We start from the raw sequence: 60,948 nt of genomic DNA, 5'->3' as shown, positions 1-60,948 counted from the left end.
CATCAAATCATACTAGTATTAATAACTACAAATCCTTTAGAACTTCCTTAGATAAAGAATTGCAGGGCTAGTTTGCTATATACGTTAAGTCCTACAAACACAAAACAAAAATGATTGAATAGTGTCTCATTCTTCTTTATTTTTTTATTTATTAGAGTAGAGAATTAGGCAGTTTTCCTCGCATCAACTAACTATTTTATACAGGTTTAGAAATTTTAGGTACCCATCATAAGTGGGCTAGCAACCAAAGAAATGGAATCTTGATGGGTTATTATAGAAAATACTAAAACCTAGGAGAATATTTATGAACCCAAAGGGAAGTGCATCATTCTATTTCTTTGGCTTCGAGCGTGGGTAGCAGGAAAGTTCCTGCAACCCAAGTAGTAGCAAAAAATTTTCTGATACCGAAGAGCCCAATTCTGAAAAGCTACTTTAGAATTATATGTGTATTTCGGTAAATTTTATGTATATGATTTTTCTATAAATTTGTAGCGAGAGTTCTTTCTTTGTAATCAATATGAGAGAAGTGTGAGAATGAGCGATTGTAACTCTATTCTCCACTGATAGTGAAGCATATTTCTTCTCACCATGGACATAGGCAGTCTTGTCGAACCACGTAAATCTTTGTGTGCAACTGTGTGATTGTTCTTTGTGATTTCTATAAGTTTTCTGTGTAATTTACACAAGCATGACATTTTTAATCCTAGTTTTGTGGCCACGCCAGCATTGCTCTGTTTGTTTTTCTCTCCTTTTTTTAAAGGTTAATCTTGGTATAAACACGTATTGTTAGATTGAGCATTCAACACCTATGTGGCATAGAAAAGACAAAATATCATTGTGATATTGACATGAAGATGATGTAAATCTGAAATCTCGGTTATTCAAAATATCCTTATTTTTACATTAAATGATTTCTTCAAAAGACAAAATCATCAACCTAATTAATCGATGATAGCTCCATATAACTAGTGCTTGGTTAGAAAATAGCAAAACCCTTTTCTTTGTTTTGTTGATCGATAAGAAAATACATTCATAGAGCTAAAAATAATACGAACATAAAAGAGGGGCCAAAAGAAAAGTACAACATGCAATCTAAGGCAATTTGGATCCTCTACTGCCGAGTTACGCGGCAAGACCGTGCTGCCAAGACACAACGAGGCGGGAGTATTTCTATTTCTATTATCTTTTTTTATTTTTTGGAAACAGTATTTCTATTATCAGTACTTGGGCTTTCAGCTCTTCCTTTATAAGTTGTAAGTTGAGTTAGAAAGAGGGTCTTCACCTCAGTTCTAAGCACAAGGTGAAAGATGACAAGTTCTATCAACAATGGTTCCTCTCCATGTAACTCACCAGCCCAAACCCAATCCATCGGTATCTATCTCTCTCTCTCTCTCTCTCTCTCTTATTTCGTTTATGATTGGTGAATGGTGATGGAAGATTGGAACTAAGCACATGAGATGTTGCAGGTGGAGAGGTTAATGATAGTCCAATAGAGCAAGTGAGGCTCACAGTTCCGATTACCGACGATCAAACGTTGCCATGTCTAACATTCCGAACATGGGTATTGGGGATCTCTTCATGCGTTCTGCTTTCCTTCATAAACCAGTTTTTCCGGTACCGACAGAACCCGTTGAATATCAGATCCATTTCAGTCCAATTAATTATTCTTCCGGTGGGAAAGTTAATGGCTGCGACGTTGCCGGAGAAAATAATAACGGTGCCGATGACTGGGTGGTCATTCTCATTGAACCCAGGACCATTCAACATGAAAGAGCACGTTCTCATTACCATCTTTGCTAACGTTGGAAGTGGTGGCGTTTATGCACTCCACATTGTCACCATTCTCAAAGTTTTCTACAAGAAGGACATCCAACCCATTCTTGCCGTCTTGCTTGCTCTATCCACCCAGGTATATATATCTCTATTCTTGCCGTCTTGCTCCCCTCGTTTTTTATTTAGTTTTTGGAGAAAGTTTTCCACTAGAGTCTAGAGGACGCTTCACCCACCATCCTAAGGTTCACAAACGCCTAGCTAATAGGATTTTAGTATGTTCTCTACCATCCCGATGCCTGTTTTGTCTTCTCATGCCCCGTGGTGAATGGGATCACTGTGGATGGAGAAAAACTCGATCCTTTAATTTTTATATATTGGGGTCATTTAAATATTCCATATATGTAATTAAGATTTGTCTAGTAGCATGGTCCCTGCACCAGCACAAGAATCAATGGGAGCACACGCAGAAACATGAACAGGGGCAGAATTTTACACCTTTCATGGGGCCAAGAGAGGTCATTCCGCTCTCCCCTATGTTTGTGTATAGGCACACGCTCCCAAATAGAGTTCCTTCTGCCACATATAAAATATGGGCAAGAGATCTCTACTTGGTTGCATGATCTCTACACAAGTGTCTGGGTCAATGAGTGAGCACGCCTAAGTATCTATCCAGAGGGCCTGAGTAGAGGCGTCATCTCACGATGCCAAGTGAGAGGGCGTAGGAAACACCACCAAGTAGAGATCTTTTTCCCATAAAATATATATATAATTTGATCTAATATATGTTTGGCGAATAGTTTTCCATGTCATAGGACTCAAGAGGAGAAAAACCATGATTTTTTTACAAATAAATGGACGGAGATTGGACACACCGCGAGTTTTCCTGGAACTAGCAGCTCAACCAATGGGAGGGCACGCTAGTCGCTAGCGACGTGCCCAACCTACACCAGAGTAAAAGTTGGGCATGCTAGTTCTGTGCCCAGCAGTGTTTCTGCTTCTCTCCTCATCCCATGGAAAAGCCCCCTCTCCTATGGGGCTGAGATGTGAGGGGCAGGGGACTCTTCCATAGGGGTGAGGAGAGAGGCAGACAAGCACAGTGCTAATGTGCCCAGCTTTTACCCTAAATAATATTTCACTTGATTTGTAAGTATGGGTACATATTGTTCAACAATTTTACTAAATGTGTTCCTCCTTTTCCTTTCCGGTGACAAACAGATGCTTGGATATGGTTGGGCTGGTCTCTTCAGGAAGTACTTAGTCGATTCACCCTACATGTGGTGGCCAGTCTCCCTCGTTCAAGTGTCCCTATTCAGGTCTCTCTCTCTCTCAAACACACACTCGCATGCATACATACACTTAGGGTGCTAAAGTTTAGCCTGAACCGGTTGGATCGATCAAAAGCGATTGATTCTCCCCGAACTGAATTGTATCAAACCCCTATCGATTTGGTTTCAGGTTGGAATTTTTGAAATTGGTAGAAATCGAAACCAATCCAAACCAACATAATGCACGACTGAAACTGAAAACTGAACAGATCCGATAAAAAATCGAGACTAGATCGAATCCATTGGATTTTCCCTTTTCTTCACCGAACCTGGCCAATAGTAGCATGATATAAACCAACAACAAAACACCCATAAGAAGATGAAACTGACCAAAACTGAAAATGGTTTAATTTCTGTTTGGCCCAGTAAACTACTAAAAACGATTCAATCGTTTACCAACAAAAAAAAAAAGAAATGATTCAAGACTGAAACTGGACTGAACCGACCGATTGATACGCTTACATTCACTCACTAACACATTATATAGTTCATTATTTGAGAGAGAGAGAGAGAGAGAGTAATTGTAATTAGTGAACCTTCTTGGGATGAAATTTTACTGCTACAAGGTAGCCAAGGAAATGGGATCTTAAAGGGTATTTTAGAAAATACTAAAACATAGGAAGGTATTTATGAACCCAAAGGGGAAGTGTTCCACCTTGGGCTTGGATCTTGCAGGGATGTGTGTGTGTGTGTTCCTGATTGAATCTCCTGTCTTCACCTTATGCCGTAAGACATCACCCCCTCCCCGGATCAGGATCATTTCCAGGGAGCAGGGAACACCCAGGGCACTGCCAGCCGTTAGGCTGTGCCGCACACATCCCTAGGCATGAGCCGAGATGTTGATGTGTGCGGCACCGCTCAACCGCTGGATGCCCCCTGGCAGCACCCTGGGTGCACGCCTCCTCGGAGACGAGCTAAATTTGCCCCCTCTCCTCTTGTAACTGTAGTTGTGTGTGTGTGAGAGAGATAACCTTCTTGGGCTTTGATCTTGCAGGGCTTTACATGAGAAGGAACGTAGGCCAAAGGGTAGATTGACAAGACTTCAATTCTTCCTCATAGCCCTTGGTTCCTGCTTTGCTTACTCTGTTATCCCAACCTATTTATTCCCATCAATAACTGCACTCTCTTTCATTTGTTGGATATGGCCCAACTCAATCACAGCCCACCAAATCGGTGGAGGTGTACAAGGTCTGGGCCTTCTATCATTTGGGCTTGACTGGAATGTGGTCTCATCCTTTTTAGATAGTCCATTGGCCTTCCCTGCCTACTCCATAATTTGTTCCCTTGTGGGTGCCTTCCTTGCACTTTATGTTGCAGTCCCAATCGTTTATTGGACTAATGCCTTTGAAGCCAAGCGATTTCCCATCTTCTCAAGCCACACATTTGATGAATCTGGAAACCACTACGATGTCACACGGATCTTGAACCAGGAGACTTTAACTTTTGATCAACAAGCTTATGATAGTTACAGTAAGGTCTATCTCAGTATCATTTTTGCATTTACTTATGGTACAAGCTTTGCAGCATTAGCTGCTACTGTCTCTCATGTGGCCCTTTTTAATGGAAGGTAAGTAAGTAACCAAGAGATTATTACTCTGTTCTATGGTACCTCTCAGACAAATTATAGATTGAAACTAATATGATCTTGGTTGTATCACTTCACAGATCAATTTGGAGACAAATGAGGTCAAGCATACAAGATAAGTATGGAGATGTTCATAACAGGTTAATGAAGAATTATGTCTCAGTTCCACAATGGTGGTTTTACACAATCTTTGTGGTAGTGCTTCCATTTGCTATTTTTACTTGTGAAGGTTTTGGTGGAAAACTACAACTTCCTTACTGGGGAGTCCTATTAGCCATCACTTTGGGTCTAGTTTTTACATTGCCCATTGGTGTAGTAAAAGCAACTACAAACCAAGTAAAATCTCTCTCTCTCTCTCTCTCTCTCTCTCACACACACACACACACACAAAAACACATACACACTATTATTGGTGAAGCCTGATCTCAGCTTAATCCAGAAAGTACTGTTGATTTTTCCCCAAGAGTGGTCCCATTCGTGGGCCTTGGAGGTTGCAAGGGGACAGGCAGCCCCTGCCCAAGGATGTAGAGGGAGGAGCCCTCTGAGCCTTTATTTATTTATTTATTTTTATTTTTTTTTTGTGGGGGGGGGGGGAGTCATTTATACTAGAGGGTAATTTTGTACTTTCAGGGATTAGGGTTTTTCTATATTATAACGTGGCAAAGACGCTATATATAGGGTGTTATCTCATAAGGAGGTGTATGATTAAGGTTTTGTAGTTTTTTGTTTTTTTTTTTTTTTTTGTCATCAAAATAGTGGAAGCTCTGGTTTTTCCATATTGGCTGAACCACGTAAATCTTTGTGTTCTATGTATGTTTGATTCTCTTTAGTTTTACTTTTGCAAATTGTTGTCCTACTACGTTATTAATTCTTCACAACTCACAAACATGGAGAGGATATATCATATTACTAACTAGTTTGTTATGTTAATTGTTTGTGTACAGCAACCTGGACTAAATGTGATCACAGAGCTAATTTTCGGTTATCTTTACCCGGGGAGACCCATAGCCAATGTAGCTTTCAAGACATATGGTTACATAAGTATGGATCAAGCAGTCTTTTTCCTTTCAGATTTAAAGCTAGGACACTACATGAAGATCCCTCCAAGGTCTATGTTCTTAGTTCAGGTAATTGCTTATTTTCCCTATTAGAAGCTTTTACAAGTTTTAAGGTTTTTTTAAAGAGCTGATACAGTGATTTGGTTGAGGTAGATGGTAGGGACATTGATCAACAACCTTACCACATTTGGGACCGCTTGGTGGCTTCTTAATAGTGTGGAGAACATTTGTGATATTAGTGAATTGCCCAAAGGAAGTCCATGGACATGTCCAGGTGACAATGTCTTCTACAGTGCTTCTATCATATGGGGTGTGGTTGGTCCACTTAGAATGTTTGGGAAGCTTGGTGTCTATACAAAATTGAATTGGTTTTTCCTTGTTGGTTTGATTTCACCATTGCCAGTTTGGCTGTTAAGTCACAAGTTTCCACAACACAAATGGATAAAACTCATTCACATGCCTCTCATCTTCTTAAATGCTTCTTCCATGCCAGAGGCAAAGGCTGTTAACTATTGGACTTGGGGAGTAGTTGGTATCTTCTTCAATGTTTATGTGTATAGAAGGTACAGAGGATGGTGGGCTAGGCATAATTATGTTCTCTCAGCAGCCTTAGATGCAGGGGTTGCTTTCTTGGTTCTCCTTGCCTATTTCACTCTCCAAATGAATGGTATATCTGGTCCTGATTGGTGGGGTGCAGATGAAGGGGATCATTGCCTTTTAGCAACTTGCCCTAGAGATCCAAAGATTATGGTTGATGGCTGCCCAGCCTAGTCATGAGATTATTACTTCTCTTTTTTTTTTTCTTTTTTTTTTTTAATTTGTGAGTTATTTAAGAAATATCATATATTTAGTTAGTTTCAGGCAGAATGTTCTTTAGGATAGTTGAAATGAAGTTAATAGACTGGGAATTTATTAGGTCCTACTCCTATATAATTGTACTTGTATACAACAATGTAACTCTTACATAATTATTATATTATTTATCATAAAGGATTTTTTTTTGGGGGGGGGGGAATAGAAAGGATCAATAAGTAAGAATAAATTTACATCCTAATGTAACTATGTTTCCCTTGCATCTTTACAAATAAGGAAGGGAACACAGAGGGGGGGGGGGGGGGAGAGAGACTTGTCTGTACAAAAAACAATTTCCTCAATACATTCTTTTCCTCCAATGTGATAGTTTTCCAATATGGGACCCAGATTCTTTTCATCCATGGTGAAAAGAATCCTTATCCTTACTTTGGCACAAGTGGGGATACAAACTCCAGCACCGGTCCTTAGTGTGATCATCATGATTACAATGCTTGCAATGATAAGTTGGTCGAGAGCCAGAACTACGACCTTTCCCCTTGGCCCTAGAGGAAGAAGATCGATTACTATTATCAGTTTGATGGTTCACGCTGGTATTGACATTTACAGTATGAGCATAATTTTCATTTGGTTCTCCCATGTTTTGGAATCAGAGTTCTTCACTCATTTTCGAGTTTCTTCTCTCTGCATAGTTGCCCAAGCATTAGCAAAGGTAGGGAGTGGAGAACCCATAAGGATTTGGTGCTTGAGATCTTCATACTGAGCCCGAATACTAACCAACAATTGAAAAATACGATCATGTTCTTCATGCTAAGCATAATCATCCACAGTTTGAGTAGGTGGACGATATTGACACAACTTGTCCCATTTCTTTTTCAAGTTACTGAGATGTTCAGTAAAGGATTGATTAGGTGATTGCTCAGTATGAACCATTTCTTGTTGCAATTCAAAAATTCGGGAAGAGTTGTCAACCTGTTCGTACATATCTTTTAATGAATCCCAAAGGGCTTTGGCAGTCTCAGAATATGCAAATATGTCATAAATTTGTGGTTCCATTGAATTAAAAAGCCATGACATAATCAGATTGTCGTTAGCTTGCCAATCAGCAAATTTTGCATCAGTGGGCTCAGGAGCCTTAATTGGATCATTAACATATCCAAACTTGGATCGACCTCCAAGAGCAACAGAAACAACCCTAGACTAGGGCAAATAATTTCTACCATTCAGCGAAACAGATGTAAGACAGTTATTCACATCATGTGAAACCGATTTATTTGCATCCATAGATGTACTAGAGTTAACCATGAATGAAAAAAGGAAAGAAGACTTAGCTGTTGTTGCGATGAGCAAGACCCATCGTTGCTGTTGCGAAGAACAAAAAACTCAAGTCGTGAGAACTGGAACATCAAGCGAAAGAGAACCTTATGACAACGACAATCGAAAGATAACCTTGCTACTGCCTGAAACAGATCACTAATAGCACCAAACGAATTTCCCCAGATCTAAATCCGCTCTGATACCATGTTCAGACTCACACACAACGTGGTTCGTTCTTCCTTAGAAGCCTACTCCACGGAGAGAAAGAGAACCCCAATTCAACATGTTCTTGGGGTGAGGTTTATTATTCTTAAATAGAGGAAGATTACAAGGAGTTGCTATACAACGATAGCTCTTTATTAAGAAGAGATATACTCAATATACGATACGCCAGGTCACCTACTATATCGGGGTGATTGGCAATCCTTGTCCAGCTAACACATGGATATGGCGAAATTGTGATATGATGCTATAGGATCCAATACCAATATCGATCGATATCAATCCAACTAGCAAACCACCAACCAACCGACCAAACAGTTGTTTGCAATATAATATAAATAACATGAGAATGATGAAAGAGTTCATATTCACATACAATAAGTACGATTACATAGGATTAGGATTCTAATCAATTCCCAGCCTATTAACTTCAATTATCCCTAAGAACATTCTAAATAGATAATATTTTATACACAAACACAATTAAAAGAAAGAAAGTAATAATCTTATGACACAACTGGGCAGCCATCAACCAAAATACTTGGATCAGTAGGGCAATTTGCTAAAATGCAATGATCTCCTTCATCTGCACCCCACCAATCTGGACCAAAGATATCATTCATTTGGAGAGAGAAATAGACAAGGAGAGCCAAGAAAGCAACCCCTGCATCTAAAGCTGCTGAGAGAACATAATTGTGCCTAGCCCACCATCCTTTGTACCTTCTATACACATAAACATTGAAGAAGATGCCAACTACACCCCAAGTCCAATAGTTAACAGCCTTAACCTCTGGAAAGGCAGAAGCATTGTAGAAGATGAGGGGCATGTGGATGAGTTTAATCCATTTGTGTTGTGGAAACTTACGACTTAACCACCAGATTGGCACTGGTGAAATCAAACCAACCAGGAAAAACCAATTCAACTTTGCATAGACACCAAGCTTTCCAAACATGCGAAGTGGACCAACCACACCCCATATAATTGAAGCACTGTAGAAGACATTATCACCTGGGCATGTCCATGGACTTCCTTTTGGCAATTGGGTAACATCACAAATGTTCTCCACAGTAGTAAGAAGCCACCAAGCTGTCCCAAATGTGACCATGTTGTTGATCAATGTCCCTACCATCTACATAAACCAAGCATAGATTTCAGTATCAGTTCATCAATAAAAAAACATAAACTTGGAAAACAAACAATTACCTGAACTAAGAACATGGACTTAGGAGGGATCTTCATGTAGTGTCCCAGCTTTAAATCTGAAAGGAAAAAAATTGATTGCACCATACTTATGTAACCATATGTCTTGAAAGCAACATTGGCAATGGGTCTCCCCGGATAAAGATAACCAATAATTAGCTCTGTGATCACATTCAACCCAGGTTGCTGCACACAAAGAGTTAACATAACATAACAAACTAGTTAGCCATAAGTTGTCCTCTAAGTGTTTGTGTTTATGTCTGTGAGAAAAAGAGAGAAGAGAGATTTTACTTGGTTTGTTGTTGCTGTTATTATACCAATGGGTAATGTAAAAACTACACCCAAAGAGATGGCTAATAGAACACCCCAGAAAGGAAGTTGTAGTTTTCCACCAAAACCTTCACAAGCAAAAATAGCAAGTGCAAGCACTACCACAAAGATTGTATAAAACCACCATTGTGGGACTGAATCATAATTCTTCATTATCCTGTTGTAGACATCTCCAGACTTATTTTGTATGCTTGACTTCATTTGTTGCCAAATTGATCTGTGAAATGAAATTAACTTCAAAATTACTAATCAATCTATAATTTGTGTGAAAGTTAGAACAGAGTAAGAGTAATCTCTTGCTTACTAACTTACCTTCCATTAAAAAGGGCCACATGGGAGAGACTTGCAGCTAATGTCGCAAAGCTCAGACCATAAGTAAGTGAAAAAATGGCACCTAGATAGACCTTACTGTAGCTATCATAGGCTTGTTGATCGAAAGTGAAAGTCTTCTGGTCCAAGATCCGAGTGACATTGTAGCGATTTCCAGAATGATCAAATGTGCGGCTTGAGAAGATTGGAAACCGCTTGGACTCAAAGGCATTGGACCAGTAAGTGATGGGGACTAAAACATAAAGTGAGAGGAAGGCACCCGCAAGAGCACAGATTATGGAGAAGGCTGGGAAGGCTAATGGGCTTGTCAAAAAGGATGAAACCACATTCCAGTCGAGTCCAAATGATAGGAGGCCCAGACCTTGTACCCCTCCACCGATTTGGTGGGCTGTGACTGACTTGGGCCATATCCAACAAATGAAAGAGAGTGCAGTTAATGATGGGAAGAAATAAGTTGGGATAACAGAGTAAGCAAAGCTTGAGCCAAGAGCTATGAGGAAGAATTGAAGCCTTGTCAAACCACCCTTTAACCTTTTTTCCGTCTCATGTAGAGCCCTGCAAGATCCAAGCCCAAGAAGGTTAATCACTTACAATCACACACACACACAAGATGTAGACCTTGCAACATCCAAGCCCAAGAAGGTTATCAATTGGAAGTTACAATTATACGCACACAATCGGTTTGGTCTGGTTTTTTCGGGCTGAATCGGTTTAGATAGGTTACTAGATGAATCCAAAACCAAATTGTTTAGAAAGTTTTGTCTTTGGTTTCGGTCGGTTTTAATTTTGGTCTGGTTTCTTATCAGCTTTTTGTTGTTGGTTCATAATTGGGCTAATATTGAGTTTGGTCCAGTCCAGTTCCAAGTTCACATATATACATTTTAAAAAAATAATAATAATAATAATGGGAAACTCTTGGGTTTTTGGTTTCTTAGCTAATACTATCGGTTCAGTCTAGGGACCTTTATATGCTCCATTTCTTGGGTAGGTCTATTTCCCCAAGTTCCTCTAATAGAGGAGGCAGAAATGACCACCCTACCCTTGCCCAAACACATTATCCAGGTGGGGTCCACCCCCTCTATTAGAGGAACTTGGGAAAATGGAGCAGATAAAAATACTTCAATCTAGGGTTTTATTGGGTTTGGTCTAGTTTTCAGTTTTGATCTGTGCATTCAGTTGGTCTGGTTTGGTTTCGGTTTCTACCAAATATTCCATAAACCCAAACGTAAAACCAAACCAATAACAGTTCAGTCCGAACTGAACCGATCGGTCCAACCAATTCGGTCTAAACTTGGCACTCCTAGGTAAGGGTGTCAAAACCAAACCAAAACGTGAAACGTTTTAATAAATGGTTCATTTTGGTTTCAAAATTGAGACTATTTAGTTAAACGGTTTAAACTGGATCGAATCGTTTAAACCGATGATAACCCATTTAACTAAACCCTTTAAACCGATTGATATACATAGTAAGTTCAGCCATTTATGATTATAATAAACAATTATGATAAGAATAAACAAATGACATAAAAAAATTAAGAGATATAATTAACCAAATCTTTTGAATAAAAAATTAAAACATATAAACAACAATAACAATATAACCTTTCAATTAATAATAATAAAAAAAATGGAAACAATTTTTTGCTTGAAAGTATGGCCTATGCCAACACTCTCATGTGTCTATCCCTCTCCTTCTTAAAAAACAAGGGCGCACCTTTTCATATGGGGAGGAGAGAGAGAGACTCATGGGAGTGTGTGTGTGTAGACCACACTCCCGGAGATAGTTCTTTTTCCCTAAAAAAACATGGAAAATAGTTTTCTATCCGTGTGGCCTACACCTCCCATATGTCTATCTCTCTCCGTCTCAAAACAAGGGGGTAAAGACGTCTTTTCATATGAAGAGGAGAGAGGTAGACTCATGGGAGTGTCAGTCACACAATCCTGGATAGAGTTCTTTTATATTTTAAGTCTTTCTTTGAATCATGTAAGTTCTTGTTTGTTCCAAGAGAGTTTAACAATTTAGTTAACTCTCTGGCAGGGAGGGCTCTGTCCGTGACATGTAGGACGGTTTGACCCGTTTCCGATCCATGTGTCCAAGATCACTGTAATCCTTTATCCATGAAACTTTCACGTCTTTTTGAATAAATTCGTTTACAACAAAAAAAAAAAAAAAAAAAAAAGAAAACCAATTCAATTCAATGTTAAGTTAAAACAAAAACCTAACGAAATCCTTTAAATTCGAAACAAGAACCAAATTGAACCGGTTAATACCTTTGCTCCTAGGTGTGTGCGTGTGTGTGAGAAAGAGAGAGAGATCACCTGAACATAGACACCTGGACGAGGGTGGCTGGCCACCACATGTAGGGTGAATCGACAAGGAACTTCCTGAAAAGACCAGCCCAACCATATCCAAGCATCTATTTGTCACCGAAAAGGAAACAAAACCAAGAAGAAGAAGAGTAAGGAACACATTTAGTAATTTCTTGAACAATTTATAAGACCGAATTACTCCGGCAAAACTTGCCGGATTAATTGGTGGCTCTACTCGAACAGTAACAGTAAGCAGTGAACAGAGATATATGCATATACCTGAGTGGTTAGGGTTAGCAAGATGGCAAGAATGGGTTGGATTTCCTTCTTATAGAAAACTTTGACAATGGTGACAATATGGAGAGCATAAACGCCACCACTTCCAACGCTAGCAAAAATGGTAATAAGAACATGCTCTTTCATGTTAAATGGTCCTGGGTTCAATGAGAATGACCATCCAGTCATCGGCACCGTTATTGTTTTCTCCGGCAGCGTTGCAGCCATTAACTTTCCTATTGGAAGGATCGCTAGTTGGACTGAAATGGTTCCGATGCTCACTGGGTTCTGACGGAACGAGAAGAATTGGTTTATGAAAGAAAGCATAACGCATGAGCAAATACCCAATACCCATGTTCGGAATGTCAGTGCCGGCATCGTCGGGTCATCGGTGATTGGAACTGTTAGCCGGACTTCCTCTATTGGACAATCGTTCACCTCTTCTACTACAAATACTACATAGAATAACCCAAAAACAAGTGAGAAGGGGAAGGGGGAGAAAACACAAATAGCCCTTGAGAAAGAGAGAGAGAGGGGTACCTTTCTCATCAGTTGAAAGTGAAACCGCCATTGTTTTTGAAATGGTTCTGCAGTTGCAGAGAGGGAGGAGGGGGGAGGACTACTGATGGAGAAGTAGTTGTAACTTATTATGGAGAGGGCAATGATCCTATATAACAAGAAAAATGAGATTCTCTTGGATTCCAGCTAGGAATTACTATAAATGGATTATAGGGAATATGTATAATTAATGTTACGTGATACACAATTCACACTCTAAAGATTCGAAGGAAGGTCATGACGGGACCGGACTCGGCTCCTGTCAATCCGGGCAGCTAGGTTACATGTGCAGCGCCAGGAGTGAGGCGGTGCGCATTTACCGCCTTATCCCTACCCGAGTGCCTTGCCCGAGCAGGGGTAAGGCGGTCAATGCGCACCACCTCACCTCTGACGCTGCCCAGATTGATAGGATCTTTTTCCATCCTGTCTAGCCGTGGCTGGAGATGGATTGTCTAGCCCCACTAAATGACAAGAAAAACAGAGGTGGGGTGGTCATTTCACATGTGGGGCCCACCTGGTCAGAGTATTCGGGAAGGGGTAGGTTTATCATTGCACCCCCTCCCCACCTCCTCCTATTAGAGGCACTGGGGGAACTGGCCAGGCAAGGAACTGGAGGGGCCAAAGATTCAGGTTATGACCTTGCAATCTCTAGGTCAAGATCAGTTTATCATGTGAAAATTTTTTATAGCAGGAATTCATCGTTCATAGAGTGTGAGTCTCATATGTCAGAAGCAAATCTCACACCTCATGAAGGACATCGATCACCTTCATCATGGATGAAGGAATCAAGGAAAACTTAATACAATCGATCCAGATAGAGATAGAGATTTTTTATGGATAATCAAATAATTATAAAAAAAAAGAAATACAATATTTGTACCTAAGGACAAACTTTATTTTAAAAAAACAAACAAAAGATTCAATTGAAGAACATTTGAAAAGATGAACCTTATGACAAAATTTCAAATTGTTTTATTTTCGAGATTATTTTCATCCATGGTGAAGAGAGAATCTCTTCAACCACTGGATATAACATTCTGATTGGATTAAAGAAGAGTATTTTGAACCATAAACAATAGGAGGTTGGAAGTTGATCACATCACCGGCCTTCATCATGGATGAAGGAATCAAGGAAAACTTAATACAATAAAGTAAGAAAATTATATTTCTCCTAGTTAATTTTTTACAAGGAAACAAATGGAAATTAACAGAGGTAAAACGGCTTGGGAGTAGGGGAGTTACACATATGCAGGAGCTTTTAAGGCAATATTTATGTTGCCTTTCATTTCTTATGTCCAGGTTCATTTGTTAATCGATAATTTTCACATTAATCACCTTCTTTAAGTATTGAGATCCTATTTAGTAACAGATAAAAGATCTTATTTACTTATAGTAATTCACACAAAGTTAGGAAATTAAAGGGAAATTAAAGGAAAGCTTAGCTAAGTTAAGGTTGTTGGGGTCAAATGGTGGGGTGGCTAAGTGGAATCTTTATCCTCTTAGATTCCCTGTTCGGTAAAGTTGTCCGGTTCCTCTCATAAGGGGGCAAAAATGACTACTTAACCCCTGCTCGAATACACTACCCAGGTGGGGTCCACCCCACAACTGTACCGGGCAGAGAACCTGAGAGGATAAAAATTCTTAAGTGGGGTTCTCTGGTATTGTATTGTTGGACCACAGTTGGAGTGACCAGGAAAGGCATGTTTCTGCTGCAATCTGTAACATTGAACAATAAGCTTTACTCTTTTTGCTCAACAAGTTAAGGTACGAAACTATTTATGAGGAATGTTTCTCTTTTTAAGGTCAAGGACTTTGATTATAACCCAAAATGAATTATATACTTGTAAGTGAAATGGGTTTCATAATTTTTGGACAATGGTAGTCAAGAATATATATATATAGCTAGGTAAGATAAAAGTGTAAAGATGACCCTTGTTAGACTTCTTGTTAAATTGGTAGTTTTAGTTAGGGGTGTCAATCAATCAGTTTGGTCCGATTTTAGTCGCTTTGAACTATGAACCCATTTCAGTCTAGTATTTGGCCAAACCAAAACCAAATTGTCAAGACAAAGTTCGATTTGACTTCAGTTGGTTTCGATTTTGGTCCGATTCAATTTGGTCTTTTATTGGGTTAACTTAACATGTTCATTATTGGGTTGTTACTGGTCTGATCCAATTGATTTTTTTACCAATTTCATCAAAACTCAAACCAATAAGAGTTCGACCCAATTTTTTGGTCAATTCAGCCGGTTTGAATTGGAAATTGATAACACCATTTTTAATATATTGAACAGAAACTTTATTTTATTTTACTAGTAAAGTTGTTTGCTTTGTTTCATTTATGAATCAGCTAAATGAAGTCGAGTAATTTACGTCATTCCTATTAAAGTCTTCAAATTTATTATAAAACAATAGACTAGCTCTCTCCAAAATCCAATTTATAAAATACATTACATATAAAAAAGAAATACAAAACACTGCAGAAAATAGTAAAAGAAAGACACTTACAAAATGTGTAACTTATTCTTCGTCGACATAGAACACTATTCTTGAATTATTAAGCATTAGTTGTTCCTGAATTATTAAACCTGCAAATAAAATGTTATTAATATTTAATCAATTAATTTGACATGAATTTTATTTTATTTTTGAATGTGTCTAAATTTTTACTTTTAAATATTAAATAAACAAACCTCATCGTCCATGAAAATAATCTTTTGTACTTTTCCTAATCCTTTTGGGTTGTCATAATATGTGATGTATTTTTTCAATACTATCAATTTCAGTTTCCAAACTTTTTGGTAAGGCTTTAGTTGATTAATGTAGAGTAAATTTGACATTTTCCCTACAAAGACTAATTAGAAATTAATTTGTTTATTGTACAACAACAATGGAATTAGAAATTATTTTTTTTATTTCTACTACACAGAGTAATCGTATTCTACATGAGATCTATGACAATCATATGATTAATGTAAAAAATAAAATAGACAGTCTATGGAAAAATATAAGGAGATGATTGCAAAAGTAAAAATACTTACCAGAAGGATCTTGGTGAAACTTCCTACTTGTCATGGAAACAAGAATATCATAAGTTGAAAAAATAAATAAATAAAATAAATATACCTATCAGATAAGGTGGGTTTCTCAAATTGTTAATAGTTTTTTAATTATGTTTTGAATTATGACCTATACAATATCCGATATCGTGCAATAAAACCCCACTTATTCTTTTTCCATTCAAAAACCACCGACAACTTTTTATTTTTCTTTAATTGATGGCTGTACAGTTCCTACACCACACCGTGCATGAAAAATTTATCCATAATATTTCACTACTACAACATGAGTTAGTCCCACAAATTTTGTGTGTATATATTTATTGTTATCTTTTTTTGAAAACACTCATTTTAGTGAGTGAGTGTTTTTTGTGGAACAGTGCATGCTCATAGCCTCATACCGAACCTGCCCTAACAAATTATCTGAGGTAGACTGGCATTGGGCCAACATAATCATATGATCCTAACCATCCGATCAATTTCATGCTTTGAAGTTTATTCCAGCCTCACACAAAATTGAGGTCTCTACACAAGTCTTTTTTTAAGTTTATTTCATCTGTTTTGAAAATGCGGCTCCACATGGTTGATACCCTTTTCAGAACATTGATTGGTCTGGTGTGCAGATTCCTCCCACGGTGCCAATGTGGTAATCCCTCTCCCTTTATTTAAATTGTATTCTTTATTTTATCTTGTTGGAGTTAGTTAACAACTGGGTTTAGTACGAAGTTGAGTTTGAGTTTTATTTTGTAATGTTTTCTTTTATTGCTACTGATGGAGTTGTTGTTTGAGATATATTTTGTCGCATTCGTACCCTGACATCACATGTCTAGGCATACCCAATGCGACGATCATATGATAAATGTGTCCAACCCAAACCCTAGTCGTGACTACCATTTTAAGTAAAACTTACAGACACATAATGCTCAAAAAGTTTATATTGCATGTGATAATATTAAACCAAAATGTATAAAGGTTCAATACAAAGTAAAACCGGATTGAACCGGATCGAATCGGGTTTGATGGACACATAAATCCAACAACTTGCCCAAGTGGGGGTAAGGCTGTCATTTCCCGCCTTATTGTGTCTGCACAACACGGCAAGACGGGGCAGCTCAACAGTAAAGGATCTGAATCCTCTCTGCCCCCGCAATTCCTATAACCCTCTCCACTGAATCCATCCACTTCCTCAGACCATGGAAGAATTGGAAATAACAATCAAGGCAGCCACATTTTTTACAATTTCAATTTTTGTCTGGTTCCAAGACTTTAAGGGGGAACAATGGGTTTACCCAAAAAAAAAAAAAAAAAAAAGAAGGGCAGGGCGAGAGTAACCACTCCTGACATGTGGAATGGGACTGGGAACAAAAGAAGCTCAATCAATCTCTCTCAATTACAATCTTAGATTTTCATTGGGTTTTGGTGGAATTTTCAAGGAAATTAGAGAAATTGTGGAGAGATGATAGATAGCAAATTATGCAAAATGAGGTCATCACTCATTGCTCATTGCAGTAGAGAGGGAATCACTAGACCTTGGGACGGGCTGACCATTGACAGGAGTAATTGAAAGGTTGAAAGAAACTTTCATGTCTCTTGCCTATGACTTCGTTATTGTTTAATTTTTTTCATATCCCAATAATCTCTTTCATCCTCTTCCGCAAGACTCAATTGACGAAGACCCAAGTCAAGAGAAAAAATGGAAGAATAGGTTGAAATGTATCCTAAATATATATGAGTATGACCCTGTACATCTCCAACTCCAAGACCAAGAATTATTTCTCTTTTCCTTCCTTGAAGGCCATAAAATGCGGAGGAAGCAGGCGGACAACAAAAGCAACATGGGTGTTCAGGAACATGGGTATCCCCTTTTAGGATACCGATTCCTAAAGCAGGGAGACACAGAGAGAGTAATCTTTAGTAGGAAGAGTCGTTTCTTTTTTTTTTTTTGGAAGAATGGAAAAGTCATTTTTTTTTTATAGTCATATCTCTATTACTATATATTCATTCTCAACTTCTTAAATAATTTAAATCCACTTACCTAAAAAAAGAAAAATTTCAATGTAAACTTATTTCAAGTTGTGCAAATTTCACTGTAAAGGTATTTAATTATAATAATAAAAGTAATAATTAATAATTAAATTTTTTTTTTGATAGTCGTATCACTATTACAACTCATTCTTAACTTCTTAAATAGTTTAAATCCACTTACTTAAAAAAAGGAAAATGTCAATGTAAACTTATTTCAAGTTGTGCAAATTTCAATGCAAACTTATTTAATTTTAATAATAAAAGTAATAATTAATAATTAAATATTTTTTTTTGATAGTCGTATCACTATTACTACTCATTCTTAACTTCTTAAATAATTTAAATCCACTTACCTTAAAAAAAGGAAAATTTCAATGTAAACTTATTTCAAGTTGTGCAAATTTCAATGTAAACTTATTTAATTATAATAATAAAATTAATATTTAATGAAGGGTATTTTTTCTGACTTATTGATATTGTTGAAGGGTATTTTTTGTATGAAAAGATTTGCCATGACTTTTGAATTTCTACACTTATAATATAGTATATGATATATGATATGATAGTATGATAGACAAGAGATCTCTACGTGGTGGTATTTCCTATGTCCTCTCACACGGTACCATAAAAATGATGCCTTTGCCCCCAATGTAGATACCCAGACGTGCTCACCCATTGGTGTGCGTAGGAAACACCACCAAGTAAAAGATCAGAAACTTTACTAGGGTGTCCATTAATTTTCACTTGGCTTGTTGGGAAAGTATGGAAACTATAGACTCTCTACATTTATGGAGGTTAAAGTTTGCTTGATATATGAGATCAATTTTACAATTTTAAAATGATTTCCCAAAGGGCCAACTGTCATATAGCATGGAGTGAGAGAAGGAGATAAGTTGCCTTATCGATGGGTCAGTAGAGGATCATATCTGAATAAAGAGCATCCTAAAAGTGGAAAATTGCCTTATCCATGGGTCAGTGTACCTACCCTACTGGTAGTTGATGGTTCACAGAAAAGTTAATGAGACCTTCACGGCCTATGTGGGGAGAATCCGGCTCCTCTCCAGGGAGTACCCAGGGGGCATCCAAGGGTTGGACTATGTCACACACATCTCGATGCATGTCTAGGGATATGTATGGCACAGCCCAACGGCTGGATGCATTCTCTCTTACACATTTTTTTTTTTTTTGGTAAACTTTCTTACACATTGAACAACCTAACATCTCTCTTTCCCCAAAAAAAAAAAAAAACAACCTAACATCTCTAATTCTCTATATTTATTAGGGAAAGGGATTTCCTCCGACACCCATGTGCACTTTCACTAAAAGGAGGGAAGTATTTAGGGAATTCCTTCAAATAGGGGGGATTTAGAATAATTTTTACTGGTGTTACATTGTAGTTTCAATTTTGAGCGGGTGTCGTAGGAAACATTAAGCCATTTCCATAATCCTTATAACACTTTATGAATATTCTTGAAAATAATAAGAAAAAAGATTTGGACATGCCCGTCCAAAAATGAAATTACACACCCCATCACATGTCACATGTGAGTGGTCGATATATCATAAATGTCTCTCCCCCTATTGTTATATTCCAAAGGAGGCTCCGTCATTTGCTCGAAACTGTACTCAGGCAGTGTAGGGAATCCTCTCCCAAATAATAAAGGGAAAATTTCTTAGATCCACTAGATAAGAAAATTAATTACAAGATAAATAGGTTAGAAATTTGTTTTACACCTATTAATTCCAATTTTTAAAAGATTTACTTAAGGAGAATTATCCTCTCGAATTCCCTAGAAGTGTGCAATGCGGCAATTCGGGGTGGAGATGTGCTAGCAATTCGGACATCCAACATTGCTCGATAAGAAAGAAAAAATAAAACGAAAGTCAATGAACTAGATCGGATCATTGGATATCCGAAACTGCCAGGTGTTGACATCTCCACCCCGAACTGCCACACTACACACTTTAGGGAATTGGAGAGGATCCATTTACGTAATCCCTAAAGGTTATTATTGTTCATGCCTTCATGGGCCTAAGAAGAAAACAAAACCGGAGTTCCTAAAACAACCTTCATTTCTCTGTTCATGTTTTTTTTTTTTTCTTCCCCTTTTTACATTTTTTTTATTCAATTCTTTCATTAATTACATTATGTGGGACCTACCACCACCACCTCCTCATTAGGGGTTTCAATTCCAGGCCCGGCCCAATTACTAAACATGTCAGGCTTAAGCCCGGCAAGTTTAACAATCAGGTAGTCCCGGTGTGGGGTCCTAGCTCGTCAGGTGTTCGATCGAACCTACCGATTCTGGGTCTGACCTAACCCGACCCTTTAACTTGGAGTTAGGTTGCCATGTAGTTTGTATTTTGTACTGTTTATTGTGCTCAGACATAGGAGTACTTGATTAATACGTAATGAAATTTGGGTTCTATGTTGAGTTGAGGCGTTGAGCCCTCCCAAGGGGCTGGAGTCTCTTGCGCAGTTGGGCCCAAGTACAGGCTTGGTATATCAGGATAAATTAGGATTAGGGCTAAGCAATTTCAATTCAAAATATAAGGTTTACAATATCTGTCAATACGACTATTACGAACTTTCCTATCTAATACTATAAAAATCATAAACTATTTTAGTCAAAATATACTGAAAAACTATTTGAAAGTGGGTTCCATGAGACCCATAAATAGAATCTTTTTTAAATCAATGTCAAATAAAGTCATTTTTTAACCATTTTTGAATGCAAGGATTTTAATTTTGAAAAAAAAAGCACTTTTAGTAACAAACTAATTGAAGGTTGTTTGACTTTCCTTTGACACTGTCAACCTTTTCAAACATGTTTTTTTGATAATTTTTCAAAATCTTGACCATTTTAAGATGGTTCAAATCATTAGCTCAGACCTTGGAGTGATACAAGACATTCAAAACCATAAACTCGATCCCAATCATTATCGTCATCATATTATCATTGTCGTGCATATCTTCAGGGTGACAAACTGAGGTATCTGAACAAAAGTAACTTGATATGTTTTAAAATCTACATGATTAAAAATCTAAGCAACTTAATATATTCTAAAATCTACGTGATTTGTAATCTTAATTTTTTTGCTCTTTTTAATATAATATATTTTTTATTTAAGGGATGTAAAATCTTATCATTTCATATGTATAATTCAAAAGCATACATGACAATGTAAGCTTTTGAGAATTACGTGATGATAAATTACTTTCAAATTATTTTGAAAACATTTTTTTATATTAACTTATAGTTTTTGAGAATAAGAGAAAGGACAATGTAAGAAATGTTAGTCAAACATCTCGAACTTAAAATATTATGTTTTTGAGAGGAGGATCATTACTAGGATGTGTGGCCCCTACACTAACGTGAGGGCCAATGAGAATGCGTGTGGTGGGTATTCAATAGGAGTGAGATATTTCATTTCATAGGGGCAAGGTGGTCATTTTACCCTTCCTATGTCTGGGCACAAGCTGCATGCAACCAACAACCTTTTTTTTCCCTTTTTTTTTTTTGGTGGCAAATGACTACTAATCGGTGCCGCAACGCAATGTGTACCTACGCCTAGGCACAACCGCATGCGAAATGATCGGAGCACCCCTGGCCCTTTTTGCCTTTCCAGGGGTGCGCCGGTCAATTCGTGTATGACTGTGCCAGGGTGCAGGTACATGCCACGCTGCAGCACCGATTAACGTTCTTTCTCTCTTTTTTTTTATTCTTTTGTAACTCCCTCTTTTTTTTAATTTAAGAACATGATATTTGTTGTCGTGTAGCACTTGCACTCAATTTGGCTCTCCTCCAACCATGGCGAGAGCTTGGGGCCCACCTGTGAAATGACCAAAACTCCCATGTTTTGTTGGGCTGGACCCTCCAACTCCCACCGCTGGAGGAGAGATAGATCCCACCGCACTACAGCACTAGTGTGGGGTCAATCGTCAATGAGAGTGCGCACATGAGGATTTACCTTAATGAGATTTTTTATTTCATTGGGGGCATGATTGGTAAATTCATGCGGCTGGGCGCAGGAAATGCACGACCGGTTCAGACCGATTGTGCTATTGCAGGTATAGTGCGTGTAGGGTTTTGTTCGGGAACTTGGACCGTGAGTGTTTTTAAACCTCTCCGACTCTGTTTCTGTTAGTCTTTTCTTACTTCGTTTCTTTGTTTAAACTTCAAATATCAACTGCGAAACAAGATCATCTGTGCTCTCTAAACAGTTTCGATGGCAGGGGCTGCCGTTAACAAGAAGAAGGGCCTAAAGCCACAAAAACCTACACATCCACCTAAGAAGAAGCAGAAGAAGGATTCATTCTCCGACAAACCGCCGAAAGAGCTTGACCTTCTGGAGGATTCTGATAGCCCAAATGAGCACGAAGTAGAAGAAGGAGAAAAAGGAGGAGATGACTCTGCTTCTGAAATTTCTTCCGACGGTGACGATGTCTTCGCCGAGGATTTTCTCCAAGGAAGCGAGGAAGAAGGTCCTTTAATTCTCGAATTAATTTTTATCAGCGCTCTTCCTTTTTGTATCTTTTTCTTCTGGGAATTGAATGCTGTATTGACTATTGAGTTCTGGCTGGCTTATGTACTGCAGAGAAGGTTTCGAGTTCAGATTCGGACTCGTATTCTGATTCAGGAGACTCAACTATAGAAGAGAAGTCCAGAGCAATCGATGAAGAGAAGGCCAGGGAAGAAGAAGAAGCAGAAGAGGAATTGCAGCTTAACATTAAAGAAGAATCGGACGAGTTCCGCTTGCCCACTCCAGAGGTTTACTCTCTTATAGTCTTTTCTCTCTCTCTATATCTCTCTTTCCATGGTACGCTGCTGTTTATGTGGATTGCAAATCTCGCTTTGAGCTTAATTATGTTTGTTTCTGAATAAATTTAGGAGCTTGAAGAAGAGGCACAACGACCCCCCGATCTTCCGAATCTTCAACGGAGGATAAAAGAAAGTGAGTATGTGTAGTGTAGTGGCTCCTTCTAGCTGCCTTTACTTTTTCTTTCTGTGTGTTTTTTTTTATCCGGTTCTCCCAACTTTTTTAGTTGACTTGTCAATGCTTTGATCCTCTGCTCCTAGTTGTTCGAGTTCTTTCAAATTTTAAGTCTTTAAGACAAGAGGGAGCAACACGGAAGGATTACACTGACCAACTTAAGAGGGATTTGGGTTCTTACCATGGTTACAATGACTTCTTGATTAGCGTTTTGGTCGAGGTATTTTCTAACACAATTCTCTTTTGGCAATTGTGATATCTTATTTTAGTGTCGATTTTCAATTTCTTGTCTTCTGTTTGCAGATGTTTCCAGTCGTTGAGCTTGTAGAGCTTATTGAAGCTTTTGAAAAGCCTAGACCAATTTGTCTACCAACTAATACTTTAAAGGAAAAAAGTGGGAAGTTCAATGTTCTTTACATATTTTAATAATATAGGTAGTATTTCACTGACTTATCGCCAGTTTTCACTTTTATTTGATCAACAAACTGTCTTTCCTCAGCCCCCCAAGAAAAAAAAGTCTCTTTATGAAATAACTTTCGTGTTATATACAGACACGTAGACGGGATTTGGCTGATGTGTTGATAAACAGAGGGGTAAACTTGGATCCATTAAGCAAGTGGTCGAAGGTAAAGCTTTTCCAGTATGTTCACCCAGTCTTCAAATTTACTTTTCTGTTATCAGGAATTTAAAGTCAGTGGCATCTTGGCAGGTTGGACTGGTTGTGTATGATTCTCAAGTACCAATTGGTGCGACTCCTGAATATATGGCTGGCTACTACATGGTAGTTCTTGTTTCAAGCACTTGCTGCAGTTTTCTAAAAATGTTTCAGTTATCACTGTTTTTATGTATCTATTACTTGTTATGTTCAGATCTTATATCGTTTTCCTTTTTTTGCTCACAGCTACAAAGTGCAAGCTCCTTTTTGCCAGTTATAGCCCTCGCTCCTCAAGAAAGGGAACAAATTGTAGATATGGCGTAAGTCTATCGAATATTGTTTGGAACTAACTAATGCTAAGCACCATATTTCCAACCATTTCACTAAGATTTTGCAAGGTTTGAATCTTTAATTTCTTCTTAGATTGCAGATCCTTTTATATCGCAACTGTGAGAATGCAGTCTAAATCCAATTACCAGCAATAAGAACTAAGTAAAATTGGCATTCCATTTTATTTTTAGAAACTTGACATTTCTTAGTTATGAGATTGAAGGCCAACTGGGTTTGAATTGGGTTTTAATGGTTGGGGATCTTGGTGAATTTGCTGAACTTTTAGGAATTCATACAGAGTACAATGGTCACTAGAGTAAGATTCACACTGCGAAACAAAATAAATAAATTTGAGTTCAAATGGAAAGTTGAGGACAAAGCATAAGAACTTGGTAGAGATATAGGAGACATAGAAGAGAAACCTAGATACGATTTAAATTCTAGGATATTTTTTTTCAATAGAAGAAAAGGAAAACTAAGAGTTTCTTATTTTCACATTTAAGTAATTCTCTTTTGTGTTTTCAACATAAATCTTAAAATTTCAATGACTTTCCAGTTTTAAGCCAGCCTGATACCCATTTCATGCTGGAATAAAACCTTGCTTTGTATTGATCCGTATGATTTGAATAAGTCATGGTCTAGGAGTATGGACGGTGGAGGATCGGTTAGAGAAGAGAAGAAAATCTGAGATGAGATCTCAGAGTAAAGAGTTACAAGGGAGATAGGGAATCACATAATCATTACACACTCAAGTTGAGCAACCGACACTTTTCTGTTTTCAAATCTGTGCTCCCTTCATTGGATTACAATGTATAATTAGACAAAAATCAAAAGAGTCCTAATTGAAATAATGAAACTAACTTGCAATCAAACTATACCGCCTAATCCAACTCTAAAACTAAAATAGAGTTCAACATAACTAACCTATTCCTGCGTATCCTATCCAATGCAAACATGATATAATAAAGACATAAAGATTAAACTAATTCCAGTCCCTATTGGACCAAAAACCCGGGTTGGACTGGTTCCATCTAGATTTGAGCTTCCAAACTCGGTCGTGCTAGTCCAACCATTCGAGTGCTACTACATCAATTCTCCTCCTCTGAAAAGAACTTGACTCCGTCAAGTTTGGACAAGGACCAAGGAGACCATCTGATTTGAGACGTTGGAGGAGAAAAGATCCTGCTATCTGCTGAAGCTTGATTGACGGAAGGTCCTTAGCTGGGAGGAACTTCATTTCGAATCCATTGTGTTTGAAGGAGTAAGTGTTCTCATGACCACAATGTTGAGCCTTCTTATCAAACAACCACGAACGCCCCAAGATGATGTGACAGACCTTTAAGGGTAGGACATTGCATTGCACTTTGTCGATCAACCTGCTAATAGAATACATGAGCAAACGCTGATCGTTGATCTTAAGGTTAGTGTTGTACATCCACGCAACCTTTTAGGGGTTAGGATGCAACTCTGTCTTTAAATCGAGTTTGCGAACATCGTCTTTAGAGACGGGATTGGTGCAACTACCATTGTCAATTACTATGGTGCACAGACTACTGTTGCATCTCACTTTGATCTGGAAAATACTATTTCGACGCCAATCATCCTCTTCAGAAAGCTTGTGTATAGTAAAAAGTGGACGAAGAACGTAACAATGTTGCGTCTCTCCATCCCCAAGAGGATGTGATAGACCTTTAAGGGTAGGACATCACATTGCACTTTGTCGATCAACCTGCTAATAGAAAACGTGAGCAAATGCTGATTGTTGATCTTAAGATTAGTGTTGTTCATCCACGCAACTTTTTAAGGGTTAGGATGCAACTCTGTCTTTAAATTGAGTTTGCGAACAACGTCTTTAGAGACGGGCTTGGTGCAACTACCGTTGTCGATTACTATGGTACATAGACTATTGTTGCATCTCACTTTGGTCTGGAAAATACTATTTCGACGCCAATCATCATCTTTGGAAACCTTGTGTATATTCAAAAGTGGACAAAGACCGTAACAATGTTGCGGCTTTCCCTCACTATCGCTGTCATTGACTTCACTAGGTTCAGGATTGCGCTCTGACTCCAAAAGTACTAGATTATTCCTCTATTTCTCTTCTGAAGCAGCAGCCATAAATTCTTCTTTATCAAGCGAAAAAACCAGACAATTAGGACACTGAGCAGAAAAGTGTCTATACCTCTCGCATGAGAATCACTGTAGTTCAGCCCGTGGCTTCATAGGAGGTTTGTTGGAGCCATTTCGAGGTGGAGAATAAGGGCAGTTTGGCCTTGAAGGTGCCGTAGATGACCAGCTAGCTGTGGCCTGTTGAATGACTCTCCCTATGGAGAAGATTATTGTTGACTGAGACTATCACCCTTGGAGAAAGTATCTGTGGAAGTCTTCTGAGGGTATGGCCGCCTCAGACTTTCTTCTACCTGATATGCCACCTGTACACCATCCTCCATTGTAGGCAGTTGACTGGATGCTAGTTCAACACTGATATGAGGGTGCAAACCATAAAGGAATTGTGTCACCAATACCTCTTCATCCCACTCAAAATCAGATTGAGTAGCTAAATAGTAAAACCGAACGATATACCCCTCAACTGTCATGCTTTCTTGTCCCAACTGTGCAAACCTGAGGTGCATGCGTTGCTTGTAGTCAGTAGGCAAGAATCTTTGGTTCATGGCTTCACTCATCTTGGCCCAAGTAGTTACTAACCCAATGCCTCAAGTCTGATTCTATTGTTGGTGCTTGATCCACCAAACTCGTGTCATGCCCTTCATTGTGGCCTTTGCAAATAGAATCTTTCTAGCCTTAGTTAACCTGTACCATCTAAAAAATGTCTCTAAACTGGGAACCCATCCAAGTTACTGTTCTGGGTTGTTATCCTCATAAAAATCGAGGATGTCCAGCTTCGCTCTCTTTTAGCTCCGTAAAGGGTATCATCATGTCGACCAGCTCCATATGATGGTGGTGGCAATAGTGGCAATGGTGCAACATGAGATGGGCCCTGTGGGACAGAGTTGGAAGAATCCCCAAACTGCATGAGACTCTTTCCTTTATCTGAAGCCACCAGTCAGTCAAGGGAAGCTTGCATAGATGCCACTCATAGTCTGGATAAAACTGACAGCTGTGGTGAGGGTATCGACATGTTCAGTGTGGGTGTCAATTTTTGTATCAGTTTCACCACTATAGGAGTTGAACTGTTGAGGGGGGGTTGATTGAGGTCAATGGGTAAAAGGAAGGCAGTAGGGGTTGTCTGTGAGAATCGAAGGGAGGGGATTTGCTGTGGGAGTCGAAGGAATGGGTGAGTTGTGGGAATCAAAAGGATGGGGTTTACTGTGGGTATCAAAGGGATGAGTGGGAGGGTGATAGCGCAGGGGGAGGGAGGGGAAGTATCGAACAACAAAGGATGCTGTTGGTATTGTTACGATAGAACAGTAACGTAAAAAATGAGAAAGAAAGAGAAGAAAATTTGGCTCTGATACCAAATTGGTGAAGGGCCGGTTAGAGAAGGGAAGAAATCTGAGATGAGATCTCAGAGTTCAGAGTTACAGGGGAGAGGGAATCACATAATCATTAAAAAAAAAGATTTAACAACATAATAAAATAAAGGCATAAAGATTAAACTACTTCCCACCCCTATTGGACCAAAAACCCGAGTTGGGCCTGTTCTGTCTGGGTTTGGGTTTCCAGACTTGGTCATGCTGGTCCAACCAGTCGAATGCATGGTTGTCATGGCACTTAGGCGAACCAAGGCGGTCAAGGGGGGCAAAAATTAAGGTGACACCAGCAAGGCACCAAGGCATCACCTAGGCAACCAATGCACCAGTCCAGGCAAAGCCGCCTGGATGCCTAGGTGACGTGACGCCTTGACAACTATGGTCGAGTGATACTGCATCAATGGAACTCTTAAATTATTTATTAATTTTTTATAATTTTCTGTTAAGTGAATTATTTCACTGATATTTTCTTTCACTGGAATAAACCAGAAGATAAATGTTATTATTTGGTTGTCTTAACTCTTAACGGTGAAGTTTATTTTTCTTTTTAAGAAAAGAAAGGGGAAAAGATTGCAAAAGTAATTTGGCAATGTCACCATTTTCTAACATTCGCATATGGTAACTGTCACAGTGCCACTGCATCATCTAAGCATTCTTTGTGTTTTCCTGATATCAGTTACTTGTCACAGGGCTGCACCTGGTGGTAAAACAACTTATATTGCATCTCTTATGAAGAACACTGGTATGTACAATGTTTGAATCAATGAGTTATCATAAGTCTGTTGTTCCCAATGCTTCTATGGATACTTTCCCCTTTTTTTTTTCTTTCAAATATTAAGTTTGGTAATAATGTAGTTAACACAAATAAAACTATTTTGTTGTGAGGACTACTCTGGATCACTGTATTGTAGCTATTGCCTGTAGTCAAAATTTAACTATACCTATATTTGAGAAAGCACAAATGTTATTGTACAGTAAATTTTTATGAATAATCTTGCTTTTTTTGGGGATTGGAGGGGGTAGGTAGGAGGTATCGATTCTTCATTCACCTTTTTTTATAGTTTAAAAAAAATTAAAGCAAAAATTCATTTCTTCTGAGTAACCTGCATGCCATTTCCAGCAACTTTGTGCTCTTGCCTTTATTTTATAGGAAAAGGTTGTGTGCACGGTCGTGACCATGCACACAGCCGTCAGATGGAGTTAAGGGGGTGCACCGCAGACCCTCATCCCCATCCAACGGCTTTGTGCATCTGCGTGCACCATGCACAACCGTGCACAAAACCCTTCCCCTTAATTTTATCTTTGGTTTTTTGGCTAATAGTCCCTGCTTTCTCCTTATTATTAATAAAAGTATCATTCGTAATATGTTTGAAGAAAAAGTTGTGTTCTCCCATCTTTCTTTTCTTTTTCAATTTTTTGAGATTCATTTATCCCAGTGTTGGTTGCTTCAGAGACAAAAGAAAAGGAAGAAATTTTTTTAGCACCTATTTAAGTTACTTGATAGAAAACCTATCATTTCTCCCCTAACCCCCCCCCCCCCCCCCCCCACACCAAAGAAAAAAAAGATAGGAAACTGGTCTGGATTTCCTAGCTGTTTTCGTCACCCATCCCCCGGGGGCAAATGCATAGAAGAAAAATGGAAAAGATCCAGTGTTACTACTGTAAGGAGAGACAGATCCTTCTCTTTTATATCCCAACCAAATCAGTGTAAGATTGGGTCGTACTTAACTGCTCTGGTTCCTGCATAAGATTTGATTAGTAGCCTTTGTTATACACACACACACATATTTTCTTTTAAATTTTTTTTTAGTATCTTTGTGCAAGGGCAGTCATTTGTTGGTCCCATTTAGTACTTTCGTTTCTTTTTGTTTAGTATGGATTCTTGTTTTCTTTTTATTTTTTCATCTTTTTTAATTCATGAATGTAATCTTCTCCAGGTATAATTTATGCAAATGAGTTGAAGGAGCCTAGACTCAAGTCATTGGCTGCAAACTTGCATCGTATGGGTGTAACAAACACCATTGTGTGTAATTATGATGGGAAGGAGGTTAGTTTCAGATTCTACAAATTTTTTGGAGCTGGTGAAGTACATGCTAACTGATAATTGTTTATACTTTACTAATTTCAAATTTGCATGGGAGAAAAATGAACATTTCTTCCTGTTGTGAACATGGTTGTTATGCTGATAGATGTTCTCATGAAAATGTGATACTTTGGGTAAAATATAAGAAAGGGTTTGTATTGCAATCTGAAAATCCAGGTTATGGATCTCGAATGCAAGCATGACCAATGATCAAATCTGTGATCAGATCTAAGATGAAGGAAACAACTGCATTGTTAAGGGAAGAAATCAGATCGATAGAAGGGGAGAGAGAAAAGATGAGATCAATCTTCTTGGGAGGAAGAAGAGAGAAGAAAAGAAAAGAAATCAGGTTTGGGATACCATTTCCGTATGCACTGCTCAATAGTACCAAAACTCTTAAAAAGTTCATATTCTTTACCTCAAATCATCTCTAATTGATGTGGGTGTATTACACTTATAAAGACCTTCTAAAATTCATAATTTGACTCGTAAAAGTATTCTTAATCACACTCACACACTCAATAAAGTAAATAAACTCGAAACAGAACTCTGTCTAGATATTAGGACCATTAGGTATTCTAATCTAACTAACACTCAAGTCAACTAATAATTTCGTGTACTAACTTTATCCCCCACTTTATGGGCTTATAAATTAGGCCCATTACATCAATAAACCCAAAATTAAGAAGCCCAAGGTCCATGGAACTTAACCATGGGCCAAAATAAAGTCTTTTGATGGCTCTATTTACCCGATTGGACAATCTTAACTGCATCAGTTTACCATCCTAGAATGCGGAATACTGACCAGGATGAACTTCAAACCCGATTCTGACCTGCGTCCAAGTTAAACTAGAAGGTATCACACCTGGTTGCCCCTAACAATTGTTGGTCCCCGTAACTATGTTTTAGCATTTTAATTGTTATAACAGAAAATAGGCAGAAAAGTTGTGGTAAACATGAGGCTAGCAAGAGAACCAAACATGTGCAGTAGAAAAAATTTAAATTGAGCATAATAGAGATGAACATTAATGCAAACCCAATGACCAATGCCCTCGAATTAAGGTTTTAGGAACCATGGATCTGCAGGGTGGATCTAAGTGACAGATATAGAGAAACTGATAATATAGAATAAGAGGACAGGAATAGGAAATGGATTGAGAATTGATAAAATAGAATGTAATAATAGAGAATTATATAAAATCAGATATAATTGGGGAAACCGAGAAGAGTAAAATTAGGGCCATTAAGGGAAAATTTGATATCTTACAAAGGACTGATCTGCTGGGCTTGAAATTCAGGTAGAGTGACCCGGATATTTAGGCCAAACAATCGGTAGAATTTCTGTGAATTCTCTGGTAAAATGGAGGATGTGATTGGGACAATATGGAAAAATAAAACAAACAGAGCAGTGTGAGAGATGGATATATTAAGCAAGAAAACTTAGTTCTAATGATCAGAACTATAAGAAAATAGTTTTATAAGTTCAGATATCAAATTTTAGCTCAAACTGATCATTAGTTTAGCAGATACTTAAAGAATTAAGAATCTGGATAGTTGCACTTAAACAGGATTATCACTAAGTGTTAAGAAGATAAAAAACTGACCTGGATGTTGAAGAGATATTTGGGAACAATAAAAAGAAGAATAGAAGAAGAGAGAAGGGGGGAGGGGGGGGGGGGGGCAGGAATCCACTTGCTGTGACCCTGGTAGAATCCACCAAGGGGTCCTTGAGAATTCACTCAAGTTGAAGAACTGTGAATCTGCAGAAGCATGTAAAGAAAGCTATAAATCTTAATGTGTAAATTATGGAAGGCCTATCTTTAGATTGCTGTTCAGACCTAATAAATCTTAACTGAGTTGGAAATCCAAATAACAGGAGGAAAACTCAACGACAGAACTGATGCTAAGCCTAATTGGCCGCTCCTACTGTCCTACTTCATCTAGGACTTAAATTTATTACTTCAACAGCTTAGAGAAACCTACTAAAACTCCTATATGTTCTGGGACTCACATCTTGAGTCAAAACTGAAAAAGAACTACAATATCTAACCCACAACTTGGACTCCTCCCAGGATTAGCCTTTCTTCTCCCCTTTAGCCTTAGCTCGAGCTGCATCAACCATGGAATTAATTAGAATTCAAATTAGCCAATAAATTTATAATATGATTCGGTTAAATTAAAAGTAAAAATTCCTGATAAAGAGCCAAACATGACCCAAGGTGCAGGACAAAATGGAAAGATAAAATAACTTATAGAGGATACAATCTTTATACATGAAGTTACAAATAAAAAAATATTTGCTATCAATGTTGAATTATTGCAATTGATGATTAAGAAAATTCAAGATGCAGCATTAAGAAGTTGTAACCTTCTTTTTTTTTTGCCTGTTGTCTTATTCCCTAAAGTTATTTAATGCATTATTAATGCAGGGGCAAAAAAAGATTTTCAAAAAGTTGAAAGTTATTTAATGCAGTTTTTATGTGAAATGACAGGATTTACCCTAATTGAAAAAAAAATGTGTGTTGTCTTGGAAGGTGAAAAAGTAAGGTTACACCACTTCGGTTACAGTAAGATTTTTCCGATATGAAAGAATGAACTGTTTATGCAGAATATACTAAATTTACCTTTATATGTGTAAAATGAACCTAATATATATAACATCATTATTGTGCCTATGTGAGATATATAGAAGAGTTTCTCAAAGAATTGTATGCATAATGTTTTCAGGAAGTCCAATGAAGCAAATCCATATAAAGTTAATTGGCGAAATAATAAATTTGTATGTTGAATTTTAGAAAACTTGATAAAATCTTAATTGAGTGAAACATAACAAAATCTTCTCTAGAATCCTCATCATGAAGACATAAAATAAGAACTGAATGATACTTCATTCTTTCATTTATTTAATCAGAGGGATATAAAGTTTCTGCCCTAGAAAAAATTTCAGAATTTTCATTATTTACTCCATTGTTGATTGCCACTGAGAATGGAAATATTCTCCAAAATTATTAAAATATGATCCTAAAGTCAAGTTGGGAGAATCAATTGATATATTTCTTCGTTGATTTGTGGGCTCCAAATATGCCCTTGATAACTCTGGTTCTTTGGTGAGATTAGAATACACAAATCTGAGCTATTTTTAAACCCATAGAGGTTGTGGCTATGTCAGATATAGGTTCAAACACTTCAGGAACATCCCTGTCTGTAGTTTACTGCTCAGGTTGTCGGGTTCCACCAGTGTCGGTGACTCGGGTCAATTGGGTGCAGATTGGCTTCTAAAATTATGTGACAAATTGGGTAGCTTTATACATACAATAGATGCATTTCTTTATCTGTTTGTTATAATGGTTGCAGAACATGCAGCCTGTAGAATGTTTGGTCTAGAATGGCAATGGTATATTATCAGACCCTGATTCATTTCCTGGCCTCTTTTCTGAGTTCTTTTAATGGAGAATTCTTTTATATGCATATAATCTTGCTTATGTGTTATTTTCGTCTTGTGGTCAGCTTTCACTAGAAGTCTAGTGAATTTTGGGCAAGATTTCTGAGGAAATTTATTTTGAATTTCAGCTGCCAAAGATTTTGGGACTAAACACTGTTGATAGAGTGTTGTTGGATGCTCCCTGCAGTGGAACTGGAGTAAGTGATTCGATACTTGATCTGATTACCTACTTACTATTGTGGAAAATTTTATCGTCTCTATTGGATGCTTGTTAGAAAATTAGGAAAGGGTTATTGATTTTGCAGGTTATATCAAAGGATGAGTCTGTCAAAGCCTCTAAAAGTTCTGAAGATATACAAAAATGTGCTTTTCTACAGAAGGTATGTTTGCTCTCTCTCTCCATCTGAGGGGAAGTTGGTTGGGGAGAGCTCAAATTTGGAGTTTACATGGGTGTTGTTGCTATATTTGAGATCTTGACTTTTTTTATGATAAACAACACCATTTAATACTTTTAAAAGTGTTTTTACACAAAAAGAAATTTCAAAGATGTTTTTACCAGTGTTCTCTTTTGGGTGTCTTTCTGGATGGCCTGCCTGAAGACATAGTATTTTTATTTTTATTCATGAAGCAGTTTTCTTACTTTTTTAGTACAGGTTAGTTCTGTCTAATGGTTAATCCTCCTTAGTTTAGAACTTATTTGAAGATCTCCAATGTTTCCCTTGCAGAAATTGATACTTGCAGCAATTGACATGGTGGATGCTAATTCCAAATCTGGGGGATACATTGTCTACTCCACTTGCTCATTAATGATTCCAGAGGTTTGTATTGAGACCGCTTCTTTGCAGAACCAGTAATGGTATTTATTTTTCTAAACTATAAACTTTTCAGAATGAAGCAGTTATAGACCATGCACTCGGAAAAAGGGATGTGCAGTTGGTGCCATGTGGGCTAGACTTTGGCCGTCCAGGGTAACTCTAGTTTTACATACTACCAGTTATAAATGAACCCTGTAGTTTTTCTGCTCCCTGATCATTGTCTTCCTTAGGTTTACGCACTTTAGAGAGCACCGGTTTCACCCCTCACTAGAAAAGAGTAGGTGCTTTTACCCCCACGTTCACAACATGGATGGCTTTTTTGTGGCAAAGGTATCACTTCACCTCAAAATTGTAATTCTCACAAGAGAAGCTACATGCTGACTTGTTTTCTTTGCTTGTATTATCTCTAACTTACTAGTTGTGTGGTTGAGGTTGATCCAAAAACTCCTCTACATGGTGGCATGCACAACACATGCAGTCATGCACATTGGTTGGAGCATATATGTGCAAATAAGCACTTACATCTGACCTTAACAAACATGTGGATATCATGTCGGTATTTTCGCATTCTTCTGGAAGTACATAGAATTCTTGATAAACTGCTCTTGCCTTCTTTTCTTTTCCTTTTTTTTTTTAAAATTTTTTGACAGGTAGGCCCCGAGGAGAGTTGAATGCATGACCTCTTAATTGTGAGGTTTTGATCCTTGCCAACTGAGCTACCCACTCGGCGTTAATTCTCTTGGCTTGGCTATTCAAGGAAACCATGCATTTCATTTTTGCACTTTTAGCCACTTGTTATTGAAGTTAAACATGTGTCTCTGTATTCTTTTTCATAATTATTTTAGCCTTACTCCATGAATAATTTTGTCACATTGAGGCCAGCCTTGAAGTCTTGAACCAGAGGACAAATATTTATTTATTGGGCTTTTCACATAAATAAACCAATTCACCCCCTTGACTCAAATGTTGTTCTGAGCAACTTAATTGGGCAAACTTTTATGGTTCTTACTTCTTGATCTAGATTTATATCATACAGTATCCTAATGTTTTGCACCTATTTAATTACATATATTAATTTCTTCTTGTTTCTGCAGCTGAAGAAATTGAGCAATTCTAAGACAACACCGAAGCCATGTGAGGAATTGGGAGCAATAAAACCGGCACCCGGGCTCGATAATGGCCAAACAAATGAAAAGAACGACACAGAAGGGAAACCTCAACAGCCCCAAGTTACTGATCTTAAAAACGGCACCAAAAAGGCATATGGTGGCTTCAGAAAGGATGTATCAACCAATGGAAATGAAGAACCACGAGCCTGGGCTAAAGAAAATAAAAAGAGGAAGTTTCTATCTAGAGAGGAAATCTCAAGAGCTAGGTAAGTTGCCTTTGTATTATCACAATCCCATGTTTTATTAATGTGGATAATTGCATCATATACAACTTTAAACTAATGATATTACTGGTATTAAGTACCTTGTCATTTGGTTTTGGAAGGATTCAATGCTAAAGCATGTTTTGTTAACCACATGGGCCAAGTTATTTATAGCCTAAAGAGGGCATTTTTTAATGTCACATTTTCATGGTTATAATTCAAGCCATTCTTGATCTTATATCTTCTGAACCTCTTGCAGAGAAGAGAAAAGGAAAGCTTTCAGGCAAAATAAAGCTTTAAGCAAGAACAGGTCTGAAAAGGTAGCCCAATGAAGAATTAATCTATGAAGCATGGATTCATAATAAGCGAGTGCATGGAAGAAGTGTTGCGGAATTACATTGGCTTGGTAAATCAATTCCAAGGAGGCAAATGTGGGGATGGCCAGACAGCAATCCAAATCATGTATGCTAGTGATTTTAGCATGCCCAGGAATCAGTTGATGGGGTCACCTGCAAGTAATTGGTTAAATCTCTTGGGAAAACATCAGCTCGTAGCCACGGGTCTTGCTTTCCCTCTGCCTCAAGTTAGAAAAGTTTTGTTTTCTTGTGTTTCTCCAAAATTTTGGTTGATGATAGCACAGATTTTCTCTTTTGTGTGTCGGATACACCCCAATTATATCTGTGATAACAGTTTAAATTATAGCGGTTGTCATGTAGAAGGTGAAATCAGATTAGAGAATCTTTGACAGCCCACAAGTTTTGGATTTCTTCAACCCCATATGAAGATCAATATAAGAGGAATATGGAAGATTAGTGTTTCTTTGGAAGTCTTCCTCTCTGATCCTGAAACCCTGTTTGGTTAGAAGATGAGGCAAATGTTCATTGGATTTTCAACCAACCATTTACATCTCAACCTTGTGTAATCCGGACCTTCCTCCCTCTAATGGATAGAATTCACTGTCAATCCATCTCTCTTAGATCATGATTATCTGTTCCTCATATTCTAGAATTTGTTGAATCTTCAAAAAACCCTCAAGATCATTATTTATTTAATTCTTAATTATTAAGTATTTGGAATGTGTCGGATTTTTTTTCCGGATATCTCTTAACGGATATAGATGTAATCGGATTTGAATTTTCGGTTATCCATTTTCATCCCTACCTATGGGTCTTAATGAATATACTTTTGATTCACCCAAAAAAAAAAAAAAACAAAAATAATATCTTTGGCAGCATTCTAATGGAAAATGAAAAGGGTAATGAGAAATTTAAGAATTGATCATTAATAGTGAAATCTATCATGAATTCTTGACCTGCAATATTAGCAAATTAACATCCCTGCTCCTTTCAAAAATAGAAAAAAAAAATCTATGAAAAATTGACAAAAAAAATAAAAAAAAAGATAAGAAAATAAATAAGATCTCTTGCGGCCTTGCAACCGATGTGCTTCGCACGTTGGAACATTTGGGTCATGACTAATGATAGTGTTATGACTTGCCATGACAGAAAAGTTGGTTTGGTCAAGGTGGTAAACAACTCTCTCTATGCTCAAATTTAACACAAAACAAGTACTGCAAGTGCCCAAAGAGTGAGTGAAGCAGCAAAATTACAAATATGCCATTGTATGTAAGCATTCTAATAATTTTACAAGACATAAAACTCATAGTTTAAATTTGAGGCTGAAATTTGACCAATGTACTTATCAAATAGAAGTACCATTTATAAACCCTTGAATTCTCTTGCTTGATAGTTCATTGAGAGAAAATCAAACCCTAAATCATTGTGCAACTTCTCAACGGATAACAAACGTGAAGCTTCCCTCTCTTCTTTTTAGTTTATCAAATTATTCCTGATAAGAACAGTGTACGAAATAGCCTACATGGAACCTATACTACAAGAAGAATACATGTCTATAGTCACATTAGTACTCATGAATGAACCCCCACCCTTTTTTTGGGAGGTGGGGATGAAGGAGAGGATTCCATTTCTGTTTTTCAATTAAAGACCACCATTCACTTATTAACAGAAAAGTTAGATGAACATTGAATTCGTAACATATACAACAAAAGTTTCAAGAAATTTCTACCAAACTTTTCAGTGAAGAACAACAAATTCATGATGTATTTTTTGTCTTTAATTTTCTGAATTTTTCATATTTTTCCTGTATTTTTTTTATTTTTTTACTAATTTATATATTTAAAAATAAGAAAAATGTGACTCACCCTGCTTAGGTGATTGGGCCGATTCACCAAGTTTTCTGAAAGGCGAGTCAAGTCGAGTAAAAAACACTTGGTTTTCCAACTATGCCACCAACTCCAGTTTAATAATTAAATCGAGAAAAAGAAATCACAGAACAATATGAGGATGAAAATGTGTCTAATTCGGAATGATAAATTTAAGGGAAAGAGAACACATATTGGGCACGTGCAGTGCGCTGCCCCTGTATCCAAACACAGGAGTAGGCAAAATGATCATTGTGTCCCCGGAAATGATTATAGGGTTTAGTATGGTTTAAGTTTGGTTTGGTTTGATTTATATGAGTGACATTTAATTTTGTTTGGTTCAACCAATGGTTTTTAGTCTAAAACCACAACCAAACCAAGCCGAATGAAAATTTACTATTAAAAACCAAGACCAAACTGACTTATTATTGTTCAATTTTAAACGGTCTGTTTTGATTTCAATTTCGATTTTCAATTCCAATTCTATTGACACCCATAATAATGATATATACTGGGATTAAGTCTTCCTACAACCTAGGAGAAGAGAGAATCTCCACTGCACTGGGGATATGACCTCGTGATTGGACTCCTATATCATCATTAATTCCTACTCCTATTATATATAATCGAAAATATCCTTCCCCATGCTAATTAAAGTGTTCACATCTCTATGTTGAAGAGTAGAGAAACTAAGTCCTATATATTGTGTGAAAATTGTTTTAGCCAGTTGTCAACTTGCTGATCATCGTGTCGGAACAACACACCTAGAATCTTAGGTATCGAAAACCTAGGCTGTGTATGGCAATGTTTCTGTTCCAAATTAGTATTTCTAAGTCAGAAATTCTTTTTTGTGGTGCTGGTGGAGGTAGAAGTGGTGGTGGAGAGTGGAGAGTGGAGAGTGGAGAGTGGAGACTGGAGAGTGGAGAGTTGAGACACGTATAAGTTTAGTCTTTTTTGTTGTCCAGTTTTGTTTCTGTTTTTTAAAAACCATTTTCAATTTGTTTCTCAAATGATCATGAAAAGTGTTTTGTTTTACTTGGTTCATTCCCTCGACAGCCCCTCTCCCCCCCCCCCCCCAAAAAAAAAAAAGAGGGTAATTTACATTTACCTCCCTTGAGGTTTGTTGTAATTACATTTTCACTTGTGAGGTTTGGGAAATAACACATACCTCCCATGCTTTTAGGGGTGAAACAGGGCCGAGTTGTGTCGGGTTTTTTAAAACCCTAGCCCAACCCTGAGTTCTTGTAGCTCAACCCAAGCCCAACCCAGCCCTAGATCAGACTAAGATATCTCAGCCCAGGCTCAACCCTGTCGGGCTCAGCCCAGCCCAGTCCAACCGTTATTGACCCTGATTTTTGCCAAGGGTTGAGTTGGCCCTGATTGACCCTAATTTTTACTAGGGCCTGATTGGCCTTGACTTTCCTTGTTTTTTTTCCATTTATATTATCCTATGCATTAAAAAATAAGACACATGTGATTGGGTATTAGTTTGTTTCATACTCAATTGATTATTTTCTTTGGGTTAAAAACTTAACCCAATCTTAAAATTGTAAATATTTTTGAGAAAAAAGATCTCTACTTGGTGGTGTTTCCTATGCCCTCTAATAGGGCACTGTGAAATGATGCCTCTGCCCCCGGGTAGATACCCAGGCATGACCCCCATTGGCCTAAACGCTTGTGTAGAGATCATGCGACCAAGTAGAGATCTCTTGCCATATTTTTGTTCACTTGATATTTCGCCCTTTTGTAGTAAACCAATAAATAATTAGATACTAAACAAAAATTGAAAAATGTAAACAATAAATTGTAAAGCATAACCTAACAAAGTGTCGAGCCAGACTGGGCTTAGCTCGAGGCCTCAACCCTGACCCAACCCGACCTTGACCCAGGGCCTCAAAATTTCAACCCTAACCCACCCTTAGGTTGAAAAATCCAGCCCAAGCCCTGTTCGGGCTCGGGCCGACAAGGCCAAACTTACACCCCCCTAGGCAGAATTCCACAAATCTAGGTCTCCAAAAGCTTTTGGCCAGTTGTTTCAGCTCAGCAGCAAGAAGTGCAACAATGATGGTTGCCCTTAGAGGTGTAGTAACAACGTCAACAATGGTGGTCCGTCGAGAATTGTTCAACAGAGCAAGTAATGAGGAAATAGGGTAAATTTACCATGAAGGGCAATTTTAATCAACTAATAAACAATTTTAACGTTGTTAGTTTTTTTGATGAAACAACAAAGTGGAGTGTAATCACACAAACCACACACCAATCCCAAAAGGTTAACCGACTTTTGGAACCGTGGAATGGCGGATATACACAGCACATACACCACACACACACTCGATGTGGGACTAAACCCACCCCCTTTTCTTTTGATGAAACAACAAAGTGAAGTGTAATCACACAAACCACACACCAATCCCAAAAGGTTAACCGACTTTTGGTGAAAAACGTTGTTAGTCACAAACTAACAAACAGATGGGCGTAGTGAATTACCAAAAAAAAAAAAAAGATGGGCGTAGTGAAGTACACGCTATTTTCCAATGAAAATGTAATTAAAGCAAACCTCGGGGAGGTATATGTAAATCACTCCCAAAAAAAGCACAAATGGGCGTCACATACACGTTCCATTCCAGACATATTATTCTTAAAAAACAAAAATACACAAAAACAACAAAAGTGTTTTTTTTTTCTTAACCATTGCCATACACACCCCTATTTCTTTGAAATTTTAGTGTGACATTCCTTCTTGCACTAATTAATGCTCCTCTAAAAATGATGAGACAGGCCTAACTGTACGTGTAGCGTACAAGTAGGTCATCCCAAGGTTTTGGTTCAAGGTGTATTATCAATTGCCACTGATACTGATACCAATATCAATTCAGATCGGCCGAATCAATTCTTGTTGAATCGATTTCAGTACCAAAAACAAAAAAACACTTTTTGATCGTATTGGCCGATACGTATGGATCTCGTTTTGACATTGATCACTATCGATATTGATACGTATTGCCTGATATAATATCAATACCTAAATCCATAGGTGATCCTTTCATTACCATGGTTTGAGGTATCGGTATTGTATCGCCTGTATCAGGTGATACTTACTGGCTTTGCAAGTGACCCATCTTGATATTATGCTGATACCGTACCGGTGGCACAGTACAGACAAGGGGTAAATGGCCAAATAACCCATTTTAAAAAAGAGAATTAGGGGAAAATTTGCACAATACAGCCAAATCGTGCCGACATCAATCCAATACTGTATCAGTGTTCGAGTTGATAGATACATGTTCTTATACCGTGCACTAAAACCATGTTCATTACAAGGATCTTTATCCTCTCAGGTTCCTTGCCTAGTACAGTTCGTCCGGTTCTTCTCATAGGGGGGGTGAAAATGACCACCTTACTCCCTGCCCGAACACGCTGCCCGGGTGGGATCCACCCCCTCTTATTAGAGATTCGGCTCCTCTCTAACGCACTTGTGCGCCGGACACCGTGCGACTAGGGAGCTCCGATCCACACCACCACATGCATCCCAGTGTAGTGGCGTGTGGATCGTGGTCTCCCCAATCGGACGATGTGCGCTGAACATCGTCCTACACGAGAGAGGAGTTCAATCCTCTTATTAGAGACACTAGGGAATTGTACCGGACAAAAAACCTAAGAGGATAATTTTCCTCCATTACAATGCCCCACGGGGCAACATGATGAATTGTAAAGGGGACATGTAGTCCTTTTCCAATGTCTATCTGATACAACACTATGATTACGTTGATCCTCACCGTCCAATTTATGGACTGGGTCAAGCTAAGTCTTATGTTTTGACCATTCCCCTTGGTCAACTTCCAATCACCTTTACCGTCTGGATGACTGGAACCAATGGAAGAAGAAATAGCGTCTTTCAATCCCCTCAAAACTCGTAATTATTCCAGCCTTTCCATGGTAATTTCCAATCCAATTACCAAAGTTTAAGAATTTTGAGTCTAGGGTTTGAAGCGAACGGATATAATGGAGCCAATGAGTGAGGGATTCATAAATTTTTTTGGGGAAATTTTCATGTACCTTCCCTGAGATATCACATAATTGCACAAATATCTAACAGTTTTGAAAAATTATGCCTACCTCCTATTTTTGTAAAAAGTATATATATAAACTCATATCGTTAACTTAGGATTAACAACGTTAGAATTAAAAAAAAAAATTGATCAAATTACCCTCATCTTCCCCATTAGGGTTTGAAAAAAAAAAAAAAAAAAAAAAACACAGGATGAGTGCCATAACTCCACCCTAAAAAATTATTCAGCAAACCAACCATTGCTTTTTCTTCTCTCAATGCCTCTGCAACTGAGCTTTTAAATTCTGTTGCGTGCCTGCCTGGGCTTCTCTGCGAATTCTCTTCAATTTTTCGTTTCCAGAGACAAATTTTGAAGACCTGGGATGGCTAACCAGGAAATGGAATTTGCAGAGGAATTTAGTTCAAGATCTGAGAGATAACTAGTGAATTCACTATTTCTCCTAACTGGGTCATTGATAATGAAAAAGAGACATAGATGACATTCTCTGTCAATGTTGTGGCAATCCAAGACGGTGGGCAAATAGCAAATGAAACATAAGCTCTGAGCCTCAATCCTGTTGAGGAAATAATTAACCCACTAAAATCCATGGTTTCCCCCAACCGAGTTGACAATTTTCTGCCACTGATAGGGGAAGGGAAACAAAGGAGGGGGGGAGTGGATCAACGTCGATCTGGTGGACAAAAGTAGCACTGAAGTACCTATAGTGGCGGAGGTATTATAGAAGATGGTCGAAGCTTGAACGACGGTGGCACGAACAGTGGGAGCGGCGGAGTCCGCGGTCATATTGAACACTTACCTATATTTATTAAAATTACCTTATCTTAAATTTCTTTTCTGAAACTATCCTGCTTTTAAACTTTTACATCTCCGTCTACCATCATGTTTTTAAATACCCAGATTACTCTTCCTTTTCACCTAGTACCCTGCTAATCTATATAACCTACAATTCCTTTTTTATTATTTTACAATTTTATCATTAAAATAATAAAAAATAAAAGAATTCACCCCCCTCTTTTCTCTCTCGTGTTTTATTCCATTCAGTTTTTTTTTCTTCAATTCTTCTATTTAATTAATTTTTTATTCAACATTTCATCCTCATCGTTCTTCTTTGAACAGATTGATTTGATCCTCACCGTGATCCAATTATTCTCCTTCATCTTCGTTATAGGTGCATTCCCTTCTCTGAAACCGATCAATCTTTCATGGATTCTCAACTGAAATCGCCAAGAAGGTAGAGACAATCCGATGATTGATCTTGTGCCGTTCAATCCCATGGTTGCGAGGTTGAGGAGAGATGAAGATGGTCGTGTAGAGATCAACTTTAATGGAGAGGGAGGGCTACCTTCTACTTTTGCAAATATGAAGAGGGAGAAGAAGAGTGAAGACTCGAGAATCGCATTGTAGGTTAATAAAAAATAAAAAACACGAAAATGTATATTGAATAAAAAGAGAAAGAAAGAGAAGACATGGGGTGCTTTGAAGAGAGTCAATCTATTCCATGGTTTTAGTGCATGGTATCGGAACGGGTATCGGTAACCTACAAAATCGATACAATATTGATATGGTATCGACCTGGATCGGTTGTATCAAACAAAATTACCCTTGAATCTTCTTCAAATTTGAGTTTTTTGACCATTTTACCCCTTGCCCGTACCGTGCTATCGATACAGTATCGACCCGGTATTAGTATCGATGACTAGCAAAATCGAGACGTATCGCCTGATACGATAATGATACTTAAAATCATGATCTGTTCGAAGAAGAATAATGAGGATGAAATGTTGAATAAAAAATTAATTAAATAGAAAAATTGAAGGAAAAAAAACGAATTGAGTCAAAACAGGAGAGAGAATAAATGGTTGGTGTTTTCATTTTTTACTATTTTAATGACAAAAATAGTAAAAAAATAGAAGAAGAATGATAGGTTAAATAGATGAGCAGGAATAACAGATTACTAGGTGAAAAGGAAGGGCAATCTGGGTATTTAAAAACATGAGGGTAGAAGGAGATGTAAAAGTTTAAAAGCAGGATAGTTTCAGAAAAGAAGTTTAAGGTAGGGTAGTTTTAATAAATATAGGCTAAGTGTAGGATAGTGATAGTAATTGCTCTTAGTTGAAACCTGTTGTGACAAATTCTGACTCGTGCAACGGTTCGGCTGGTCGGGTCGTCCCTGAGTGGTCCTGTGTAGTCAAAACCACAGAAAGACAAAGAAGCCCCGGCCTGAGCCGGTTAGTCTGCTCCGATGCCTAAGTCAGAGCTTGCAACAGATAAATCTCAAACTAAAGAGCTTGAGTAAGTCGAAAATTCGAGAGTCCCCATACCTTAGCCTGACATGGCTATTTATAGCTTTAAGACGTTGTACGATACTTAAATTTCTCTGTTTGTAGAGGATAACTTCGGTTCCCCATGATCCTCGATGGCAGCGTCCCTAGCTGACACGTGTATGACCTAGGGTCACGCCTAACGTGTGATTTTGAGGTCATGCGAGGTGCATGACCCTCCTTTGACCCCGGGTGTAGGCTATATTTAACCCTGGTTAGCATGATTTCTCGATGTGATCGGTCGACCCGACCTATGTGTAGGTCAGGTTGAGGGCTGGTCCAACTCTTCCACGTGTCACGGGACAATTAGCTGTGGTAAAATATGGTCTATCAAAACCAAAGTCATATCCCGCCAATATGCCACCTCGAAAGATCTAACCAGCAATTGCCTCCCCATTGTTTCCTTGATCAAGTACTAGTAGAGATAGATCAAATATCCTGAATCTAAATCCATTGAAGCGGGTTTTGATGCGTTTGTAAAAACCATTCAAATTTTTTTCTTCAAACCCTTAATGATTTGGGGAAGATGAGGGTAATTTGATCAATTTATCTTTTAATTCTAACACTGTTAGTCCCAAATTAACAGCATGAATGAGTGTGTTTGTTAACTTTTTACAAAAATAGGGGGCACACATAATTTTTCAAAATTGATGGATATTTATGTAATTACATGATACTTCAGGGGAGGTACGTGAAATTTTTCCATTTAAAAATAAAAAAAACCCTCTCAAATTCTGACTCTTGACTCCACTGACCTTATCGTCCCAAATGGACATCGTTTTTTTGGACGGTGCCAGACGCTGACCTGGCACATCCCTAATCTTGTTCTTGTCTTCCTCGCTCTCTTTCTCTCTCTCTTCCATGCTTTTGCAGAATCTGTCTCATATAAAATTCCTATAACCCACTTTCGAAATTTTCAAACCCATTTCTCCTGTAACGAAAGGAAAGGACCCCATTTCTCTTCCCCTGCCGTCCTTTTCTGCAACTCTTTTACCTTTCTTAGCCATAGTGGGTAACCTGTACAACCGAAAAAAGAAAAAAGCTATATTTACTCTTTCACGAATGCTTCAAAGCTGCTTTCCTTCCTTGCCGCAGGTAAATTACTAGCTGTTTCCTCGGGAGCTTCACCCGGATCAACCGCGTTTCTCTCTTGGGTCATCATCCCTCTTTGTCTTCTCGGCTTAGGGGCTTCTCTCTCTAGGGTTTTGACCCTTTTTGCCTTTGTTATTATGGTTGCAGATGCCTAGGAGGAACCGTCGTTGATTCTGCCTGTTGCTTTTGTTATTGGTTCTGTTGGGTTCGAGGGTTTTTCTTGTTGGAGATTCCTGAATATTCCTCCGATCCTTCCATGATTAGTAGGGTTTATGTCGTTGTTCCCTAGCTCTTCGAAGGCCCTTTCAGGTATGTTCTTGGTGTATTGCATCCTTATCTAGCTTCTCTCGTTCTTTGTTTTTTGATTGATGCCATTTCCCTTGTTTCTCTTTTCCCTGTTTTTCCTCTGCATGGCATATTCCTTCCGTTATAGCAACTCTATAAGTTTCCATGTTTATATTACTCTGCAACTCTGAAATTTCCGACAAAAATCCTCTATCTATTGGGTATGCCTGAGGTGCTTTAAAGATTGAATGACATGGTGAAGACCAGTACGTTGTACTTTGTATTTGTTCCCTTTTATGCAGTTTAATGGAGTTAATTGGGTATTGATATATGTTCATATTCCTGCAACTTAATTGGAAAAAGATAAATAAAAATACATTAATGTTGAGAGATTTGAAATTTATTACGGAAGTGTATTACAAAGGCGATCAACCTGCAAATCTAAGGTCGAGTATAAGGGTAGCTGAAGTACTAATTTGTGGGTTTGGGTACAAACCACATGAATCGCCAGAGATCCTCAATCGAGCTGAGGATCGGATTTGAGGACTTGTAAACCCATACGACATAAGTTATTGTCAATCCTTCAAGGAGTCTCCCGGAATTTGGTTTGTACTTTCTACTTTCTAGGCTATGGGCTGATGCTTCTTATATTTTATCCTTTCCTTCACCCTCCTATTACCGTGGTCTATTGTTGAGTGATCTATTCGCGAACCTCATTTGATACATGTACTTTCATTTATACTAATACTAAAAGGTATTCGGGTCTCAGTACTAAATACTTTGTTACTATTATGCTATTGTCAATGTATCCTATCATAGCACCTTGGGAGATCCTGAACATAATTAACTAGGTGGATCAAATATTATGTTGTTTGAGACTATGGATATTGCGTACATTTATGGCAATATTTTTTCTTTTATCACTTGCATGGGAATTGGAGGAGCCATCTTGGTGAGGCCGGGAAGGTTTAATCTTTAGTGCTGGATGTGGGAAAATAGGGTAGCATTCTATTTGATGAAACTCTTTTTATTTTCTTTGAGTTACAACTGAGAAAAATACATTTAATATGGTAACAGTTTAATTTTGCTTCTTGTTAATGAATGGGGTAGTGGTATGGAGCTAGTCTTTGTTAAAGGGCTGGGGTCGGTGGGGGTTGGAGTGCCATTCTGGTTGCTTTGATCAAGGATTGTTCTTTGCTTAGAAAATGAAATATTGTATTCTCATGTTTCATTGTAGTTCTCCTACCATTTATGATTTCATCTAGATTAAATTCTTAACTTAAATATTAAACCCAAATCCTCCATGCTTGTTATTGCGTAGGGATTCCAAAAATTTGCTACTATTTGTGAAGTCAGATCCTATGTAGGAGATTATACAGAGAAGCCTGATAATGTGCATACAAGGGATATTCAGTCATTGCAACTGGGATAATTGGGATGTTTTTGTAACTAAATGATCCAGTGTAATGGCAAAAATATCCTTCGCAATGATGTCTGTATACTGTAGCATTCCAATTTGTTTTTCTCAGGTCCAGATTCGCCGTGATGTTGTTTAATGTATTTGTTATCATTTGGATCTCTGTGTAGTTACACGGGAGTGTAACAGATTGGACCATTGCTATCTAGTAGATGAGTGGATGGGTTGATCTTTTTGCAATTCTGGCTTTTTCCGTCTGGATATTCATTCCTTTGTACCATCTGATCCATTTCAATCTATATCAGTTTTTCCTTGGAATTATCTGATACTGATTTTAATCCTTTATGGGGAAAGTTCGGTATTTGAACCTCCACACCCAGGAAAATGCGAGATAAGCTTAACTCTTGGTATCCTTCAGAGAAAGCAAAGGACCTAATCCTGATCTGATCAATGTGCATACGAAGGATATTTGGTCTGTGTACATGGGATACTTGGGATGTTTTGTAACTAAATAATCCAGTGTAATGACTAAAATATCCTTTGCAATGATGTCAGTAGACTGTAGCATTCCAATTTGCTTTCCTGAGGTCAAGATTCACCATAATATTGTTTAAAGAATTTGTTATCATTTGGGTCTCAGGGTAGTTACAAGAGGGTGTAACAGATCAGATCATTGCTATCTATTAGGTGAGTGGATGGGTTGATGTTTTGTAAGTCTGGCTTTTGCCTCTGGATATTTATTCCTTTGTACCATCTGATCCATTCCAATCTAGCTCAGTATTTCCTTGCTATTATCTATCCTGATTTCAATCCTTGAGGGGAAGAGTTTGGTATTTAAACCTCCACATCCAGGACTATGTGAGAGAATTTGTGAATCTTGTATCCTTCAGAGAAGGCAAAGAAGGGCCTAACTTCTTGGATTTACTATTTGAAATTAGAGAAATCTTCTTTCCCTTAATTTCTGGCTTTCTTACCCCTAATAAAATTTGAAGTCTCTAACAAAAAACAAGAAAAATGAAACATGCAGGTTTCTTGAAATGCTCTCTTATCCTCAATTTGGTTTTTTTTCCTTAGCAGATAAATTACTCAAACTTCTTTGTCTAACAATAAGCTGATTTTACTTTGCTCATTAGCATCCAGATGTTGAAGTGCGCTTGTTGTATTATAGGTTAATGCCCCCCACCCTTTCTTTGCTGTGCCCTCCATAGTAACGTGGTGATATGTCATTTTTTTAACCTATCTCAGCAGGTGGACACTGGAGGTGAAAACATTAACATAAAACGGCATTATGGGTGTGAAAGCTCGCCAAAATGCAACAGACTCTCCAAGAGCAGAGGTGGGAGAGATAGACACTAGGACACCATTCCAATCAGTCAAAGCTGCAGTCAGCTTGTTCGGTGAAGGAGCCTTTTCAAAGGAGAAACCTGCCGTTAAAAAATCAAATTCTTTTTCTGCAGAGGTATTTCTTACTCTGATTAACTAGATATAGAGAACTTCACACAAACTTCATGGGTATTTCTTATATCAAGTAGTTAGAGAGAAAATATGAACAAATGAACGATGAAATATCTAAGACGTAAGGTAGTAAGTGGGACCCCTCCACTATTTGATAGAAAGGGCTCACCTTTTTGGTCAGAAAACAAAAATGCCCAATTGATTGTTCTTATGTTCAATGCCATGGTTACTTTGGCTTCTCACCAAGACAAGGTCAGCCATTAGCAAATTTGGAGGGTGCCTATGACAACTCTAGACGATAATATGACAACGGATTGTTAGTTGGGCTATGACACTAAAATCTCTCTCCACCTCCAACCCCCCCCCCCCCCCCTGGTTATCCCTATATTACTATAGAGGCAGCTTAGGCCTTTTAAATCCGATCCAACAGATGGGTGAAAGACGTGTAACTGTAAGATCAAACCTAGATAGTCTATAATCATGTTACCTCTAGGGCCATTTTGCTAGGCTGGCAAAATGGCCTGATTTATATCTGAATTGTGGCAGTCCACCTGGCAGCCAAATTTGGTGTATGTACCCCACAGCCCCCATAAACCTACACAAATTTTCAGTCCTATCCAAATTATACAACAGGGAAAAAACTAAGGTCAAAATAAGTGTTAAAAAGTCATAAGAGCCAAACATATGGACTGTTGAAAATATACTAGAAAAATCCACGACAAGTTGGTCATACGATTGAGTTTGAGACCATCAAATTTTACCTGGATCTAATTCAAGATGGGCCCTTCCTATCCATATGGTTGGAAATTGCCATGTTACATGCCACATGGTGAAAATTGGGTGGACCATTGTGCTAAGTAAAACATCCATAGTGCTAGCCTTTGCCGTTTTGTTTTAAAAATAAGTTCAAATTTTTAGAAATTACTTTTCTAGTGTGGGATTTTCTTTTGTGATATTTATAAATTACGTAAATTCATTTGAAATGAAACCTAAGCTTCCTTGACACTCTCTCTCCTCCCGAACTACGTGGGCCCCTTATGACAAAACAAATTCGCGGGCTCCGATTGGTGTGGTGTGGGAGATTGCACCCCCCACACTGGCAGCGGCGGAAACCCTCTCCCAGAAATGATTTCTGCTTATGATCATATGATGCATCATGCTTTTGGACGGTTGGAGTTCATAATTCTAGAAGCTAATGTTTTAAGGTAACAGTGAGTGTAAATTAGATGTGGATTTATTGGGATAAAGTCCTATAATGATGAGTCAATTCCTGTTGCTCTTTGAAGTTCAAATTCCACTAATTAGGTGGAGATTACAACTTCAAGTAATCAGGGTCAGAAGGCAAGGCCTGAATTTCCATTTTACAGATATGATATATCCAGTCTCAAGACTCTCAACTGTAAAATAGGAAGTTTGTAGTTGGCTGGGTGCCAACGGTTCAAACAGTGTTCAGAAGAATCTTTGAAATACACGTAATGCATTGACTGCTATGTCATGACATAGGTCTAACATCTGTGCTTCCGATTTCTTTTTGTTTTGCCAGAGGGTATTGGCAAAGGAGACACAACTTCATCTGGCCCAGAAAGAGCTCAACAAGCTGAAGGAACAGTTTAAAAATGCTGAAACCACCAAGGCCCAAGCATTTGCTGAACTTGAAAGGGCTAAAAAAACAGTTGAGGATTTAACCAACAAATTGAAAAGTGTAAAAGATTCCAAGGAGTCGGCAATTAAGGTGACAGAAGCGGCGAAGAACCAAGCAAAGCAACTGGATGAAGCAAACTCTGGTTGCCCTGTTGAAACTGACGGTGCTTGGAGACAGGAGTTGGACAATGCCAGAGAACAGTATGCAGCCACCATTTCTGAACTTGATGCTGCCAAACAAGAACTCAGGAAATTCCTTCAGGAATTTGACTCATCCCTGGAAGAAAAATCTGCTGCACTCCACCAAGCAGCAGAAGCTGAAGTCACAGCCAAGGCTAATGCAGAGAAGGCTGCTGAACTGTCAAAGGAGATTGCAGCCACACAAGAATCACTTGGGCATGTGAAGCTGGCTTCTATGCAAGCCCAGCAGGAGCAAGAAAAGATTCTTGAGGAAAAAAATGTCCAAAGGCAGTCTTATAGAGCTGCCCTGGAAGAAGCACAGAAGAAACTGCTATCTTTGAAGAAAGAGTTTGATCCTGAAATCACCAGGAATCTCGAAGGTAAGCTTGCTGAAACAGCTGCTGAGATTGGGGCTTTACAAAAGGAGATGGAAAATGCCCGCGCTTCTGATCTGGATTCTGTAAGAACTGTGACTTCAGAGCTTGATGGTGCTAAAGAGGTATTGCAAAAAGTGGCAGAAGAAGAAAGCACTCTTAGGAGCTTGGTGGAGTCCCTTAAAGTGGAGCTGGAAGCAGTGAAGAAGGAACATGCTGAACTAAAAGAGAAGGAAGCAGAAACCGAATCTATTGCTGGGAACTTGCATGTCAAGCTCCAGAAAAGTAAGGGTGAGCTTGAAGCAGCCCTTACTGAAGAATCTAAAGCCAAAGGTGCTTCTGATGAGCTGATCTCTACCCTCCAACAGCTATCGTTAGAATCTGAAAATGCAAGAAAAGAGGCAGAAGAAACGAAGAGCAATGTTGAAGAGCTAAAGAAAGAAGCCGAAGCCACCCGGACTGCCCTGGAAGGAGCAGAAATGACACTACAGATTGCACTGAAAGAGGCAGAAGAAGCAAAGGCAGCAGAGGCAATGGCCCTTGATCAGATTAAGTTATTGTCTGAAAGAACAAATGCAACTCGTGCTTCAACATCAGAGTCTGGTGCAATGATCACAATCTCAGAGGAGGAATTTGAGTCTTTTAGCCGGAAAGTTGAGGAATCTGATAAATTGGCTGAAATGAAAGTAGCAGCTGCAATGGCTCAGGTGGAAGCAGTAAAGGCTGGTGAGAATGAAGCACTAAAGAGGTTGGAGGCAGGCCAGAAGGAGATTGAGGAGATGAAGGCTGCAACGGAGGCGGCTTTGAAGAGGGCAGAGATGGCAGAGGCAGCAAAGAGGGCTGTTGAGGGAGAGCTACTGAGGTGGCGTGAAAAGGAGCAAAAGAAATCTGCTGAAGCTGCTGCTAGAATTCTTGATTCAGAGGTTTCTGCACTTTCATCGACACAAAACTCCATGGTTCAGAAGCAGAACCTACCAGAGAAGGTTGTTGGTGTCCGTAAGCTGGATAAAGAAAAGACATCTGTCTCAAAGAAGGTACTGTTGTCCAATCTCAGTGGTATCTTCCATAGGAAGAAGAAACATGTTGAGGGTGGGTCTCACTCTTACCTCCCTGGGGAGGAACTCCTGTGATTTTAGTTGATTTTTTTTTTTTTTGGGGTGTTGTTTTGGTTTGCTGATGACTTGTGCAAGTGTGAATGATGTGAGGGGGAAGAAGGGAGAAAAAGAATAAGTGATAGAAAAAAAAGGGGGAGGGGGGAGAAGAGAAAAACACCTCCATGACTTGGTTGTGTATATTCTAGTTCTAGAGCACTAGTATATATGTTCCTTCTTTTTTATGTTAATATCTGGAGGGGGGGAGAAGAGAAAAACACCTCCATGACTTGGTTGTGTATATTCTAGTTCTAGAGCACTAGTATATATGTTCCTTCTTTTTTATGTTAATATCTGGAAGGGGAAAACTATTAATAAGACCAAGTTCTGAAGTTGAGAAAGAAGGTCTTTCAGTGGCAGATAGGTTTTGTGATCGACTCATATCCTTTACAAGGAAAGAACTTGTGAAGAATTCTGGAAACTGTGAGTATTGAAGGGTTCTTTAGTCTACCTCATGTCCGGAAAGAGCAGCCTCTTTTAACTTCTTTAGTCTCTATTTGGTTGCAAGGAAATGGAAGTGAAGTGAAAAATTTCAAACCTAAAAATGTGGAGTTTTTCTACAATTGCTCGGGTTTGAATTCATTTAGGTTGGATGAACCCTTTACTGTGGATGAAGGAATAGGAAAGATGTTCCAGAATATGATGAACTAATGGTGTTAGTTTTAGGGAGGAAAAATATCAACCAAATTTTTAGGTTTGAAAATTTTCACTTCACTTCCTTTTAATTTTCTTGCAACCAAACAGAGACTAAAGAAGTTAAAAGGGACTGTTCTTTCCGGACATGAGGTCGACTAAAGAACCCTACAATACTACTCACAGTTTGCCCTCTGGAAGTGGGATATTGAAGCCCAAACCTCAATAGGGTTGGGGCTCTGGTGTGGGGCTGGATGACTGGTCAAGTTGGGTCAACCCAAACCCATAATAAGTGGGTCGCTCGCTCAACCTGCATAAACTAGAGAAAACAGATTTCACCTGTTTTGAAAATTGATTTTACCCATGGCTTCCAAAATCTGCCACAAGTAATCCTCTACCCTTTGGTGTGAATACCAAAATGATGGTTGCAGAGATGATCAAGAGGGGAAAAAAAAAGGAAGGGAACCGTCAGGGTGTAGGGTATAGAGGGAATTGATGTCGATTTGTGGGTTTCATTCATTGGGTTTTTCGACCCAAGTAACTTCACATCTATACCCTCAGGGGTAAGGTCTGATATTTCACAATTAAGGGGATATGAATTCAACTCTCCTAAAAGTGACCTATAAAAAATAAGAACACTGTTCGATAGCGTGGCCGTTCTGCCCAAACACAACCCCCCTAAATGTTTACCCTCCTGCCCTTTTATAAATTGAAAAATCACCCTTATTGATGTCCTTGCACAGTCCCTCATTGACTACATCAGCACAGGTTCAAACGACGTTCTTCTTTCCAAAAAAATTAGAGACTTTGAAATGGAAATTAGATAAAAATTCCTGTTGAAGGGAAAATATGCGGGCTACCCGTCACCACAGTCACATTTCACAATCATCACCCACATAGCTACGCATTCAATTTTGGATTTCTCAACCTTAGGACTAAAAAAGGATATTAGTTTGGTGGTTGGATCTAATATCCATCCACCAAGTGGTAAATTAGTTAGGACCCAAATTGTGTATAAATAGATCTTATGGTAAACTGAATAAGAATTTGCCACGTGATAATATAAAATTTAAAAACATACATACAAATCCAATCAAACTGATCGATACAACTAGTTCAGCCCAGATCGAATCAATCCCTTATCGGTTTGGTTTCGAATTGGGTTTTTCTGGATCTACTAGAAACCAAAATGGATCGAGCTGACCGATCAGTAAACCCCCCAAAAAACCAAGATTTTCTCATCAATTTCTTTATTTAGACATGTAAACCCAAAATCAAACCGAACCAGGATTTCGTTAAAAAGAAATAATAATAATAACCGGATTTAGATCGAAACCAGTGAGTCAGTGACCAGTGACCACACGAAAATTTTATCACATATCTTTTATATTAAAAAAATAAAAATAACGCCCTTCCTACGTGATGCCACGTGGATGCCACCTGGCGGTGATGGTAGCGGTGGTTCAGGTGATGGTCCCTCCCTACTGTAAACATTCCAACTTCCCTTTGTGGATTCAGAATGAGAATCCTCGATCCCCTTATTCCTGGAATTCCTATCCTGACTCCAGACTTCCGAGTCAGCTTCTCTCTCTCTCTCAACTGCTAGGTTACCTTCTTCAACTTCCAATTCTTCCATTTCCATTTACGAGTTTTACTTCATGAGTTCTATAGCTATGGCAATGGCTATGGGTAATAGTAGTAGTAGTGGTAGTAACAGAGAAGACCCTCTTTCCTTTTTGAATACTACTACTAGTATTTCATCCTCTCCAATTCCAGCATCATCAGATGGTGATGGATTCCTTGGCGACCATAATTCGCAGATTGGGAGCGCTTCGGGGAGTTTCCAGAACGATGGATTATTGACTAGTGACGCAGGCAGCGGAAGCAATAGTGATGTCGAATTCGGCTTCCTACGCTACGACTTTCGCCAGAGCTCTCTTGTAGGCACCGTGCAGATCTACGACCGTCATGTCTTTCTATGCTACAAGAATCCTCTTGTCTGGCCTCCTCGCGTTGAAGCCGCTGAGTTCGATCGCTTGCCCAGGCTTCTCTCTGCTACTCTCATGGCCAGGAAAGCCGATATGAAGAACAAGGTGGTAAACTTCTTCTTCTATCTTTCTTTGGGTGGGTTTTGGTGATAAGGGTGGACTTGAATTTTGGACAATTTTGCTTGTGCATCAATGTGGGTTTGACGTTACGAGAAAGTATAGGGTTTTGGATCACCAGATAGTACTCTGTATTCAATCTAACACTTCATCTCCTTCTTCTTCTTTTCCCCCCTTTCTCTCCATCTGTTTACTTCCATTTTGGACTTATCTTCTATGAAGAGATCTTCATTACCACAGATTTCGAAGAAAATAGGGTTTACTTGTATCCACGCTTGTTTACAATTTGAATTCATTTAAGAACAAATGATATTGTTAGGCTTCCCTCAAAAGGATTTAGGCCAGGGATTTAAGTGTTTTTTTTTTGCTAGAACTGTACCACATTGTAAATGGTAGGATTTTAAAACATCGATCATCAATAAGATCATGAACGTAATACAGCCTGACAACTTAGGGTTAGGGAAACATTTCTATATCAAATTACCCTCATGATATTAGACCAAGTTCCTCCTATATGTACCTCCTCTATACAATTTTGGTTTTTCTTTTCCCCTTTCTGACTGACGACAATTTAGAGGTCATACCATCCTCAAGCAGTCAAGCCACTGGTCAGATAGTTATTTTATAAGTTTCTGCTATATTGTCCACTATTATTGATTTCTGAAGTTCTGCACATGTTAATTGTTTGAAATGATGCTAGTGCATATCTTCATCTACAAAAGCATTTCAACTATGTGTGTCAAGCTGGTCTCTTTGGCTATCCTGTGTCGCTGATTCTCAGCAGTATTCTTTATGTGACATTGTTTTTGTTTGAACTTGTTCATGCTTTCTCGGCCTCGGATTGGGGTCTTACATTGAGTACTTACTTTTGTTCCCTGTTTTATCCTGAAGACTTGCTTAACAATATGTGAAGGACATGATGGTACCGAGACATCGAATGGGGATGTATTGATCTTTCCAGACATGATCCGTTACCGGTCAGATTGCAAACTTAATTTAAGTAGAGACTCTAGCTCTGTTAACTTTTTCTGCTTCTGATTGTAAACCTGCTCCAATTTGCAGGCGTTTGACACATTTTGATGTTGATACATTTGTTGAAGAAGTGCTTGTAAAGGATAATGAATGGCTTCCTGGCACACCTGAAACACTGAGAGGTTCATACATTTTTGTTTGTTCTCATGTGAGCCGGGATCGCCGATGTGGTGTTTGTGGACCTGCTCTGATTTCAAGGTTCAGAGAAGAGATAGATGCACGAAGTCTTGAAGGTCAAGTTTCTGTTAGCCCTTGCTCACATATTGGGGGCCATAAATATGCAGGAAATGTAATCATATTTGGTAGAAATATAGATGGAAAGGTGACAGGCCACTGGTAAGGGGGTGATTTTCATTGAATCTTGTTGTCTGATCTGATTTATTGCTTTTGAAATCTTTCCATCATCTAGTTTCTACATATGTTTTGTAAGTTAATTGTCATCTCTTCTAAATTGATTAATTTGGCGCTTATTTTCTGTAGGTATGGGTATGTTGCTCCAGAGGATGTACCTATTTTGCTTGAGCAGCATATTGGGAAGGGAGAAATTGTAGACCGACTTTGGAGGTATTATTCATTTTCTTAAAGCCACAATACATACACAAATAGTAGGTACTCTCCCTTGCCAGGTCATTCAAAGTCTGGCTAGCTCTTTCCTAATATCATTGAAGGATATTACTTGAAAAAATATGAAAAGGAAAGAGTAGTTGTCATGAGTGTTCCCTATTTGAGCGCACATTTGGCCTGCCAGTGCGTGACCACCATCTAATTAATGTGGTCATGTATATGAGTATTAATTGGATCATTGCTATTCTTATACACTTAATATTTTTGTAACCGAAATGGTTATAACTACTATCGTAGCTTCTCTTTTGAACCCTTACCCTTTCGTTTTGCGTACTTTGAAAGTAGGGACAATTAGGTAATTTTACAATATCGGAGTTAGAATTTCACAAAAATTTCGATCAGCTTGATCCACATGCTAATAGGGTTAAGTAACTTGAACAAGCATTCCTCATAAATCCAGTCTATCTTCTTCCCGTTCTTTCTCTGCTACTTCAAACAGTGAAAGATTCTGTGCCAAACTGATTGTTAAAACTCAGGCCCCATTCAAAGTATTGATTATCACTAAGCTCCATTCTTGCCCCAAAGGATTACTCCCTTCTTGGTAGTCCTGGATTTTTGGAAGCTTTATTTTTGCCACTTGGCCAACTCCAATTGAGCTGAAACTTGGCATGTGGGGACCTTTGGGTCTACCTCTCTCCAAATTTTCAGCCCCCATTCAGAGTGTTGATTATCACTAAGCTCCATTCTTGCCCCGAAGGATTACTCCCTTCTTGGTAGTCCTGGATTTTTGAGAGCTTTATTTTTGCCACTTGGTCAACTCTAATTGAGCTGAAACTTAGCATGTGGGGAACCTTTGGGTCCCGCCTCTCTACAAACTTTCAGTCCCCATCAAACCAGCTGTGTGGTACAAGGTGGGCCGTCCATAGATACCCTATGGACAGGTCCATGCATAAGACTTACTTTTTTGCTTTAAAAGCCTTGAACTTCATCCTTATCCAAAACTGGGTATAGTTTAATCAATTCCTTTATGTGCTTGAAGTACTTCTGAATGAGGCAGAAAGTGGCTGGTCTCGGCTTGAATTGCAAAGTTCCCGACATCAACGCAACCTTAACAAAACCCAATTTCCTCCCAGACTTTGAAGCCTAATTTGAGGCCAACCTATCTTTCTACTTGCTGCCCTAGGATCCAACCATCATGAAACCCATATTTATAACCTTCTTCTAGATAGGTTTCTTCTAAATTAAGAGAAGAATGGAAGATGTCTTCTTTGTTTTTGGAATCTGCAGCTTCAGCTTGCATAATCTAACAGAAAAAACAATCAAGAAAGTGAGATCACGTCAAGGCATTGTAATGGAAAGGTCTATCTTTACCCTACCACAAACCAGAGTTCCATCTCCGAGTCAAACATTATCAGCAAGAGGAACTGTGAAGATTGCTTTGAGCAGGGCATGGTTGGGCTGGTGCAAGGGAAACTTCCCTTCCTACACTCAGCTGACCAATGTAAAATTACCTATGTTCCTCAATCCAGGTGAAAACACTTTATACTTTAGGGGTAAAACAAGTAAGGTTACAATTTCTTTTGTAGCCTACTTGGTTACGAATAGACGAATCCTTTTGGATATTTAAACTATATAAATTCATTTATTTCTTTGCATGTCTTGAATAAATAAGCATTATAGTGTTTTGATAATTACTAAACCTATTTGTTTATTTGGAATCTATCTGAGAGATATATGGGAATAGGCATTATAACGTTTTACTAGATAATAGAATTAGAAAGGCCACAGCTAGACAAAATGATATTTAGATTTGTTTATATGGAATCTATCTGAAAGACATTTATAAGTAGGATACTGAAGTTTACTGTCACTCTCCTTGGCTTGGCTATTGATCTGGTCATTCATCATGCAGGGATCAATAACCAGATCTTTTAGGACAGGTTCCTTAAGCAATAAATATAAGTTTGTGATAGACCAATTCATCTTTTCAGGTTTCTTCTGATTGACCTGTTATCAGGTTTACCAATATATAGATATCCAGATGCATCATTGCCCTCAAAACTCAAATTGCAACACCTATCTCTGCCAACCCTGGACAGATTTTCTCTTCCTTTTCTCGTCTTTTGGACTAGATACGGAATCCTATTTCTTTGACTTAAATTGTTGGCACAGTTAACTTATAGTCAAAAGATGAATGGTTTATCTTATTTCCAATCTTTCTTATCAAGAAGAGAACCTAACAACCTGCTAGTCAAACCAGTAGTTTCATTGGAACCATTAAGACTCTCAGTTCTTTATATAATTCTTTTTGTAGTTGTCAAAAGGGATTATTGTTATTTTCAATTTATGATTGAGAAAGTATGATAAGATGGTGAATAAATGTATGCTGAAGATAATTATTGTCTTTTTAATATTTATCTTCTCTCTGCTAACACGTGATTTTGCTTGATTGGATATGAGCACAGCCCTTTGTGATTTTGGCCATTGATTCGACTGTACTGGCATCTTCCCCTCACTTTGTAATTTGTTTGAATTCAACTTTTAGGGGACAGATGGGTTTATCAGAAGAAGACCAGAAGAAAGTGCAAGAACGAAGACTCCAATTAAATGGTGAGACAAACACAGAGAAAAGCGGAAAAGAGCCTATACAAGCCAATGAAAGTGATGTTGCTGGAAATGGAACTCAATCAGAAGTCTCAGGTTGTTGCCAGGATAACAAAAGTTCTTCTTGTTGCCAGAATAATTCTGTACCAGTGGAGTTCAAAAAAGATGAAAGAGAGGCAAAAATAGTGGTTGAAGAGAAGAGCAGTAGCAAACCAACTTCAAGTGTTAGTAGTAGCAAACCAACTTCAAGGATTGGTAACAAAGGGGCTTCTTGCACACGCAAGGCATGTGTAATGCCTACATGGTTTGAAAGCTTGGAACGTGAGGATATACATGCTGCCCTTGCAGTAATAGGGGCCGCTGTAGCTGTCGCCATTGCATATAGGAGCTATAAACTATTGAGATGATTTGCCCATGGTAGACCTATTTATTTATTTTTTTTGTTTTGTTTAATAGCTACCTATCATGTGTAAACCGCTTAACTGTTGTGATCATTGGACCAGTAAGCTCAGAAAATTTATATTTGTAGTGCGGTCCCCACCCTCCCCCTTCTTTGGCCTTTTTTCAATGGGGCGGCTTTTCTGAGGTTGACATTTGAAAATCTCTGTGGTTGTGAATATGTATATTTTTTTGAATGGTGGTTTCATTTCAAGGTTACATATCTTCTTTTCTGATGTTGACATTTGAAAATCTGTGGATGTGCATATGAATCCATTTATAATATAACAGAGCTATTCTTAAGTTATCTCTAATTTATTTTTCGTTAATGTTATCTTTTCTAGTCCCATCAATGGTGCATGGAAGGACATTCATGGAAGCAAAAGGACACATCGTCACCCAACTCTCCTAAAGTGCACAAGTACAAGAAGCAACCATTGTTGGATGCATCTGATTTCATGTAAGCTCTGTTTGGATTGTTGGAGTTGAAACTGCATTAGTTACAGGGGAAGGTGATATGTGGATCAAACTTGTAAATTTTATGTTGCCATTGGTTCTTTGACTGATTTTGAACTTCAAAATCAAGTTTTAAATGGTGGAGCCTTTTTTAGTGCTATTAGTCATGGGAATTAAGACTGAAGAGATAGAAGAATGCTCACTGTGATCAGGTAATGCCCACTTGAAATCTTGGTTTGCTTTGTTAATTAAAGTGTGATGGTTATTTGATTAAGGGTTCTTCTAGGCATCACTATGCCTAGTGAAGTATAATGTTTTATTATTTTTTTATTTGGCAGTACATGGGTTGGTCCATGTGATATAGGGCGCCACATACATCTCAATGGTCACATTTTAGTTCAAAGTAAGGAAAATTGCTCACACCCAGATTCAAAGTTCTAGTAAAATTATCAAAATGCTATCAAATGGATCGAGATGGATATAAAATATAAAATGACATCTTTTTTATAACTTAAGCTGAAAATGTACCAATGAGATTCTTGTTTGGTCCTCTGTCACATAGATTAATTCATGTTCTTGCCACGTAGCAAATAGTATACTTCAGTAAGCATCGTGACAGGGAAGAAAACCCTTTGACTAAAACTAATTATGTATGCTTGAAATAACAGTTGATGGAAAAAGGTCTAGACATGCCTTTTCCGCATAGATAATTGGATCAAGACTCCATAAAGTGTTGTCTACTCATTTTAACAATTTACCCCTAATAGGATCAAGATTCCATAGTTCTTGTCACCCATGGAAATTTTCTTGCACTGACCACCTAATATGCCACATGGAAAAATGATTTGATGAAGAATAGTTTATTTTGGGACCATAAGTGAGCACTGATTCTTAAATTAACTTGACGTTTGATTAAGGAGCCTAACTCACTGTGGGCATCTTTGCTTAAGAGTAAATATTTCCCACAATCATCTCTTCTTAATCCACTTTCGAAGTTCAAATCTGGTTCTTGGACTTGGAATAGCATCTGTGCTGTGCTCCCGTGTTTTCGGAAAATGATCCGCTGGCATGTGGGAGATGGTTCAGATATCCATATATGGAATGATCCTTGGATTCCCTCGTCGTCGTTTACAACCCTCAACCAGTTAATCCAGTGTCATCCATTCTATCAGTCTGTGTCGGATTTGTTGATCAATAGGTCATGGAATACACCCCTTTTAAATTCCCTCTTTCCACATGATATCAGAAATGCAATCCTATCCATCCCACTTTCCAAATACCCGCATGCGGACCATATTGTTTCTCCTCTTTCTAAATCTGGAAACCTGACAACAAAAAAAATAGCATTAACTCTTTCTTCGCAATCCCTTCCCTTGGTTTCGGCTGCACCTTCTATTTGGAGTAAGATTTGAAAATTAAAGGTACCACCAAAGTTCCGACTCTTCTTATGGGAATTTCTCCATTTGGGAATTGCTACTAAATCTAAGTTTCTTTGGAAGGATCCTAGCTTCTGCAAATGCCCATTTTGCTTGGATGAAACTGAGTTTA

The 60,948-nt window shown here is 38.3% G+C and overlaps 5 protein-coding genes across 8 annotated transcripts; 4 read left to right on the top strand and 1 right to left on the bottom strand.

Annotated features, from left to right (window-relative positions):
• Positions 1-1,265: 1,265 nt before the first annotated feature.
• Positions 1,266-6,538, top strand: LOC122642849 (oligopeptide transporter 1-like). Its single transcript, XM_043836448.1, has 7 exons — positions 1,266-1,368; positions 1,464-1,909; positions 2,989-3,086; positions 4,093-4,665; positions 4,764-5,019; positions 5,628-5,810; positions 5,895-6,538. Exons 1-7 carry the CDS (start codon positions 1,308-1,310, stop codon positions 6,510-6,512), a joined length of 2,235 nt encoding a protein of 744 aa, XP_043692383.1. The 5' UTR covers positions 1,266-1,307; the 3' UTR covers positions 6,513-6,538.
• A 2,006-nt stretch (positions 6,539-8,544) lies between these two features.
• Positions 8,545-30,285, bottom strand: LOC122642964 (oligopeptide transporter 1-like). 4 transcript variants are annotated; one of them, XM_043836589.1, is made up of 7 exons: positions 30,276-30,285; positions 24,589-24,598; positions 23,218-23,229; positions 9,934-10,537; positions 9,583-9,838; positions 9,295-9,477; positions 8,545-9,220 (listed from the first exon to the last, which is right to left on the bottom strand). In XM_043836589.1, coding segments are annotated over exons 3-7 (1,668 nt in total). In that variant the 5' UTR covers positions 23,219-23,229; positions 24,589-24,598; positions 30,276-30,285; the 3' UTR covers positions 8,545-8,596. The 4 variants fall into 4 exon arrangements, with proteins under 4 accessions (XP_043692524.1, XP_043692523.1, XP_043692522.1 ...); XM_043836588.1 differs by lacking the exons at positions 23,218-23,229; positions 24,589-24,598; positions 30,276-30,285 and adding exons at positions 12,271-12,368; positions 12,541-13,000 and having other exon boundaries at positions 9,934-9,976; positions 10,076-10,506; XM_043836587.1 differs by lacking the exons at positions 23,218-23,229; positions 24,589-24,598; positions 30,276-30,285 and adding exons at positions 12,271-12,368; positions 12,541-13,000 and having other exon boundaries at positions 9,934-9,979; positions 10,079-10,506.
• On the top strand, positions 22,370-34,146 carry LOC122642965 (26S rRNA (cytosine-C(5))-methyltransferase NOP2B). Its single transcript, XM_043836590.1, has 14 exons — positions 22,370-22,664; positions 22,778-22,950; positions 23,071-23,134; positions 23,260-23,393; positions 23,477-23,560; positions 23,725-23,799; positions 23,883-23,954; positions 24,075-24,148; positions 28,339-28,391; positions 29,587-29,696; positions 33,303-33,371; positions 33,480-33,554; positions 33,900-33,992; positions 34,063-34,146. Exons 1-14 carry the CDS (start codon positions 22,409-22,411, stop codon positions 34,144-34,146), a joined length of 1,416 nt encoding a protein of 471 aa, XP_043692525.1. The 5' UTR covers positions 22,370-22,408.
• Positions 34,147-44,736: 10,590 nt separating this feature from the next.
• Positions 44,737-51,909, top strand: LOC122642325 (WEB family protein At5g55860-like). The gene is made up of 5 exons (XM_043835763.1): positions 44,737-45,068; positions 45,213-45,375; positions 47,344-47,364; positions 48,009-48,226; positions 49,766-51,909. Exons 4-5 carry the CDS (start codon positions 48,056-48,058, stop codon positions 51,545-51,547), a joined length of 1,953 nt encoding a protein of 650 aa, XP_043691698.1. The 5' UTR covers positions 44,737-45,068; positions 45,213-45,375; positions 47,344-47,364; positions 48,009-48,055; the 3' UTR covers positions 51,548-51,909.
• Positions 51,910-53,884: 1,975 nt separating this feature from the next.
• On the top strand, positions 53,885-58,925 carry LOC122642326. Its single transcript, XM_043835764.1, has 5 exons — positions 53,885-54,294; positions 55,198-55,283; positions 55,369-55,674; positions 55,819-55,902; positions 58,448-58,925. The coding sequence occupies exons 1-5, from the start codon at positions 53,887-53,889 to the stop codon at positions 58,911-58,913; spliced, it is 1,350 nt and encodes a 449-aa protein (XP_043691699.1). The 5' UTR covers positions 53,885-53,886; the 3' UTR covers positions 58,914-58,925.
• Positions 58,926-60,948: the final 2,023 nt, after the last annotated feature.

Source organism: Telopea speciosissima, chromosome 10, assembly GCF_018873765.1.
Source record: "Telopea speciosissima isolate NSW1024214 ecotype Mountain lineage chromosome 10, Tspe_v1, whole genome shotgun sequence".
Classification (NCBI taxonomy): domain Eukaryota; kingdom Viridiplantae; phylum Streptophyta; class Magnoliopsida; order Proteales; family Proteaceae; genus Telopea; species Telopea speciosissima.
This window is presented reverse-complemented; position numbering and strand designations above follow the sequence as displayed.

What these genes read in the sequence shown, in the direction of transcription:
- LOC122642849 (XM_043836448.1), top strand. Translation starts at nt 1,308, where the DNA reads ATGACAAGTTCTATCAACAATGGTTCCTCTCCATGTAACTCACCAGCC. An exon ending in TGCTTGCTCTATCCACCCAG is followed by an intron (nt 1,910 to 2,988) that starts GTATATATATCT and finishes GGTGACAAACAG; the next exon opens with ATGCTTGGATATGGTTGGGC. An exon ending in GTGGCCCTTTTTAATGGAAG is followed by an intron (nt 4,666 to 4,763) that starts GTAAGTAAGTAA and finishes ATCACTTCACAG; the next exon opens with ATCAATTTGGAGACAAATGA.
- LOC122642965 (XM_043836590.1), top strand. Translation starts at nt 22,409, where the DNA reads ATGGCAGGGGCTGCCGTTAACAAGAAGAAGGGCCTAAAGCCACAAAAA. An exon ending in TGATTAGCGTTTTGGTCGAG is followed by an intron (nt 23,394 to 23,476) that starts GTATTTTCTAAC and finishes TTCTGTTTGCAG; the next exon opens with ATGTTTCCAGTCGTTGAGCT. An exon ending in TACCAACTAATACTTTAAAG is followed by an intron (nt 23,561 to 23,724) that starts GAAAAAAGTGGG and finishes TGTTATATACAG; the next exon opens with ACACGTAGACGGGATTTGGC.
- LOC122642325 (XM_043835763.1), top strand. Translation starts at nt 48,056, where the DNA reads ATGGGTGTGAAAGCTCGCCAAAATGCAACAGACTCTCCAAGAGCAGAG. An exon ending in CAAATTCTTTTTCTGCAGAG is followed by an intron (nt 48,227 to 49,765) that starts GTATTTCTTACT and finishes TTGTTTTGCCAG; the next exon opens with AGGGTATTGGCAAAGGAGAC.
- LOC122642326 (XM_043835764.1), top strand. Translation starts at nt 53,887, where the DNA reads ATGGGTAATAGTAGTAGTAGTGGTAGTAACAGAGAAGACCCTCTTTCC. An exon ending in AAGCCGATATGAAGAACAAG is followed by an intron (nt 54,295 to 55,197) that starts GTGGTAAACTTC and finishes TTTATCCTGAAG; the next exon opens with ACTTGCTTAACAATATGTGA. An exon ending in GGAAAGGTGACAGGCCACTG is followed by an intron (nt 55,675 to 55,818) that starts GTAAGGGGGTGA and finishes TATTTTCTGTAG; the next exon opens with GTATGGGTATGTTGCTCCAG.
- LOC122642964 (XM_043836585.1), bottom strand. Translation starts at nt 12,915, where the DNA reads ATGCCGGCACTGACATTCCGAACATGGGTATTGGGTATTTGCTCATGC. An exon ending in GTCCAGGTGTCTATGTTCAG is followed by an intron (nt 10,507 to 12,270) that starts GTGATCTCTCTC and finishes TGGATCTTGCAG; the next exon opens with GGCTCTACATGAGACGGAAA. An exon ending in AGTCCATGTTCTTAGTTCAG is followed by an intron (nt 9,221 to 9,294) that starts GTAATTGTTTGT and finishes TGGTTTATGTAG; the next exon opens with ATGGTAGGGACATTGATCAA.